This window comes from Rutilus rutilus (assembly GCF_951802725.1).
Source record: "Rutilus rutilus genome assembly, chromosome: 14".
NCBI classification, from domain to species: Eukaryota; Metazoa; Chordata; class Actinopteri; order Cypriniformes; family Leuciscidae; genus Rutilus; species Rutilus rutilus.
This window is the reverse complement of record NC_140219.1, coordinates 6,179,066-6,251,154: the sequence shown is the minus strand read 5'-3', so window position 1 is coordinate 6,251,154 and position 72,089 is coordinate 6,179,066. Positions and strand designations below refer to the sequence as shown.

The following is a 72,089-nucleotide window of genomic DNA, read 5'->3' as shown; positions in this document are numbered from 1 at the left end:
TTCTTGTTTCACAGGAGTTTAAATATGAGGAAACACAAAGGCCAAATCCCCTTAATCATCCATCACAATGAGTAAAACCAAAGAATATAGTTCTGATTTGCAGCAAAAGATTGTTGAGCATCACAAACTAAAAAGTGGCTGTAAGAAAATATCTAAAGAATTGAAAATCCCCATTTTAACCATCAGGGCAATAATTAAGAAGTTCCAATCAACTAAAGATGTTACGAATCTGCCTGGAAGAGGACGTGTGTCTATATTGTCTTAATGGACGGTGAGGAGGAAAGTCTGAGTGGCCAAAGACTCTTCAATAATCACAGATAGAGAATTGCAGAGATTACTTGAGTCTTGAAGGTCAGAACACCTAAAAAATATATGTCAAGCAACCCCTATATCACCACATGTTGTTTGGGAGGATTTCAAGAAAAATGCTCCTCACTCCTCCAAAACTAAACTCCAGCATATTCAGTTGTCAGACACGACTGGATCTTCAAAAGGGACCGGATTCTGTGGTCAGATGAAACAAAAAAAGGGCTTTTTGGCAGCAAACCCACCAGATGTGTTTGGTGCATATAAAAAGTCCCCCGTGCTTACGGTTAAATATACTGCTGGATCCGTTGTGGGCCTATTTTTTTGCTGGAGGTCCTGGACATCTTGTTCAGATACATGGTATCATGGATTCTAGCAAATACCAACAGATAAAAAATCTAAACCTGACAGATTCTGCTAGAAATCCTATAATGGGCCGTGGTTGGATCTTCCATCAGGACCATGGTCCAAAACAAACATCAAAATCAACACAAAAATGGGTAACTGAGCACAAAATGAAGCTTCTGCCATGACCGTCCCAGTTCCCTAAACTGAACCCTATACAGAAAATGAGTGGGCTGAACTGAAGAGAAGAAGCACAAACATGGATCTGGGAATCTGAAGGATCTGGAGAGATTCTGTATGGAGGAATGGTCTCTGATCTCTTGTCAGGTGTTCTCCAAACTCGTCAGGCATTATAGAAGAAAACTCAGATCTGTTATCTTGGCAAAAGGAGGTTGCAAAAAGTATTTAATAACAGGGTGCCAATAATTATGGCCAAAGTGTTTTGGAGAAAAGCATTTATTTTATGATGTGATTTAACCCCACTTTCAATTATTTTACTTCAATGTTAGATTTTTGCAAATTTTTTGAATGAAAGATCAGATCAGTTCAGTTCAACTTTATTGTCAGACTCAGGGTCCATTAGAAAACCATACAACATTACAGACACCCAACCCCTCCCTAAAAAAAAAACACAAAAAAAACAATTACCAATTATAAAAGACAGTTATACCAGTGCTTCCACAGAGGTGACTAGTATCGCACAACACTTTTACTAGGATTTGCAGGTAGCTTAATAATGCCATTCTGAGAGCCATCCAGTCGACCAATAAATTTGTACATCAGATTTCTCAATAAAGCCTGGAAAGTGTTGACTCTTGCCTTACAAAACAATTCACTTGTACTACACCACCTAGGTTTTTTAATCACAAAAGGATAAACAATGCAGATTTATTTTTTACAGCCATTTTTTATCATATTTACCAGGGGTGCCATTAATTCTGACTACCACTGTGTATATATATATATATATATATATATGTATGAAATAACAATTACAATAAAAGTATTATGCACACACACACACACACACACACACACACACACACACACACACACACACACACACACACACACACACACACACACACACACACACACACACACACACACACACACACACACACACACACACATACATACATACATACATTTATTTATAATTTTACTTTACAATATATACACTAATATTTATGTAATACATTTAATTTATTCATCTATGTAGGCTACTTATATATTTTAATCACATATATTTATGTGTGTATATGACTCAATATATGAAGAAATTAATTATAGAAAAATAAATGTTTTTATTATCAAATTATATCAAATATAATTATACATAAAAAAAATACAATATATTATGTGTACACACACACACACACACACACACACACACACACACACACACACACACACACACACGCGCGCACACACACACACACACACACACACACACACACACACGCACACACACTGTATATATAAAAACACACACAGATTAGTGCCAAAAGACCCTTAGAAAGTAGGAAAGGTGTGTCTGACTTCACCAGTTCAGTCTTTTCTGTCTTTCGGGCTGCAATCATTTTCTCGTTAGGTGTTAATGCATTCCTTTGCCCCTGTCCCACTGCAGGGCTCACGCTGAGTTTATTTTAACCCTCTTAATTAGAGATGGGACAAAATATTCTGTGCCAGACACTCCTACAGGGCACCACAGCAACCCTAAACACACACCGTTCATTAGATTGGTCCTCTCGCTTGCACCACGACTGATTCTGCCACTGAAAGGGTGACCGGATCGATTTGGAGGTGTTTGTGAAGACATAATGAAGTCCTCAGACGGTGTGTTCTTATAGAGTGAAGCAGAGCAGAGGCCACTAGCAGACTAGCTGTTACTCTCAGATTTATTAGACTCAGCCTGGAGGTCCAACCGTGAACCGTAATAAATGATATCAAAGCGGCCGTATTTCTAGATAACGACATTATCAGCTAAAATCTCACCTCAGGATCTCCGGGATAATATATATTATTGATCTGCGCACCTTTTTAATCAAACATACATGAAATGGACTGATCAAGAACTTTGCTAACACACCTTTAGGCCTGTTCTAAAACGGATTGCAAAATGAACAGCAATGATAGCCTGCATGTGTTCTTCTCCTCAAACGACCCTTCTTCTTAAACCAGATAAAAAAAAAATACAAATAAAGGTTTTAGAAGAGGTTTTAGTATACACTGTAAAAAAGAATACATTGATTTTATTGATATCTAATCAATAAAATTGAGGCAACAGATTACAAGCAATATTATTAATTAAATTTAACAAATTAGAATTGAGTAATAATTAATCAAATTAATTCCTTAAAAGTTAACCATTTAAAATGAGTAAAATTTACAAAATATCTTTTATTGCCAACATTGAAGACACCTGGTGTTAACAAGCAGAATCACTGAAGGAGAAAACCATAATTAAAGTCACCATTATGGTGATCAGTGTGTGTTTTAGTTGGGCTCTTGACCCTTAAATTATTAACTTTAAGTTTTGTTTGGCTGCTGTACATTTGTTATAACAGCCAGATGAACAAAGAGAAAAGGTGATTTGATGGTGTTGGTTGTGTTATAACATAATCATTATTTCACAATTATTTGACCTGAATCAATTAACTCATATAGAGTCCAATTTAGTTAGATTAACTCTATTAATTACAGCAGCACTGGCCTTGTACGGCATAATATTTTTAACTTTTACAATGTAATCCAAATAATTTCTAAAAAGCTTCTCTTGTACAAAAAAGAGACACGCAGACATCAATAATCAGCCTGTGAATCTCAACAATGGTGACATTTATAAAGCATGTTGCAGTGCATTCTGGTTCCCACCAATCAAAACTCATTCATGGCTCCCATCATGCATTGCTGCATGAATAAATAATGAGCTTATGATCAGAGGTGATCTGTTTGTCACCATTGCTGAGATTCATACGCAAAACCTTGATGTGTGTGTGCCTAAAAAAAAAAAGTGTATATATATTTATTTTTTGGGGGGGGATTTGATCATTTGGATTTCATTGAAAAGGCTAAAAATATTATGCTGCTATAATTAATAAAGTTAACCTAACTCATAAATTGGATTCTATATGAGTTCATTGATTCAGGTCAAATGATTGTGAAATAATGATTATGTTAAAACACAACCAACACCATCACATCACCTTTTCTATTTGTTCATCTGGCTGTTATAACTCATGTACAGCAGCCAAACTAAACTTAAAGTTTATAATTTAAGGGTCAAGAGCCCAACTAAAACACACACTGATCACCACAATGGTGACTTTAATTATGGTTTTCTCCTTCAGTGATTCTGCTTGTTAACACCAGGTGTCTTCAATGTTGCCAATAAAATATATTTTGTAAATTTTACTGTAATTTTCATTTAGTTTAACTTGATGTACTAAAATACCTAAAACTGATATATATATATATATATATATATATATATATATATATATATATATATATATCTCAGTTTTAGGTATTTACATCAAGTTAAACTAATATATATACTTAGAAAATGACAAAAGAACACAATACAATTACTAATACTTTAAATATTAATATGAATTATTAATATTAAAATATTAATAAAAACTATAATAGTATCTGAATTATATTAAAATAACACAGGACTTTAGACCATAAGGTTTTTAAGATCATGAGAATCATAAATCCTAATTTCTGTACTGTAATGAAAATTATTGAATTTAATCACTGCCTTTAATCATAGATACTTTTCTGACAAATTGCTGAATTGTCCCAGACTATCACATCAAATAATACATTACTAAATGAATATTTAAAATGTATTTTTTTTGCATTAAAATCATGCAAAAACACTTTATTACATTTCGTTATGGTTTAACTAAAAAATGCAGGTGGGGCATATGAAACATAAACATTCTTATGATTGAAAATGAAGTGAACATGAACCTAAAGTGCATTCATTTACTTTAAACTGGAGAAAAATGCTTGTGCATGCAAGTTGTAAACTCTTGCACAGCGCCCCTCTCTCTCTCTCTCTCTCTCTCTCTCTCTCTCGATACATGAGGGCTTATTTGTGTGAGCTCATTATGATTAATAACGCGCAGACTGTGGATGCTCCATTGTCACGAGAGAAAATGGAAAATGCAATTACCCGTTTGAGATGGCTGGGAAAACAGGACTCGTTGAAGACTGACTGTACTATTGGAAAAACAGCGAGATAAAATGGCATTAAATTAAACAGTGTAGGAACCTCAGACAACAAGGCCAAATTATTTAAGTCCAATCTAGAATTACTGCGGGAGACTACGATAATGTTGGGTAACACTGTGAACATTGAACATATTGCATTAATTAATGGTTATAGTAATACAAATAATGTGCGGTATAAGCATCCCCACAAAAATCGTATATATAAATCAACATAAAATCACCTAACTAAGGTTATTAAAGCATAGTCCTGTGAAATTAAGTATTTAAAGGGTTAGTTCACCCAAAAATGAAAATTATCCCATAAGCAATCCTAGGTGTTTATGACTTACTTCTTTCAGTCAGGTCAGAGGTCACTCTTCCTCCGAAATAGACTAATGTACGGCCGTTACCGGAAGCCAGTGATTATAGTTATAAATATGGATATTTTTCTTACAAAAATGCATCGCTTCGCTTCAGAAGGACTTTATTAAATCAGGCTTTAGGGTTAGTACATTATAGGATCATTTTCATTTTTGGGTGAACTCACCCTTTAAATCTCACAATATCAAATAATATGGTTCCACTTTATTTTAATGGTAGACCTTCTGTTGACTATAAGTAATGTTGCACCTATATGTCAACTCTATTAGTTGAGTATTAGACTGTTAGGGGTTAGTAGAATAAGTTGACATACTTGAAAAGTTACTTTTAATAATTAAAAGTTAGTTTTATTAATTGCTATCATTAATTATGTAGACCTACATTAGGGATTTACTTTTAGATTACATCTCATTTTGTTAAACAATGTCATGTGTGCTACTATGATGGTGTTTTGTATTTGTGGATGATACTATGTGCACCTTATATATTAATTTTTAAAAGTGATTAACTTTGACTCATGTGACTTTCTCTTTCCAGTGTTATTATGGTGGTTTTACAGGTTGTTCTTTAAATATGTTTACATTAATAAATAAATGTTGTTTTTTCTGCAAAAATGACTGTCTTTTTTACAGTGTGTATCATCTTAATCAAAATAATTTCTAAGGATTTCTTATATGCTAAAGTGCAAATGATGATTTTTTCTTTGCCCCTATTTTACCCTGAGTCTTCCCAATATTTCATGCAAACGCCATGTAATTAAAGTCATTCAGTGCTGTTATAGGATGGTATAAGGCCAGTTTGATAGACACCTTATTGAGTTAATGCTGCTATGACTCATTCCAAAAGCCCTAAATTGCAAGGCCATCAATCTCAGCTAGTGTTTTTCCTCACTCAAAGGGAGTCATCAATTAGGAGGCTGGAGCTCCCTGTGTTCTGGCCCAGACGCTGGGTCCCCCCATCTAATACAACATGCCTGTCTGTGCTGAGACTGTGCAGGGATGGAGAGAGAGAGAGAGAGAGAGAGAGAGAGGGGCTGTATGATAGACAGCACTAAGCCTGAGGGTACATCATTATTACCAAAAGCCACCTCTCCCTCTCTTTCTTTTTCTTCACTCCTGCTCCACCATGTATTTATCTGTATTCTCTCTCTCTCTCTCTCTCTCTCTCAATTTTTTTATGTATAGGCTATATATATATATATATATATATATATATATATATATATATATATATATATATATATATATATATATATATAAACATTTATACATATAAACACTATCACTATTTTGCAAAAAAAGCACATAAGAAACTAATTTAATTAGATTATAATGATAATAAAAGGATAGTTATTTATTTAAATTATATATATATATATATATATAAGTAGTTATAGTTTTAATGAATATATTTACACACACACACACACACACACACACACACACACACACACACACACACACACACACACACACACACACACAATATTATTATTAAATAAATACATTTTAAGTTTTATAATTAATATATGCAAAAAACATTTAGGAAGTCAACAAAACTATGGCTCTTTTTTTTTCTTTTTTTTTTTTGTAGTTCAGGTACGGCTACTGCGTAAACAACTTTTGAGATGCTTTATGCTAAGCCATTTCATTTACACACTTGCTGTTTTAATTTTGTCGCGATTCTAGCAGTAGGATCAAAAGAGTGAACAAACTGTTATTGTTACATTCATTCGAACATTTCCCGTGTGTTTTCATTAAGTTGGTCCATGCCGCCCCTCCCCCGGGTAACGGGCTCCACCCCCGCAGGTGTCCGGCAGAAGGTCCCTCTCCGCCCGGGGCCCGCGGGCATCAGCGCTGCCGGTGGCGGCTGCTGGTGGACCAAATTAAATTACAGCTCGCGGTTTGTAAACAACACAAAGCCAATGATACGCTTAATTACGCTTTTGACACTTCAACGAGACGTGTGTAGAAACGCGATCAGAACGAAAGACACAAAAGATGGATTACAAGAAACACAATAATGCTTGAAGCAGATGCGTTTAAATTAAACATGTTTCCTTGTAGTGCTTTCATTGTTGCTCTATCTATCTATCTATCTATCTATCTATCTATCTATCTATCTATCTATCTATCTATCTATCTATCTACTGCTCAGAGAACCATATGTTAGATTAATGTATTTATCAAAAAGTAAACTAATAATGCCCTTATTAAACTTTGGTTTCATGTTAAATGCATAGGCCTATAAATGACACAAATGAACCAACATGGTGTCAATCACCGTTAAATGGAAATTTCCTAACATTTCAACATTTTCATACTGAATAAAATAAGATATAATAAAATAAACTGAATAGAGGGTCTTCCTCGATTACTACAATAATCTGTAATCTATGAAGACATACAACTTGATTTAAACTAATACAAGGCCCCTTCGAATATGCTGAAAACAATATATGTCTTCGCAAACATGGTCATTCCGGTGAAAGATGAGGACAATTAATTTAATTAATTAATACATCAATATACACACAAATAATTACGCAAATAAATATATTTTAGTAAGTCATATTTTCGTTTGTTTACGAAAAATGAACTGCCAGAAATGTCCTGAAATGGTCTAAGAAAATACAGAATAATGAGAAGAGGGGGGAAAAAATGTCATCCGTTTTACAATTGTTTTTTTTTTATTTAGAAACACTGCGTGACATATTATTGACATAAATATATCTTGCCTAAATTAGTTACATCGAATAGATTGAAAACCTTGAGTTATAATCTTTTTACTCAATTAATATAAAAATGCTAATTCTGATAATACATAATGTTAAGTAAAAGAAGAAAGGCTACATGATCATGCATACAAAAAAGAAAAAAGAAAAAAGAAAAAGAAAACGATACCAATGCGTTTTAATATTATTTTTTCTCTTATCTCATTCATTCAATAATAATAATAATAAGAAAAAATAAATAAACTATAATTCCAATAACGAAACAAAATGATTTTTCTTCCTTTACCATCCCTATTTCTCCCAAACGCCCTCTGCGCGCAAAATTCATATCGACAAAGTGAATAAAACAATTCATTATTCCAACACTTTATCTGTTCCAGGTCACACAAGACCTTGCGATGTTATCCCGTCTCCCCTGCCCTCACACCTCTCATTTAGCCCACATTACCAGATGACGTATCGGAGATCCCGGTGCGCTCTTTTGGCGGTCCGTCCAGTTGAAGCCGTCTGATCGGGCAAGCAGGCGCCAGGTTCTCCCGGGGGAGAGAGACAGTCAAGGACTGCAGCTCGAGATGCAGAATAACGTAATTCGATCTGCTCTGAATTCAACCTAATTACAGCAGAAAGCACAACAGTCATGGGAGGGATGGAGAATGGTGCAATGGATGCGAATCCTCTCTTTGACAGGCTCATCGGCGCGCACAAACACACACACACACACACACACACACACGCACACACATGCATTTGAGGGGCACGAGGCCAAAATGCACACGAGGAAATGCTGAAGGTAAAAGGATGTACTGACACTAAGAGGAGCAGGGATTTCTCTGCTGAAACACACCAGGCTGAAGTCTCTTTTGAAGCTTATAACATAAATATAGAAGATTAAAGAGAATAAAATAAAGAAATAGAGGCTAATGATAGTCTGCTATTAATTATATAATAATAATAGCACAGTATTATAATTTATTAGGTACACTTATTTTAAGGTGTCTTTGATACACTGTAATTATACATTTAAGTAGGCTACTGATATAAAATAACTATAGGGTTATAGGGTTTGGTTTGGTTTAGGGTTAGTTGCATTGCATGTGATAATGCATAATTTATAGTTATAACTACGTGTAACATGTAATAATGACACTGTAAAATAAAGTGTTATCATTTATTATTAGTGGTTTGTTCCGCAATAGCAGCTTAATGCACAACTGCAACAGTAGCCTAGCAGTTAAAATGTAAAAGATCGTCTTGCATTTAAAGTGAAAAACAGATGCAGTGCACAGTCAATCCTCATAATCTATAGATGGATGCAGCTGTGATGGGTGGGATTTTCCTTTCAAACCCACGTGCCGGGTTCATATTGAACACGTCGGCAGGTGTTCTGGCAATGCATTTTAATGGCTGTTTGTTATGTTGTTTTTGTTTGATTGTTTCTCACTATATAAAAAAAAAAAGCTCTACGTGAATTTGCTTAGATTGACAGCTCATGTAAATAACTGGGAAAAAGGAGGCTCGATGTAACTAGCCTATTTTGCTACTGACTCTTCTCATTCTTTATGTAGCGTTGCAATCGCCATTTGTCATGAGCTGTGCTACTTGGTATCGCCTTCCAATCCCTGTGGCACCATATTGAGCAAACACTATCGCAGTTGTTTGCAAATCTCCAAAAGCGCCCTGAAACAGGTTATACACCCGGGAGGGCGGCGGGTCACCGAATCTGTTGAAAGGCGCACTGTGACAAATTCTTTTTGTCTTCGCTTTGTCTTTATACTTTATTATCAGCATCGCCTGGAGATTCCGATTTATCAACGACCCCTATATATCCTCAACATCCTTGCCAAGATATCGCCTACGGGCAACCAGCAATAAGGGCTTTATATTAGGCTTGCACTGGTAGGAAGGCTTCGGGCATGAACCAAATTAGGTCAAAATTAAAGGGTTAGGGGGTGTTTAAAGTATGCATTCGTTTTACGTACAAACACAAAAGTTGGAGTGCGCAAAATGCGCTCGCGAACAGAAATCGCCTTCGCTTGCGGACGTAACCATGGCAACAGCTCCTCTTTATCAGACACTGGCAGAAGTAGCATCAGATATTATTCGCACATCATAAGACACAAGAACATTTTCCAAAGACAATTTGGTTGAGCCCTGAAAATCACTGGCAGAAATCATTTTGAAAAGTACGGTTCTGATTTGCTTTCATATTATGCATGCATCTGAAAATCGCGTTTTCAGTCTTGATTTATACATTGCAATGTTTTAACGGGACATTAATTGGATGGATTTTAGAATAAACACTCCATTGCACCTAATGAAATGAAACAAGAGTTGGGTAGGCGCGGTTTGTCAGGTTCAATAATTCGAGTGCTTCTTAGTGTTAAAAATAATTACAACTTAAAGCAATTAGTAACCATTAGATAATATTTTGCCTCCGCGCGAAAATGTAATTGTGTTTAACATTCACTGCTGACGAAAACAACTCGAGAACGCGGGGAAGCGTTAGCTTCTGGAATTTAATTCAACTCAATAACAGCAAGAGAGAAACGCAATTAAAATATTTCCAGCACAGTTCATTTAGTCCGATAATAACTGTGGTTAAAATAAAGCAATCTTAGGGAAAATAAGTGCTGCAGGAATATGAATGTGCAAGAAATTAGATCTGCTATTGCATTCGTGTATATAGAGCACAAAATGGCATTAGGGCCAAATCATGGAAATGAAAACCAGGAACTAATATTTAATCATGATTGTTAATTATGATTGAGCTTTATTTCTTTTAAACTGCTTCGTGACGAAGATGCAGATTATGACCCCAGATAAGGGCCTTTAAAACCGTGATGCTCTCAAACTGAAAGCAAACGATTATGATGGCTGATATATGACACACTTTTAAGAGAACCAACTCACATTGTGATACTATGTTTTCGTTGCACAACACGACCTCGTGCAGTTAAAAGCCACGACTCCGGGATGCTTTATTCGACATCACTGAGAATCAACAACATGTTTCCCTGCTATTGACACACACACACACGCGCGCACACACACACACACACACACACAGGAGGCGCGCTTCTTATTGATACAGCTTTGTATTCAGAAAATTGATTTTTATGCTTCCCTCTAGCCACTTTGTGCTGCGGAGAAATATTTTTATTCGTGCGAAAGCTGAAATAAGTACGTAATAAAACGATGATATATTAAATTCGTTTTCCTTGCTTTCAGGTTTTATTATGCGCCATTTTTCATTTTTATTGAATTGAAAGCGGAGAATCTTCCACTGTAGCTTCAGGCAGAAAAAGGTTAAATTATTTGCGCCAATCACAGCGGCTTCTGCATCACTAAAGGCAACTGATGCTTCTCTGGCTTCAGCCTTTATTTTACGCACCCAAAGGCTACAGTGCACTTCAATGAAATTCACTTTCATTTGATTAAGCAAACGCATTGCCATGTGTAAAGCTGCATGTTTCTGTACCCTTGACAAAACCCGAAGAGCTCTTTTCAGGATTGAACTAAACATGTTGGCCTTTATTGGATGGGATAATTAACAGCATCAACCCTGTGGTTTGCAAGTGATTTTTTTTTTTTTAATCTTTCACAACATTAAAAATGAAGCATCTATTTTATTACTGTTATTATTCTAATATAGCCCAACCATGTCAATAAAATTGTCCTGCTAAATTCACCTTTTTACAAGAGTCAATGGCAAACAAGATAAAAATTAGAAATCTTTTTAAAACATAGTTTTAACCACAAGTTGTAATCGTTGTATTGGTTTCACACATTTTCGAAACCTCTATTTATAAATGTTGACAAATTATCTAAAAGTAATCATTCAGTACAAAAAGGTAAGCATAATTTAAAAGACAAAATAAATTGCACCTTTAAAAATGATGAATAAAAAATTGAAAACAAATATAATGATTATCAATATTACTTTGAATTTGACTTTTCATAAATAAAGGAAAATGACCTTGGTGGCCCACAGTCATTAGGGTCTAAAGTTATCTGTTAAATGTTTTTCTTGTCACATGACAACAAAATGGCTTCCTTCAGGCTGGTTACACCACACTGACTTTAATTTGGCAAAACAAATATTGATAGCTAAAAACAAAATCACTTCACTGCTTATTTTTGAAAGAAACAATAATATAAGATTATGCCAAACTACTTACGTAAACGCTTTTTAATAAATCTGTTTCACTGCTCTATTTTCTAGGAACATAAAACATTTTATTTTTAAACGCGAGCTGTAAAACAACAGCCATGGATAAGGGAAGAAAAAAAAATAGAAGCGGGTTCTTTAAGAGAGGGGTGCGGGCGCGAGGCATTGTCTCTTTATAGAAGTGCGCGAGAGCCAATGGAGACGCGCGTGACAGAGTTTGGGCAGAAGGGGTTTGTCTCACCTGCTCGAAATCACTTCAAGAGGAGCGTGAACAGGACATTTTCAGTTCACGACAATTAATACGCACGTATCGGACAGTTAACACTTCACTTTAGATAACAGTGATGAGCTCAAGTCTGGGCCGCGCGCCTTTCTGAGGTACAGCACCACTCCAGAAACGCGTCGTTCTGTTTGCTATACAACTTGGCAACTCGGCAACTCATCACTCCGGGATTTAACGGCGAGCGCGGAGCCTTTTCCACTGGCGAGTTGCTGTTTTAGGCACAATCATGGAACTGATAAAGAGCCAGACGCAATGCAAGAAAGTGTTGGATAACGTTGATTTAATCGTGAAGGAGTCAAAGTGATTTCTGATCTTCAGAGTTTTTGTAAATGGCAGCGATATAAATTGCACGAGCTCTGAGCACTTCAATGAAGAATATTTGTTTTTGTTTTTGTTGTTGTTGTTGTTGAAACAAAAAATAAAATTTTATACGTCTGGGAATAAACCGTATTGCGTTGAAGTTTTAGGAATTAAACATCTCAACCCTCCAAGCTGTGAGTAAAAGAACGAACCACGACGATGGAGCACACGGGGATCGAAGAGGTGAACCAGACCCACCAGCAGCACGAACCCATCAGTTTTGGAATAGATCAGATTCTCAATGGTTCCGATCAGCCGAGTAGTTGTATGCTGCCGAGCCGAACCGGCGACACGGACTATGCGCTCGCGCCGAACGTCTACGCCAACGGCTACAACAGCGTGTACAATCCGGCCTGTTCGATGGCGGCCGGACTGGCAGGTCACTACAACGTAAACATGAACATGAATGTGAGCATGAATATGAACGTTAACGTGAACTCAGGGAATGCAGGCGGTGTCATCCGCGTCCCGGCCCACAGACCCATGCCACCCGCAAATCACCCGCCGACAACAGCCCATCCACCGGGCATCGGGGCGGGGATGCCCACCATGCCCACGATACCCAGCATGGGCAGTCCCGCCAGCTTCTCGTTCCCCTGGATGGAGAGCAGCAGGAGGTTTGCGAAAGATCGGCTTACCGGTAAGACTTGATTATATTTACAGCGCTGTTAGAAAGCAGGCTATAGACTAATAATGACCAACATCAACGAAGACGGACAATTCATTTGTTGCTGACTTTTAAGGTCGATGTAGAAAATTGTTACATTTGCTCAGAAGTACTGAATGAACAACCCGGTCACACTAAATGCGTCTCTATAGCACGCATTGTGTTTATCGTGCAATTTATACGCGAAAATGAGTTTTTATGTGCATAGGATACGCATGGGTACGTTTAGGGTAGGTTTAGTAGTGATTTGGGGTGCGTGTGTATTATTATTACGCAATAAAGTGCGTATCAAAATGCACGCGAAAACTGCGTATCATATGCACGTAAAAACTCATTTTCGCGTATAAATTGCACGATAAACACAACGAGTGTTGTCATGAATGAACGTCTATTATCAAGAGAGAGAAAAAAATCTACTTGCTGATTAAACTTAAATTGCTGCATGCAGATTTTCCAATGATTTCCCATAAATTAAACCCATACATTAATATTAATAATAAAAATGTTGTTGCAAAAACAGCGGCATTTCAATTAATAGCAGAATATATTTCATACCGAAATTCATCAAACACACAGACTTAAAAAAAAAAAAAAAACGCTACGGTATTTTATTATTAAAATTCCTTACATGGGCCTAGCATTTTACTGCTCCTATTAAAAGAGAAGAGTAAATCTCAAGATTACAAGAATAAATAATATTATTACTGTAAGAAATAAATTCAAAACATCACAGCAGAAATTCAAAGCTGAAAGCCTCTTTTCAGGCCCACATTTCCACCGAGATATTTTCTTTGACTCTGCCGTTTGTTAAATACATATTTCAATGCATTGCGATCTTTAACCATTAAAATGTTTCAATACATTAACATATATTTGCATATAAAATAATTCTATATGCAGAAATATAATATTTCAGCCCTAACAGAATTTTCAAGATTATTTTTCTGGAGCCAAATGAATTTCAATTTAAAAGAAATGCCTTCTAACTTTAGTCTAGAAGATTAATTCTGTTGCCATTATTTAGGTTGATGATTTGTTGTAGTTTTACCCGTTTCTTTTTTCTCTTTTCTTGCTAAAACACTTGAAGTGTCACATCTCTGCATCGCGCTTGAATTAATATGGGAAATCCTCTAAACCCTTCACTACAGCTTTACCCGCGACACATCTGAAAACAGTAACACTACACAATCCTTTAAACCAGCACGCTCACAATAATTCAGTTTTATTTGAGACAGCACATGCTGTTGCTCCAACATCACCTCGGCCTGTAGATATTATACGTGTGTATTGCTCATAAAAACACAGTGGCTTTCAAAATCACGATTTCTTGTGGAATGGTTTTATGACACCATCACGTCTATATTCTTGAGCTACTGTCTCTCTGGGCCATTAGAACAAATGAATGATGATCCTGTGGTTGCAGGGAGCTAAATGTTGCCACTATGTCACAGCCAGTAGTAATGCGTAATGGCATGTTGACAAATCGTTTTAATCTACGCAAACATAATACCAATAGAGATCCAACAGAGGACGATTTTGGATAACATTTCCAAGTGGGACGAAAAAAAAAAGAAAAAAAAAAAGCATGCGTTTCTGAAGAATAGCCTAGCCTGTGTATGATAACAATGATATTTCATTTTTGTTAGATTAATATTTGTGTAGGCCTATTATTGAGATTTATTAATCTTTTTATTTATTACGTTATATATCTTTTTTTAAAAGTTGGCTATATTTTGATGAAGCACATTCCAGACAATAAATAATAAGAAAATATAGGCTATGCATGACGTTAGCCGGACGTCTGTAGCCGTAACATCCTCCTCCGTTTTCCGTTTAGTCAGTTCGCGTCTTCAAATGACGTCACTCATAGTCAGACGAAAAAGAAGAATATGGATTTCTGCGCATTAAATATTCAGAATTCCGCTCTATTCTCATTCATTATTAAAATGAGAGAATGATATGTCAAGTGCAAATGCTCTTTTGTAAATATGCTTATCAATTTTACTCATAGTCACTTTGGGCCACTCGTTTATTATATTTTATCTCTTCCGTGCCTTTGAATTGCGCTGGATATAGAAGTAACGCAAGGCCTATTTCAGTTTTGTTTTTTTAAAGAAATTAAATGTACAGTATATATAAGTATATAAACATTAGATGATGTGAAAAACACATACATATCTATATACATATAAATACAAAATAATAACTGTATGCTGAAACCATACAAAAAAACAAACAAAAAAAAAAAACACATAATTTGCGAATGCTGTCTTTTCATTTTCAAGATATTTAGACTAAATTATACCAACATTATAAGATATATAATAGTAGTTTTAACATTGCATTTAATGAATCCAAACAAACCAGAGCCACTTCGTCATAATGCGCATATAGGCCTTGTCGTAAAGTCACGATGCCTGTCTGGAATAGGTTTATCTTTTTCCAGTTATTTTCACCGTCAGCTTGAATTGCATGTCTGCATTTCACCACAAGTGTCACGGCGCGTATAGGTGCACGGACAGGCCTGAGACTCGATATGCACTGCAGGCCGGACATATCATGCCGAATTGGGAGGCGATGAAAGGCTATACCACATGTTCTTTTGTTAATTGACTCCTTGGCAGTTTGCAAGTTTATAAAAATCCAGAAATGCATAAACAGATCAGTCGCTCTCAAGTCAATAAACACAGGTGCTCTGGCGATGGTAACGGCGCGCGGCCTTTACGCACGGCTTTTCTGTTCCTGTTAACAGCACTGGTGACAACTACGACGTGCAAAGAGCTGTATACAACACTGTAAGCAAAATCACTGCTGTAATAGACCATTTTCAAATATACACAATGCCAGAATCTGCACTGACACAAGAAAAACGAACGTATCCTATAATTCAAACTTCTGTTTAGTGCCTGTATTCGTTTCCGCGCGTGCTCTGAAAAGGCACTGCAGCCACTTGCACTGATTCACATAACAGTATATTCATCAGTAGGTAAATCTATTTGTGTTACCGCTGGTGGGGGCTATTGGGTCCAGCTGCATCACAACATGGGGCAGGTGATGGTCGTAATCTGATATCACTGGCCTTGGAGAAATTGCAAAATGAAATTGCATGTGGATGCCCCTCAATCTGAAATGACAATAATGATCTTTCCCACCCATAAATACAAATGATTATGAAACTGAGACGAGGCCGTGTAGCCATGGTGACAGTGTCTGAAGGGACGACGAGGCTCTAGAGCGGACGGTTTATGGCTTTTCCTGACAATTATTCTATTTTATTCGATATTTCAATTCCCATCATGAGGGAAAATTTAAAGGCACATTCTGTTTTGCCTCACTGCGCGTAAATAGCGACAAATGCCCATGTTATATTTCAATATCGCGCTTTGAATCCATTACATGTATATTTATTAGATTTCTACAAAGGTAATATTCGCAATGGGAAAGGCAGGCGCTGTCGCATGAAGGTGATATCACGTATAACTGATTTTATTACTGGCCGCATATTCTCTAAGGCAAGCTTTGATTTTTTGATGTGCTCACCATAAATTTTATTACACAGACTTATCATTTAGAATTCCCTCTGCTGTCGAGAGTGAATACGGGGATTGTTTTTGTTTCCATTTGACCCACATATGTATCTGCGGAGGAGTGTTTCTGGGACATTTATTATTAGTTTTGTTCTGCAATCTGCACACCTGACATATAGTAGAAAAGAAAAAATAACACCGATCAAGTAAAAGCTGTGACATCACATCGACAGGGAGACATAAAGTAGCCTATATCATATACCTATTTAAAAATAGAATCAAATAATATCATTAATTTATCTCTATAATTTTGATGTTTCACGCTCTAGGATCAGACCGAATATTATCCGTGTGCGTAATTGATGATGACGCGTGCCGCCTGTCACTCAAGATCAGCGCTTTAATTAAAAGCAATCAAATCCAATTACGCACAGGAATGAAGAGTCTATGCGCTTAATCCAATCAGAAGTCTTTTTACTAGCCTGTCTAATAAAATATGACAAATAAAGTAATGATCCGTGTATTAGGAATGTTCTGATCAAAATAAAATATCGAAATAAATAAAATTATGACACCTTTTATTTTATTTTATCAGTTACTCAAATAAAATGAAGCTGGACCAAAACAGATTCATTGTCAGCCTGACCTCGTGTCAGGAATCCCAGCGTGACTAGTGTGTGAACTGTTGAGAAGTTCTTCTGAGAGCAGCAGTGAATCTTCTATTACACAAGAACGTGAATGAATGTAGTTGAGTAGTTGACATTTACAGATCTCGAACATGGTATTATCTGAACTCCAACCTGCCAAACAGAAAACAAATATCTCTCTGTCTTCACACATGGCCAGCCAACCATTGCAAGACCCAAGTTCAGACACAAGGATCACAGAACACCTTGGTCAAAGGTCACTCGCTTGGTTTGCTCAAAAACAGGGTTTTACCCTCCAATTATTTGTCATAGTCCAATTCCTTCATTTCATTTTCCCTTTTATTTTAGGATAGTCATACTATATAAGTTATTCTGTCTAAATTAACTATGTAATTTAAAATAATTATCTAGGACATGTAATGTTTAATCTCTCCCTTTTACGTTTTCTTTTCACAAAATTACAATTCATACACATTACACTATCCATGTAAACATTTTCTTTAGATGTTCCATATTAATTTGGGATTCCATTGCAACACGGAATCAAACAGACTGATTTTTTTTTCAATACAGGAATTACCTATAGGGACATGTCTAAATGTAAGAATAATATACATTCTGTGTGTGTGTGTACACACACACACATACTGTGTTGGTTTAATAATAATACATTAAATATTGTAATAATATATTAACAATGATATATGAACATACAAATATATATACACATTTATATTCAGGGATGTAACCTCCATATACAGACGTGAGGGACAAAATTCATATTAGTGGTTGATAATATGGGCTTTTTCATAGTTGATTCTTATACCTATTCCTGAATATGTGGTTTCATCCTTGTTTTGTATTCATCAAATGGCGATGACAGTTTGCCACACACACTGCTTATGTGGCACAAGAGAGGGAGTGTCATCATCCATTTGCTGTTTGAAATTAGTAAATGAATGTCATTGTGCACACTGCATGACCTGTGATTTGTTTCATTCAGGTACACAATACACTATCCAGCTAACACATCAGGACAGCAAACACTGTTCTGGACAAGCAAAACATTATAGGTTTGACTCCTTGACTGCGTTCCATTTTGTTACCCTTTAATGGAAAGGTCTCACCATGCATCATTTTACGGTCCAATTAAGGACTCCAAAACACTGTTTCTGATATATATATAGTCTTACCAGTTGATACAATCCTCATACTTTTATAAAAGATAACAAAGGTCAAGGTGGCCTCGCATTTAGGATACATGTTTCTTTCAAGGTGTTTATATCACTTATTCACAGCTGATTCCACAACTAACATTAGAAGCAAAAAATAACAGGAAGGAGGGGAGAGGTGAAAAAAATACATACAAAGAATTCTGTATACAAAAATCAAGACCTCTGTTGTAAAACCATGAATAGCTAATGCATAATTCAGAAGGAGTGAATGAGAAATGAACCTGAGTTCACTGCTGCTGCTGCTGCAAGCACTTTATGTCATACAAACCTGAAATATAATGTGTCCATGTGCTGAAGTTTAAAAAACAGTCGCGTTCTGAGGTAACCATAGCAACGGTGCGCCGATCGAACGCTCAGTTCGGTTCAGGAAAACGAGTCACAAATAGAAATCACTTAGAACGTCGTTAAGAATGCTGAATGACTCATTTTGATGTTCATTTCATCTTTCAACCAAATTAAATAGGGCTAGGCCAACATATTGCAGAATATATAGGCTATATATTTATGACCCAGTGTTTAATTCTGCCCTACTGACCATGGATTTACTTGCACTGTTATGACGGTATAGCTGAAGACTTAAAAAAAATACAATAAATAGGCTACATTTAGAATTAAAACGTTGAAAATTGGCTTTTACAAAACAAGGGAATACTTTATGCCTAATAATCATTTTCAAGTTATCAAACGTAATTTTCAGAAATTAAAATATTATTATAGGATACAATTATTTTCATGACATTACATTAGCTTATGCAATTCTATATTAAGCATTATTTAGGCCTAATGGTTCTGCGTGAATATTATTTGGCTTACTGAAAGTGTTAACGAATGCAAATATTTTTCACCTTTCCTCACGCCCAATTCCTGTGTTTTTCAGCAGCTCTTTCACCGTTCTCCGTGACACGACGGATCGGTCACCCGTACCAGAACCGAACTCCGCCGAAGAGGAAAAAGCCGCGCACGTCGTTCAGCCGCGTGCAGATCTGCGAGCTGGAGAAGCGCTTCCACCGGCAGAAGTATCTGGCGTCCGCGGAGCGCGCCACGCTCGCCAAGGCCTTGAAGATGACAGACGCTCAGGTCAAAACCTGGTTCCAGAACAGAAGAACAAAATGGAGGTGAGTGAAAATATACGAGTATAAATGCCTTGTTTGGTCCAATCCCAAATCAGTCAAAATGTTGTTTTAATAAAAGAAAGAAGCGACAATAATACCTAGCCAAGAAAATATGTAACACCAGCACTTTCACCAATTAGAAATGAGCACAACCAACAACTTTCTGCTGCCTATTTATTTTTTTTAACTAAATTTGATTACCACGAATTTATGCACAAATTTAAAAAATGTCCTTCTATTAGAAATGAAACCTTTATCTTTGAAAATTGCATCAATTAAAAAAATAAAAATAAATAAAAATGGTGGTACCTTATATTGCCTTTATTTGTATTCATTTATAGTTACTTAGTCATAGTTGTGTTCACAACATAGCTTATATATATATATATACACATTTGGCAATACATGATTAGATTTCCCAATAACAGCTATAATTTAGTCAGAAATTAGTTTAAGTGAAAGGGGCATTTAGGCCGAATGGAAAATACTTTGAATCTGCAGAGGTTTGCATTTTTATTTGTTTATTTATTTTCCATTGGACACCAATTGCCTTGACCAAGCAGAAACCTTGAAGCTCTTAAAAGGCTCTGTGGAAACTTGCTGTCCATGCAGTACAGAACCTATACTTCTGAATAATTGAGAGCATGTCCATCCTTTCCCCATAATCTACTCAAGCTTTTGCTGTTGGCTCTTTTGGAGCAAATAAGTGCCCAATCTAATTAAGAGCAGGCTTACTTACCTTTGGTTTTACCAACAGGCAATAGGCAGACAAGAGCTGGCTGAACGTGATTTATTTATAATGAAGCTGAGTCATGGCCTTTCACAAATAAAAATGTATTATGGTCGTTTCAGCCTACTCATCAATATTTATGGAGCTCAACTTAATTCAACAATTATCTGTATCTGATGAAAGCTGCTGGGAAACATTCATTAGCCTGGTCCCTTCTCTGCACTGTTGAATTTGCAGTGCCTCTTAGGAATTAAATTCTGGTAAATCTTTCTGGATACCAACCAAACCCGAATATCAATTGAATTTAACAACACTGAATCTCAAAATGAATTCAGACCTCTATGAAAATCATACGGTCTAAAGACCTCATCTTCCATGACCAAATCTGTCCACCATGAGGGTCTAAATGGTTGCTATACCTGCCGCCCGGCGTCCATTAGCCACACACATGCAGCTAAATGCATGACTGTAATGTGATTGCACTTGGCTCATTTGATCACAGGCTTGTTACGCGTACAATCGACACACAAATACATCCTTCATCCTCAAAGTGTCTCTAGACTAGTCGAATATTATACATCACGACAAAACTGGAAAACCTGATGGGAAATGCAGCACTCATTTGTTTTTAGCTGTTTTTCTTTGCATTTTCCAAGCTGTAAGTGATCACACTTGATAACCATTTATCATCTTAAATGTGATAAAATATTCAACTATGGCATAAATGGTACTTGTGTAACTTAGTTTTAAGAAATATTTAAATATATATGCATTAAACGACCCTTGTTACAAGGAGCCATTTATATCCTTAAAATGCTTTTGTTGGTGCAACCTGTAGTTACATTGGTCATTTTTTGCCTTTTAATTTATTTTTAAAAACATTTTTAACCATTTGTTTTCTGCTTCGCTCACTCTTAGAAGAAAAGGTTCTAGATAACTTTAAAGGGTTCTGTCAGGCGCTTCATATAGAACCTTTCAGGGGGTTTCCATCATTTAATGGACTTAGTTTTAATTCATTTTTAATTAAGAATGTGTAAACACATTTATCACTAGAAACCAGTAAACATAAAAGTACTATGCAATAATTTGAGACATTTCAAACCATTTTGTTATAAAGGGTTCTTTAAAATTTAAGGGTTCTATAGGGGGTAAAACAAATCTACTTTTATATATTCCAATTAAATACATTTTCAGTGAATTTAATGTTGAAGGGATGGTTCACCCAAAAATGTAAATTCTTTTTATGACTTTCTTTCTGCATACAGTTTTTTTTTTTTTTATGCGTCCTTACAATGAAAATCACAATTGTAAAAGCAGTGTGAAACGACACGAGGGTGATTAAACGAGAGATTTTGAATGTTTGAGTGAACTATCCCTTTAAATGAATGCAGCTGATAAAAAGATTAATGATGTTCAATCTATCAAAGTATATCTCAGGTCCCCGGACCAATAAAATAGGATTTATTCATTGTTTTGTCACGTACTGTTATCTAATAATATTCACATCTGTTATGCTGACAGCTCCAATAGGCTCCTCATGTGTACAGTCAAGGCATTATTAAATGTACAGTACCATTAACATTCACATGTTTCATTCAAAACGACTTTAGTCATAACGCACATATTGTTATTTTTCACAAAGGCATGACATCTCTTTTGTGTATGTGGAGAGCTCAGATCTCTCAAGGTAATTAAAACCAGCCTAGGACCTGCACTAGATAAACATGTTAGTTGACATAATCCACTTTTGTATTTGAAAAGGGGCTCTGTCACTGCACATCATGTTGACTTCAATCATGCGTCTCTGATGACAGGAGGCAGACCGCTGAGGAGAGAGAGGCTGAGCGACAGCAAGCCAACCGTCTGATGCTACAGCTCCAACAGGAGGCCTTTCAGAAGACACTGAGTCAACCGCTCCAACAAGACCCTCTCTGCCTACACAACTCCTCGCTTTACGCCCTGCAGAACTTACAGCCGTGGGCCGATGACAACAAGGTGACGTCCGTCACCTCAGTCGCATCTGTGGTCTGACCCACAGCTCTCATGTGTGCTAGTTAATTGAGAAAGGATTTTATAGTACATTGTAGGACACCAATTAGTCCTTAATTTGGGTGGATCTCTCACATTCTCACTTGGACTCACGAGCGCCATACGTTTTTTTTTTTTTTTTTTTTGTTCTTGCTCTGTAAAAACGTATTTCCCAATCACACATGGGAAGAATCTATTCAATTCCAATGATTTTTGACAGGATCAACTTTGAGCCTGGGATAAAAATCGCTAGAGCAATTTCAGAAAAAAACCCAATAACAGATTAAACCGCATTTTTTGTGTATTTGTTTGTTTATCACTCAAGCATTTTTCAGAAATGTGCATATTTAAGTCTTGGCGTGGAGAAAAAACAATAATGTATTCCCAGTTAAAGTGGAAACCAAACACAAGCACACCCAGTTTACATTTTCATTCCCACCTGAATCTGACTGGTCATTTGCTCGACCCTTATACATTCTCGTTCCTCTTTCTTCAGCTACCCATCTAAGAGAGGGACGGGCTATGTCCTTTCCAACCCCAAAACCCGCAAAGCTGTCTGATGAATTTCACCCATCAAGACGGCTGTCTACGTGCCGTTTGGCATCAAGGAGACTGACTCAACCCCAGACTCGTTCATTCTTGTTCTTTTTATTTGTGTTTTTTTTTTTTTTTTTTTTTGGACTTTGTAAGATGTGTTTGTGATGCATGTTCTCTACATTTCTTGTATGAAGAGATGGACTAAAAACTGTTAGTTCTTTCAAGCTGGAGTCCTTCCTAAAACGCACTTTGGAAGCAATTATGGAGGCGCTCTCTCTGGATTCTTCATGACGTGACGTTTAAAGGTGTTTTATATTAAAAAGAATCGTGACTTCTAAGACTATTCTTTTTCCTCCTCTGTGAAATTATTTTAGAATAATCTCCAAGGTGATTCTCCATAGCACCACCACAGTTTTTATAACTTTTGGGGAAATCAAATGGCTTATTTTAAAGGGATATTTCACCAAAAATTTTTTATTCTGCCATTAATTACTCACGCTAATGTCGTTTCATCTTCAAAACACAAAGATGTTTTTAATTAAATCTGAGAGCTTTTTGTCCCTCCATTGACAGCTACGTAACTACCACTTTGACACTTCAAAAAGTTCATAAAGAGATTGTAAAAAAAATCCATATTGAGCAGTTTAGTCCAAATTTTCTGAAGAGACACGATGGCTGAAGAACAGATTTAATTTAGGCTTTTGTTCACATTTAAACATTGATCAGCGAACATAAAGAGAATCTCAACCGAACCTGTTTGACGAGCGAGAATGAACCTCATTGGTTCTTACTGAAGCTCAAACGTGCTGCGTAACACGAGAATGAACCTCATTGGTTCTTGCTGAAGCTCAAATGTGCGGCGTAACACGAGAATGAACCTCATTGGTTCTTACTGAAGCTCAAACGTGCTGCGTAACACGAGAATGAACCTCATTGGTTCTTGCTGAAGCTCAAATGTGCTGCGTAACACGAGAATGAACCTCATTGGTTCTTGCTGAAGCTCAAATGTGCTGCGTAACACGAGACTGAACCTCATTGGTTCTTGCGGAAGCTCAAACGTGCTGCGTAACACGAGAATGAACCTCATTGGTTCTTGCTGAAGCTCAAACGTGCTGCGTAACACGAGAATGAACCTCATTGGTTCTTACTGAAGCTCAAACGTCCTGCGTAACACGAGAATGAACCTCACTGGTTCTTGCTGAAGCTCAAACGTGCTGCGTAACACGAGAATGAACCTCATTGGTTCTTGCAGAACCTCAAACATGCTGCGTAACACGAGAATGAACCTCACTGGTTCTTGCTGAAGCTCAAACGTGCTGCGTAACACGAGAATGAACCTCATTGGTTCTTGCTGAAGCTCAAACGTGCTGCGTAACACGAGAATGAACCTCATTGGTTCTTGCTGAAGCTCAAACGTGCTGCGTAACACGAGAATGAACCTCATTGGTTCTTGGGGAAAGCTCAAACGTGCTGTGTAACACGAGAATGAACCTCATTGGTTCTTGCAGAACCTCAAACATGCTACGTAACACGAGAATGAACCTCATTGGTTCTTGCTGAAGCTCAAACGTGCTGCGTAACACGAGAATGAACCTCATTGGTTCTTGCTGAAGCTCAAACGTGCTGCGTAACACGAGAATGAACCTCATTGGTTCTTGGGGAAAGCTCAAACGTGCTGTGTAACACGAGAATGAACCTCATTGGTTCTTGCAGAACCTCAAACATGCTACGTAACACGAGAATGAACCTCATTGGTTCTTGCTGAAGCTCAAACGTGCTGCGTAACACGAGAATGAACCTCATTGGTTCTTACTGAAGCTCAAACGTCCTGCGTAACACGAGAATGAACCTCACTGGTTCTTGCTGAAGCTCAAACGTGCTGCGTAACACGAGAATGAACCTCATTGGTTCTTGCTGAAGCTCAAACGTGCTGCGTAACACGAGAATGAACCTCATTGGTTCTTACTGAAGCTCAAACGTCCTGCGTAACACGAGAATGAACCTCACTGGTTCTTGCTGAAGCTCAAACGTGCTGCGTAACACGAGAATGAACCTCATTGGTTCTTGCAGAACCTCAAACATGCTGCGTAACACGAGAATGAACCTCACTGGTTCTTGCTGAAGCTCAAACGTGCTGCGTAACACGAGAATGAACCTCATTGGTTCTTGGGGAAAGCTCAAACGTGCTGTGTAACACGAGAATGAACCTCATTGGTTCTTGCAGAACCTCAAACATGCTGCGTAACACGAGAATGAACCTCATTGGTTCTTGCTGAAGCTCAAACGTGCTGCGTAACACGAGAATGAACCTCATTGGTTCTTGGGGAAAGCTCAAACGTGCTGTGTAACACGAGAATGAACCTCATTGGTTCTTGCTGAAGCTCAAACGTGCTGCGTAACACGAGAATGAACCTCATTGGTTCTTGGGGAAAGCTCAAACGTGCTGTGTAACACGAGAATGAACCTCATTGGTTCTTGCAGAACCTCAAACATGCTGCGTAACACGAGAATGAACCTCATTGGTTCTTGCAGAACCTCAAACATGCTGCATAACACGAGAATGAACCTCATTGGTTCTTACTGAAGCTCAAACGTGCTGCGTAACACGAGAATGAACCTCATTGGTTCTTGCTGAAGCTCAAACGTGCTGCGTAACACGAGAATGAACCTCATTGGTTCTTACTGAAGCTCAAACGTCCTGCGTAACACGAGAATGAACCTCACTGGTTCTTGCTGAAGCTCAAACGTGCTGCGTAACACGAGAATGAACCTCATTGGTTCTTGCAGAACCTCAAACATGCTGCGTAACACGAGAATGAACCTCACTGGTTCTTGCTGAAGCTCAAACGTGCTGCGTAACACGAGAATGAACCTCATTGGTTCTTGCTGAAGCTCAAACGTGCTGCGTAACACGAGAATGAACCTCATTGGTTCTTGCTGAAGCTCAAACGTGCTGCGTAACACGAGAATGAACCTCATTGGTTCTTGGGGAAAGCTCAAACGTGCTGTGTAACACGAGAATGAACCTCATTGGTTCTTGCAGAACCTCAAACATGCTGCGTAACACGAGAATGAACCTCATTGGTTCTTGCTGAAGCTCAAACGTGCTGCGTAACACGAGAATGAACCTCATTGGTTCTTGGGGAAAGCTCAAACGTGCTGTGTAACACGAGAATGAACCTCATTGGTTCTTGCTGAAGCTCAAACGTGCTGCGTAACACGAGAATGAACCTCATTGGTTCTTGGGGAAAGCTCAAACGTGCTGTGTAACACGAGAATGAACCTCATTGGTTCTTGCAGAACCTCAAACATGCTGCGTAACACGAGAATGAACCTCATTGGTTCTTGCTGAAGCTCAAACGTGCTGCGTAACACGAGAATGAACCTCATTGGTTCTTGCTGAAGCTCAAACGTCCTGCGTAACACGAGAATGAACCTCACTGGTTCTTGCTGAAGCTCAAACGTCCTGCGTAACACGAGAATGAACCTCATTGGTTCTTGCTGAAGCTCAAACGTGCTGCGTAACAGGAGAATGAACCTCATTGGTTCTTGCTGAAGCTCAAACGTGCTGCGTAACACGAGAATGAACCTCATTGGTTCTTGCTGAAGCTCAAACATGCTGCGTAACACGAGAATGAACCTCATTGGTTCTTGCTGAAGCTCAAACGTGCTGCGTAACACGAGAATGAACCTCATTGGTTCTTACTGAAGCTCAAACGTCCTGCGTAACACGAGAATGAACCTCACTGGTTCTTGCTGAAGCTCAAACGTGCTGCGTAACACGAGAATGAACCTCATTGGTTCTTGCTGAAGCTCAAACGTGCTGCGTAACACGAGAATGAACCTCATTGGTTCTTGCAGAACCTCAAACATGCTGCGTAACACGAGAATGAACCTCATTGGTTCTTGCAGAACCTCAAACATGCTGCGTAACACGAGAATGAACCTCATTGGTTCTTGCTGAAGCTCAAACGTGCTGCGTAACACGAGAATGAACCTCATTGGTTCTTGGGGAAAGCTCAAACGTGCTGTGTAACACGAGAATGAACCTCATTGGTTCTTGCTGAAGCTCAAACGTGCTGCGTAACACGAGAATGAACCTCATTGGTTCTTGGGGAAAGCTCAAACGTGCTGTGTAACACGAGAATGAACCTCATTGGTTCTTGCAGAAACTCAAACGTCCTGCGTAACACGAGAATGAACCTCACTGGTTCTTGCTGAAGCTCAAACGTCCTGCGTAACACGAGAATGAACCTCACTGGTTCTTGCTGAAGCTCAAACGTGCTGCGTAACACGAGAATGAACCTCATTGGTTCTTGCTGAAGCTCAAACGTGCTGCGTAACACGAGAATGAACCTCATTGGTTCTTGCTGAAGCTCAAACATGCTGCGTAACACGAGAATGAACCTCATTGGTTCTTGCTGAAGCTCAAACGTGCTGCGTAACACGAGAATGAACCTCATTGGTTCTTACTGAAGCTCAAACGTCCTGCGTAACACGAGAATGAACCTCACTGGTTCTTGCTGAAGCTCAAACGTGCTGCGTAACACGAGAATGAACCTCATTGGTTCTTGCTGAAGCTCAAACGTGCTGCGTAACACGAGAATGAACCTCATTGGTTCTTGCAGAACCTCAAACATGCTGCGTAACACGAGAATGAACCTCATTGGTTCTCGCACGTCAAGTGAACATGCTTGAGCTTCCGTTTACCACAATTGATGTGCAAGTTGATCAATGTTTATTTGTGAATAGCCTAAATTCAATCTGTTCATCAGATAAAACGATCGAGTCTCTTAAGAAAATTTGGACTAAACTGCTGAATTCATATGGATTAATTTTACGATCTCTTTATGAACTTTTTGAAGCATCAATGTGGTAGTTACGTAGCTGTCGATGGAAGGACAGAAATCGTTCAAGATTTCATCAGAAAGACCTTCATTTGTGTTCCGAAGATGAACGAAAGTCTTACAGGTTTGGAACGACATGAGGGTGAGTAAATAATGACTAAAATGATAAATAATTTTGGGTGAACTATCCCTTTAAAATTGATAAGCAATTACACAGATCAGTTTTAATTTTACTACATAATTTTACATTTACATTTACATTTAAATGAATAAATGTAAATGTAAATGTACATAATTTTAGTTCAAATCATTATTCATCAACTTGTAAAATTGACGATAATTGAGTGCAGTTTTATACAGAAAACAAGTTGACACGTATTTTGAAAGCATTCATCACCCATGTCCACCCAGACACCGTAGGGGCGTAAACAACTGATAGGATCTCTGTGAGCCGAAACAGCAGTCAAAACAGGCCATCGCATTGGTTACCACAGAGGAGTGATATACACGTAACACAGGGAGGGGACGTGGAATCATAGCAGTTTTATTCACAGTAAATGAGCCTTTACATTCTGTTCTACACACGACTGCATCTCCCAGGAAATGCTAAAGCATAAACCGATTATGGCTCTCCACAGTAGAAAGAGCCAGCAGTTGACTGGAACACAACATGAACAACGGGAACAATAATACTGTTGGACTTGTGAGATTAGCCCATTTTAAAACTCATTCCACATAATCATGATCCAATTTAGTTATAGGGAAGGTGAATTAAACATTAAAATCTTGGAAATTGTTTCTGAAATTATAGAAGACATTTAAATCAAGTACACACACATTTTGTTTTCATGTTTATGGGGACATTTTAGGGCCCCACGGTGACACGAGTCCCCATGAGTCTGTGTGCATTCAGGTTGTCCCAACCGGGTTTGAAACACACACACACACACACACAGTATAATTCGGGGTCAGTAAGGTTTTTCTTTTTTTAATAAATTGATACTTTTATTCAGAAAATATATTTTTATAGAAATAAACTATTTCAAATAAATGCTTTTCTTTTGAACTTTCTCTTCATCAAAGAATCCAGCAAAAAAAGAGCATGGTTTCCACGAAAATATAATTTACATGCTTTTATACACACGATTTTTATCCAAAGCAACTTACATTGCAATAATCAGAAATGTTTCCTGAGCAGCAAATCAGCATAATAATGATTTCTGAAGGATCATGTGACACTGAAGACTGGAGTAATGATGCTGAAAACTCAGCTTTGATATTGATATTGAAATACAAAACAGTTATTTTAAATTCACAATACAATCACCACAATATTACTGTTTTTATAGCCTTGGCGAGCATGAGAGACGTCTTTCAAACACATACCAACCCCAAACTTTTGAATGGCACATATTTAAAAAAAAACTAGATTTCATTAGAATAAAAGTAAAGTATAATATATTAAGCAATCTTCTGATCAAACCTTCCTTTGTGTATTCATTCTCTTCTCTTATAAAGTGGTTCAATTGTTTCAGACTACACCCTAAGCAGAAGGACAATGTCTGTTTTAGCTATCACGCACTCCTGTTTTGTTTAGCTAAGTTTGATGCCATCTCGCCTGGTTAAGATCCTGTCAGTGTGAGTCGGTCGCCGCGGTAACGCCCCTCTCCAACCCTCATTTCCTCCGTCAGTCTTCCAGCCGCTTTCATCTTCCTGTCTTATTCTGCCGCTGCGACGTGACTTGGCTCATTTTGCTGAAATTCCTTTCGGTCTCTGTTTTCGAAAAAATCTCTATTGTGTTTGGCCGCAGGTGCTCTGAGCTTCTCTTTCTCCTCCTGATGTGCCTGATGTTTTTGTTTTTTTTGCCCTATCTACCTGAGGGCCCTCACCTCATCCAATAAAATGTTGCCACACAAGATGAGCGAGAAGCGAGAGGTTAAAGAATCACACTTCCTATCTCACTCAATGTTCCTAGACAGGCTCCGGTTTATCTCACAGACGCTACAAACCAATATGACCTATATGGCCTCCACTTTTTCAGATTACATCAGATGTCCAACAGTTCAAAGATCCAACTGCATTTTCCAAACACAAGCAGAAGAATAAACACAGTCCTTAAAGATATATACAAGACTAACAAAGGGCCGGACATACCAGAACAGTGAAAAACACAATGCATCATCCATACATCTCATGCCATCTATGACAGCTCCATTTGGCAGCTAATGCAAGTAATACATTTTTTTTTGTGGTATATCTTGCTGTGCTGAAAATAGACTGTATCGACATGTATTATTTTTTATCTTATATAGATGAAGTGATGTCTGTGTGTCTAGTCACTCAAATCTTCCGAAAGAATTCAATAAAAGCCAACATTTCTTTTATCAAGCGAAGAATGACATACTATGGGACACTCGCTATACAATTTAATGTAGCATAATAAGGCTTTTTCACACAATGTCGTCAAAAGCATCACCATAGGAAAGCAACACACACAAACAACTGATAAACCTGCAGTTACTGACACATCTGAATTGCCGATCTGCGTTTGTGAACATCAGATAGCTGGTTCTCTTCTAGAAAGCGATACAGGTCTGCAAAAACATTCCTGTGAAAGTGAGAAGTTGGGAAAATATCTAAGAACTGAATTTCTCATCGTTATAATAAAGTACGAAAGACAGGCCTATTAAACCTTTAAAGTCTGACTTTTTTTATTATACATATTTTATATATATACATATATATATATATTTTTTTTTTTTGTACATGAACAGTTAATTGAACCTTTAAGACAAAATATAAAAGGTTTTTTTTTTTTTTTATGTGATACATCAGTCTTTTGTGGCTCATATTGTGTGATATAGAGAATATGGAGCTCAAACTCAAGAAGGAAAAACACCTCAATTTTATTCAGAGGCCCAAACTGAGCAATAATAGTCAATTTGGTGCAGAAGTTGTTATGGCCAAAAGAAATTCTGATAGCTTGTAAATGAATGTAAATCAATTAGATACTTGTAACAGTATAGCAGACTTTCATAAAATGCATATTAATATCAGCAGTCTCCCAATAATGTCTTAATAAGATGTCTTAGTTTTATGATCAAAGATCTGTAGCAAAATAAACACAATGCAATACAATGATGATTGAGAGGTATACAAATCAATCAAAATCCAGTTATATCTTTCATATTAGATACATTTTAATATGATTTAAAAAAAAAAAATTGTTATACAATCCAGTAAACCTAAGATGGTTCAGTTCAGAAAATGTTCATCCTGAAATATTCCTTACAATATACAAGTTATTGTTTAGTTTACTTCATAAAAATCAGTAAAGATTTCACAGCAAAAAGACATGTGATAATCTGGCTATAGAGAAATGTATACATAAATATTGTACTGTGTGTTTCAGCAATTTCTGCTTGATTTCAGCACTGACCCTTAAAAAACAATGGACATCCACCATGCAATTTCATTTCAAAAGGTACCCTGAATTATGTATATGTTAATAAACAGCCCATACTAAACATGACTAGCCTATAAATTGGAACTCTCCTTTTGAGTGTTTATGAGAAAGAATTGAAAGTGTTGGCAGGAGCCAGAGACTACAGAGAGCTCTGAGTGTGTTTTGGGGTGTGTCGTCAGACCAGCATGTCTGTGTGTGTATACGGGTCACTCACGTTAAAGTGCTGCTGTCTGTTTTGAACGGGTTCCTTTCAAGATGGCCCTTTTCACCAAGCGCCTGCATGAAGGGTGGAACTGGAAGTGCTTATCTTCGTCGTTTTTTTTATGGCTGTCACCTCTAACAAAGCAAAAAACCTTTGTTCATGTGAATAGGAAATCAAGTAAATCCTCTGAAGAGTTTAATAAATAGTCGAAGAGCGACATGGCCTAGTGAAACACGAGGCATCGGTTGCCTCAGTCTGGCGCGTTCCGCGTTCGAATCGAAGCTTCGAACACTTTACGAATCTTTTGATCTTGTGAATCAATGCTTCGAAGAAGTGGCGTGCACAGACAGAAAGGGCAAAACAAGAAGAGTAGTTCCTTGTTTATTTTTAATCCTTTCTTTCCTTGGCATTCTATGAAAAGATGTTGATACAATTAGAATGCATGACACATCAAACGAAAATATGGAAAGTATGATAATATTACTAAATATTATTTAGCCTACTTAACCAAACAAAACAGTGAGAATCAAGAAGGTGATTATGAGGAATTCATGTTTAGTTTTGTTGATGTTGTAAATTGTATGTATGTATTATATGCATGAAAGTGTTAGCTATCATGAAATAACACTTTACAATAAGGTTACATTTGTTAACGAACTAATAATAAACTGCACTTCTACAGCATTTATTAATATTAATTAATATTAATTTCAGTATTTACTAAAATATTATTAAAATCAAAAGTTGTAGGCCTATTTGGTAACATTAGTTAATGCACTGACTGTGACATAACATGAACAAACAATTAACAGTCGTATTATTATTAACTAAGATGAACAAATACAGTAACAAATGTGTTGCATGTTAGTGAATAATAAACAAATGAACCTTATTGTCAAGTGTTAGGCCTACTATGAAATCAAATATATAAATTCCTTACAATTTAGAGTTGGACATGGACTTAAGATTTCATTTCACTAGATGTATTTCCCCAAGCTAATAACACTTGCTAAGGCCTTGCCTTGGATGCAAACGAATGACATTAGTGGCAATGGTGTATAAGTGTATTGTTATTTATTATAATAGGCTATTTATTATAATTATAATTAATAATTATAATTACTTTGGTCAATTCAAGAATAATTTATGCAATTGTATATTGTTTATTTGAAAGAATCAAAAGTTCAGTTTTTAACTGGTCGAGGCTGATATGGGATTTAGAAAGTAGCCTAATTATAATAAGTAATCCAATACCATTTAGAGAGAGTAATTACAGTAATCTAATTACACTGTTGAAGATGTAATTACTAGCTAGTAATTCATTACTTTTTTAGAGTAACTTACCCAACACTGTACTGATCTCAGTTCAGTTTAATAATTTATGTTCATAATAATTGTGTAGAATTCCTATAAATGTCTTAAAATTCCATTTGTTAAAGTGTTTACAAGTTTCTTGGTAAACAAAATAAATTAATAAATTACTAGGCTACATATAATATATATATATATATATATATATATATATATATATCCTATATAATGTATCTTTATTGGAACTAACTATAAAGCTAATATAATAACTGATCTCTAATCAGTTTTATAATTTGTGTTCGTAAAAAAAAAAAAAGTAGAATATTTACAAATTGAAAACTAAAATTCCAATTGTTAAAGTGTTACATAATAAGTGCTATAAATGAATTAATTACTGCATAGCATATTACATGGACAGTTTGTGTGTGATGACATTGATTACAATAGCCGTTATTTTGCAGAACTTCACTGAACAAATGCTGTTTTCGTTGCATTTTCGCTTTCACCAGCAGATGTCCTCAGCGTGGAGAGTTTCAAGCATTTCGACACAGTGAATCAATTTTACGAAACAATTTGTTCAATTGATCCGACGTTTCGAAAAGCCTCGTTTCCCCCCATCACTATACCTAGTGCATTAGCCTACTTGTTGGGACATTCCTTTAATTTATCCACCAGTAGACTACAAAGGTATGGACTACTTGCACAACTAGGCCTACTTCATCGTTCTAGTTAGTAGCCTACATATCGAGAGTTCTGCGCACCTATAGCCTACATTCATGAGAATGCAGATTATCACTATGTTTTAAGGCTGCCAGTTGATTAAAACAATGAATAATGATCTCTGTATTAATTATTTTGAGCCTGCTGAAATATATTTTCCCACTGTGCATTCTGAATAATAATTAGGCTAAATATATGTATCCACTAAGCTGCCTATGAAAATTATATATGCATGTATGCTCGTCTTCTCATTAACAGTTTTTTTCTCTTTCTGACATTTCATAGGCTACCTGTTGGGTTTACATTTTTAAATGAAATTGACAATTAAAAGGATTGCTTGTGTGTGCTGGTGTTTATCCCAGTCTTTTAAAATAGTTGAATAAATGAATGCTGGCGAGGTACCTGTAATGATGTTAAATAGGCTAGGCTATTTAATCAACAACGTAGGCTACACAGCATAGAGGAGAATGAATGACAGTCAACTACTTTGAATATTATAGCATTTGGGGCATGAACATGTAAATAGTGAAAAGATTGACTTTGAAAAATGACACAGAATGATTAAAATATTTAATCCAAATGAATACATTTTCGTGGTTTCTACTGATGTTATTCATCTGTTCTCACACACTTCAGCGTCGCGGTCAGTAGGCTAGTTTAGACGAACACTGACACCCTGTGGTGATTTTTAACACTGGCTGCTTTCTCAGATCGGCTTGGGTTGGATTAAAACTTCATGTTCTGATAAATTTGATAAATAAACTTCTCCTGTCAATAAAAAGCGCCAAATTTAATACACTCGCCATTTTTAAACGCCCTCTTTCTAAAACCCCGCCCTCTCAAGACTTGTCAGCCAACCCGATTTCACCAAACCCGGCGCGAAAATGATTGACAGGCGTTTCTGAATGGCTAAAAAGAGCAGGCCATTTCTGTTTACCTACTCTTGTATTTTCAACCGGCCCAATTTCCTCAATATTTCATATTTCTGTCTGTGAGGTGTCTTGAGACATTTTATGTATGGAAAATCACACACAGCGCCTTCTTTCAAAATGCAAAGGATATTTTCAATTGGTAAAATATCCAGTTCACATTAGGTCTGCACCTACTAACTACATTATGGATTTTTATTATATTATTTTTCTATTGCTTTTAATGTCCCTTGATGATTCTTTTTTTTTTTTTTTTTTTTTGCATTTAACTTCTGTTTGCAATTTTGATTTGAAATGTTTTGTTATACTTTGTATAAACTTGATATTCAACGAGAAACCCAACGGGACTTGATATATTACTACCCATGGCCATTTTATAATTGTTTTTTTTTTTTTTTTTTAAGCAACGCAACAATTTATTATTTTTTGGTGAAAGATTGGGAAGACAATCATTTTAAAAACAACAACAACAACAAAAACAAAAACAACAACAATAAATAATAATAATAATGTGTCATTATTTTTATTATTTAGGATGGATGTCAAATTGCATTAAATCATACATCTAATCATAGTGAAACATTTAGCTAATTATATAAAAAAAACAGGTATATTTGGCGAAAAAACGCAGAGGCAAATATATCGAATATTTTATTATAGGGCGTCATCTGGCGGATAAACGTGGTACTGAAAGCAAGAAAAAGAAAACAAAGAGCAGTCTACTGAAGCAACAATGGTGCATGCTATTGGATGATACTTCCAAAAGCCCGCCCACTTTAGCACTCTCATTCGTCCATTCAATTGTCAATCACGCGCCGGAACTACGATTAACAGGACTTCTGTGGCGCAAAAAATGGAGGATAACATTAAAGACATCAGCCGACCTCAGATGTATTTGTTTGGTGAGCTGAAATAAACCCTCATGTTGCATAATCATATATGTGCGATGATCAATAATATACCATCATGTAGTATATCATATACATGCGTCTGCTGCAGTATTGCAGTGTAATAAAAGAGTTGTGGCTAATGCAGCTAGCCACATGTCTTTGTTAATAGCTTTATGTGAATACAATTAAATGTTATTTTCAATATTATTTAAAATTTATTAAGGAAAAGAGGACTATGAGTATTTCTTTTCCTCTTTTGTTTGCTCTGATCTCGTGTCAACAGCCCGTATAAAGGATGTAGTGTATTATGTGGGATTATTGATCGTTGAGGAGGGTTTTTCCTTAAGTTTGCATCATGTTTACAACATTGTTGAATAAAACACAAGTTTTGTCGTCTTGCTGCAGGTTGCTCACTGAAAGCAGATAAGAAAGAGCACAAAGTTGAGTTGGATGATGATGAGTCAGAACATCAGCTGTCACTCAAGGCGGTGAGGAAGATGAATTATTAAAACTACTCAATAATAACACAGATATTCAGTCCTGCATGGAACAGTTTAAAGATAAATGTGGGGTTTGTGAACTGATGTTTACGTTCTTTTCCTTTTCTATTGTAATCTATAATATTTTATCATGTGATGTAGCACTTTTCTTCTGTTTTGTTCTCTTTATCATTTTGCTGTTCTATTGTATTCTATTCAATATGGATTTTTAGACCCTAATTAATCTTAACTCCTGTAAAAATGCATGACAATGTGAAATCAGCAGGTGCAGTGAGTTGGTTTTATTCAACTCTGAATTCTATTCTATTCTAAAACATTCTATTCTGGTCTGATCACATTCTGTTTTATATCGTTCTGTTCTATAACATTGCATACAGTTCTATAATATTATTGTCATAGTATCTGTAGAATCATCCGCTTGGACTAGATCTAATGGGAATTTTGTTGTCAGAATTCATCATCGTCGTGCAAGTGCTCCATATTATGGATGCGTTATTTAAATAGCCTGTAATCTCTCATGAACAAAGCAGTTTCCTCTCTCACGCGCACGTCTTCACCTGTGTTCTCAGGTGTGTTTGGGTGCAGAGGCGGAGGATAAATTCCACACCGTGGAGATGGAGGGATTGACTTACGATGGCAAAACGACCAAAATCACCCTCGCTGTCCTGAAGCCGTCCGTTCTGCCTTCTGTAAGTGTGCTAGGCTCCATTTCTATAGAGTTTTATGTCATGAACATAAACCTCTATTTGTAGTCATTTATCTAGTCCTGAATGCATCGTTCAAAAGTTATTCTACCGCAGTTTGATACTGTTATTAATTCAGTGATCATCATTTTGTTGATTCCAAATTATACAAGCTGGCCAATGTAACCAGTGTAACCAAAGGTTCCTTACATTGAGAGACTTGAGAAAACTAAATAAATTATTTGGCAGAGAAATAAATATTGCAGGTGATATTACAAGTTTACTATAATTCATTTAGTAAAACAAAAAGGAAATGCGGTAACACTCTACAATAAGATTGAATTTGTTAACATAAATTAGCCTAACTATTAATTAACATGAACTAACAATGTAAAATACTTCTAAAACATTTATTAATCTTAGTTAAGGTTTATTTTGACATTTACTAATTACATTCCAAAGATCTGTCTATCTATCTATCTATCTATCTATCTATCTATCTATCTATCTATCTATCTATCTATCTATCTATCTATCTATCTATCTATCTATCTATCTCTCTGTCTGTCTGTCTGTCTGTCTGTCTGTCTGTCTATTATTATAAAAGTTGTATCTGTTAATATTATTTAATGGACCTACGCTAACATGAACTAACAATGATCAGTTTTTATTTACTAATATTATCAAAGATTAATACATACTGTAACAAATGTGTAGTTAATGCATTGACTAGCGTTAACTAAAATGGGCCCCCCTTATTCTAAAGTTTTAAAGTGAACCAGCCAAGTGTTGTTATGCCCTCAATAACACTTTACATGTGGTTAATACTGTGGAGGGATTCCTGTTATGGGTGTTTTATGGTATTGGAAGAATGTGTCTAATAAAAATTCCAGCTGTGCCGAGGCTGGTCAAGTTGTGATTGACAGATTGTTTATGGAAGGGGCTGGGCCATTGTTGCATCATCAGGACAGCAGACACAAGCTCTCCATGACATCAGCACATATTCGCCTCTGTTTTATATCAGCTATGGAAAACATGAGCATTTCCAAAGAAGTGGGAGGAATCTATGTTTTATGGCTCAGTGCGAACAGAACGCAGAATTTGCAACTCTATTTGTGTTCGGATAAATACCAAGTTGGTGGTATGATTAGGCTATCACAGTGGCTGGAGTTTCAGGAATTTTAATGTTGGCGTTTTGACCTCCTTCACACCTTGTGGTCAACGAGTTTAGAGCATGTTTGTAAGCCCTTTTCTTTTTGTGTGTGTAATTTTGACCCCGTCTGTAAGATCTTGGAATTTATTCAGTTTACGCAATCCCCAAAATTAGAAAACGCCCCAGGATATCTGACTCAAAAGAAAAAAGAGTCAAGCGATAATTGTACCTCAATTACAAGGTTTTGTCTTGATTGCTCGGGAGACAATCAACTCATCAGTCAGCGTTTATGTTGAAACAGATCATCTGAGATGATTTTGGACGTGAGGGATTGTTCGCCATTCAGCGTAATTACAACAGTTAAATAGCTGTCATTTAAAGCATTAAGCAGACCATCGCGCCCTCAGCTGTTTACATCTGGTTGCCATCGATGCAAGTGCCGTTGCCTGGTGCAGTGGAATGTTCATTCAGAATTTTTGGCCGTGGCTTGTATTTCGCGAGTTGTGCAATTGTGTACTGATATTTAGCTGTAGGCCTGTCTTAGATGTACTGGCATGGAATGATCAGGATGGCTCCCAGTCGTGAATTCTTTCTGGGAAACAAATTTTGTTTGGCTGTTTGTGGCGGGAATCATTTATCATCTGATTTTGCACAAAATTGCCAGATAAACAACAAGTAGCCTTGCTTAGTAGTACATGTTTTAAAGGGTTAGTTCACCCCAACATTTTTATTATCCCATAATTTACTCCCCCTCAAGCCATCCTGGGTGCATATGACTTTCAGTCGGAGTTATATTAAAGGGCTGGTATAACGCCCTTTTCACAAGATGTAAAATAAGTCTCTGATGTCCCCAGAGTGTGTATGTGAAGTTTTAGCTCAAAATACCCCACAGATATTTTTATATAGCGTGTTAAAATTGTCACTTTTTGAGGGTGAGCAAAAACGCACAGTTTTTGTGTCTGTCCCTTTAAATGCAAATGAGCTGCTGGTCCCGGCACAGGGGGCGGAGCTTCAACAGCTTGTATCCTTTTACCTCACACAGACATGCACTAAAAATGTCAAAATCTTTTAGCCTTTTATGTTCAAACTGGAGTCAGACAATGATGGAGAGACTCAAGAAAAAGTGACAACATGTAGAATGCAACTGGACATTTCTGAATGGTTAATTGCTAAATTAATGTAGCAGAGTTAACTATCTTCTAGTCATAAAATAACTAAAAAATAGTTCAATTGCTAAATATTATTACAATTTAAAATATCTGTTTTCTATAAATGATTGTTATGGCAAACTAAGCAGAATTTTCAGCATCATTACTCCAGTCTTCAGTGTCACTTGATTCTTCAGTGTCATGTGATCCTTCAGAAGTCATTCTAAGGGTGTGTTCACACATGGCAGGTTCGGTTCGATTAAACCATAGACTGTAAAAAAATAACAAACAGCAGACATACGGCTAATGATGACTAATGACCACAGCCGCGGGAATCCACCTGTTACTCAAAAGTGGACACCCTTAATTATGCAGAACTTTAAGGCTTAATATAATGTAAACGGATGAGTTATAAAAAAATTAACCCCCCTCACAGTCGTCATGAAGGGAAAAATAAGCTGTATAGACCAAAGCCGCTTTTTGCACCAGGCTGTAAACGTGTTTTTTTCTGCTGTAAAGTTGGGTATTTTAACATGGGGGAGATACAGATTTGACTCACTTCTGCACCCAGCCTCAAGCGGCCAGTCGATGAATTGCCGTTGAATTCACTTCCGTGTTGGTTTCAAGAGAGAGACAGGTAGATTAAACCAACCCCCGGATGGGATTATCTGAATGGGTGTGAACGCTGCAGTGCGAACCCTGGTGCACACCTGACAAGTGAACCAAGACCCACTTTTTTAGAGTCCGTTTCCAAATTAACTCTGGTGTGGTTCAACTGAAATATGCATGCAGCATAGACCAAAGACATCTGAACGAGCCAAAAACAGGATGTGATGTCACAAGATGCGACCCTAAAAAGGACAAAATGCTCAAGCATACCTGGCTCTTCTCATCATAGGCTCTATGTTGCCCATTTCAGTTCGTTAAAGGTGTCGGATCTGCCGTCTCCTCGCAGCAGATCTTCATTTGTGTGTGTGAAGGAGACATTTCAGGTGCTGTTTTGACTCCTTTACACGTTTTGTATGCTCTTCGTGAGATCGCACATACAACGAGCGCATGTAGCCCAGCACGCACAGCAATTGTTTTAGACGTTTTGTCATAAAAGCTGATTTTTGTTTAGTATCTGTAGGTTTGGCGTTAAACATGACCGTGTGAACACTAAGCGAGTCAGTGCCATTTTCTTTTTGTTTAATCCCTGGACCAAAAGAACCAAGAGAACAGAACTAGAAATGTGAACACACCCTTAAATGCTAATCTGCTGCTCAAGAATAATTTCTTCTTATTATATCTTATTATTTCTTATATGTCTATGTTGAAAACAGTTGCTTAATATTTTTGGTGGAAACTGTGATAATATTTTTTTCAGAATTCTTTGATGAATAGAAAGTTCAAAAGAATAGCATTTAGTTCAAAATGTCAGTCTTTCGTTACATTATAAATGTCTTTTCTGTCAATTTTGATCATTTTAATGCTTTTTTGGCCTTGCTGAATCTTACTGACCCCAGGCTGTTGAACAGTAGTGTGGTATTAGAAAGCAAGGTAGCTCACTATAGTTTGGAAAAGAGCCTTGATGTGGTAAGTTTAAGATGTTTGATGTTTATTTAATAAGCTGTGGACTGTTGTGTGTGTGTGTGTGTGTGTGTGTGTGTGTGTGTGTGTGTGTGTGTGTGTGTTCTAAAAGTAGATCATAATTCAAACTTTTTGCTAGTGTTGAGTTTGTTGAAGGGATCATTCTCGGCTCAGTTTGGATAACTACATGTGTGTCCGTATGTTCCCTCTAGCTAAGTCTGGGAGGTTTTGAGGTCACTCCTCCTGTGTCTTTTCGCCTGCGGTCCGGAGGGGGTCCGGTCTACATCAGCGGCCAGCATTTCGTCAGTGAGTACCTTTCTGTCTTTCCACATTTGTTAGGACTGAACATGACTACTCAAAACAGAGAGTTCAGAAAGAGCGTTTCCCAAGTGTGTCTTTTGCCTCTGTTGTTTACTCTTCTCTCTGATGGAATGTTTCTCTGTACCTGTTGTGATGTCCATGGGACTAATCCGGCCGTCCTAAAGGGCCCTGCACTCTCCATACGGACTCAGAATGAATTAACCAGCACCATGTGACACCATTTGCGCGGATATAATCGCTTCCATATGTTTTCACAGGCTGTTCAGACAGTTTCAGCTTCTCCGGATATTAAACAAGTGCAGCACTTGCATATGTCAGACTGGTTTTGTCATGAGAAGTTGTATTGTATTTATTTAAACCATAGTTATTGATGTCTGGAGATCACTGTGATTTTTCTTTCTTTTTTTTCTTTCAGGTGTAAAGGAATCAGATGATGAGGATGAGGAAGAGGAGGAGAATAACACATCACCAGTGAAGAGACCGTCCAACATGACCCTCGCAAAAGTGCCTCAGGTGATTTTGTTTTTAATCTCACTTTACAATTAAATATAAAACTACTAAATTATGACTGTCCCAACATTAAATGTGATTTAAAATAAGTGGACATATATGCAGAAGTTGGCCCCTCTATGCATAAAACTCCCCTAAGATAAATAGTTAGATATCTTTTCACTGTAAAAAATATATATATATATTTTCTTACTTAGACTTTTTGTATTTTTTCCATTACAAATATCTCAAATTTCTTAAATCAAGATACATTTACTTGAAAAAAATAAAATAAAAAAATAAGTGAATTTATTAAGTCTGTTAGGTAAAAATAATAATCGTTTTTTTTTTTTTCTTACCCCACTGACAGACTTGTTTCTTTGTTTTAAGCATATTCAATATTTTTACTGGAAAAAAAAGACAAAAATATTGAGTAATAATTGTTTTGCAATGTATTTATCGCAGAAAATGTGGCACTTTATTTCTTCTGTTCATAAGAAATGAAAAGGGTTTAACTAATGTGTCCAGAAAACTTTCATGGAATCTCCATAAAGAGACACATTGTTCAATACACACTTAATCCTCTAGATAAGTGTCTGAGACAAGCAACAGCTTGCCATCAGTGTGATACTCAGAGAGCCTGTTTGAAATCTTTTGTCAGAGTGTTGAAATGATCCCAGAATTTTTTCTGAAGCAATAAGCCATGAGAGGCTGTCACTTACAGTGATTTTACTAGGGTTTAGGAGTGTTGTTGTGATTTACTCACTGTAATGCACAGCCTTTAATGGCTTTTTGGTTTTATAAATGCTGACAACTGCAAGATAAGTCACAAATTAATGGATTAAAGGTGAAGTATGTAGTTTCTGTGACACTAGTGGCCCTTTGCGGAATTACAAAAATAAAGCATATTTTGCAAACTTTAACTGGTCCTGCGTGAGTAGTCGCTCTTACGGGTGCTTGTGAAGGCATGTCTCAACAGTTAAGAGTAGGCTACTTTCAATAAAAGGTTCAGGTACTTTTAGCTGTGTTGCTATGTGTCATGAGGAAGCAAATGAGTAGGCTAACATTCTGTCAAGAGCGAAGGTGATGGTCTCGCTTATAATAAACCCATCCAATGCATTTTTTGACATGACGCGTCACAGCTGTTTGAGTCTACACTGGACACGTCAAAGTAAACAATATAAACTAGAACATTTGTCTTTCTGAATGGATGCATGATGATTATAGCGTCCATTGTAGTATCGCCACGTCCCGTTCGCTTTGACGTGTTCATGGCCTGTTAAACCTTTGTGAAATTTGGCTTGCACTCCTTTCCCCAAACACTGCACTGTCTTTTCCCGTATAACGCGTCAACCATGGTCCCACACCGGCTAAACCCCCTCTGGCTCCGCCTGCTACAGAAGCCACGCCCCAAACTCTCGCTATAGGTTGAGCTGGAAAGAGATTGACGGATCTGAGCGGACCACTCTTAATGTTTTGATGGTGCCTGGGGGCTCAGTGTTTCACTTTTGGGGGAGAGAAACCCACGGATGGCATATTGAAAGTAGTCGGTGAACAATAAATTGGCTGAAGAGAATGTATTTTATACTTTAAATATTCATTGTTTATTTAAATATTTCATACTTACCCTTTAATATATTTATTAAAATAATATAGTTTGGTTATTCTTGGCTCTAGCAGCCCGCCACTCTCTTAGTAGAATAGATTTTAGTACCAGAACGCTCAGCTTTTTTCTTTTTCCAATGATGGTGTTCTGTCTTTTTAGAAAAAGCTGAAAATGGACTCAGATGAAGATGAGGACAGCGAGGAAGATGATGACGATGATGACGACGACGATGATGACGAAGAGTGAGAACTTTAACTTTGTGAGGGATCATTTTTAAGTCAAAGAAACGTCTGCATTTCTGTCTGTTTTTCCTTTTCAGGGACAACGACAAAGAAGAAAAGACAGTTGAAAAGAGCCCCATCAAAACCCCTCAAAAAGTGAGTCTTGACGTTTCTCGCTGTTCATAGAATCAGGAAAGAGGAAATGCTGTGTGTTACGTGACCTTTCAAAAGTTTTGGGTCTGTAAGGATAAATAGAAAGTTCAAAAGAACAACATTTATTTGCCTTTCTTTTGTAACATTATAAATGGCTTTTGATCAATTTAGTTTGTCTTAGGATAAATAAATAAAAATGTCTTACTGACCCCAAACTTTTGAACAGTTGTGTATGTTATATTGCTGCATGTTACCACTGCTGCCCTGAATGAATTCAAATGAACAACAGATTGACCAGCAGGTGCCAGTCTCTGCCTGAGAGAGAGAGAGAGAGAGAAAGAGAGAGAGAGGAGGAGGGGGGGGGGGGAGAGAGAGTTACCCCCATCTCACATTCATCACCACCTGTTATTATTCCATCAGTTTATAGAGCACTTTACATTCTGTCTGTCTCTTCATGTAACAAATATTCTTCTTCTCTCACGTCACATTTATAAAACCCCAGTGTCTTCTGTCATCTTTATCATGCCTTGTTTGCGTCCTTCGCTTGTCTGTCTGTTTTCATCTGTCTGGAGCATAATGATCACATGTATACTAGGAAGCTTCACAGACAGCATGACTTCACCTCTCTACCCATCACTTGCTCTCGTTCTCTTTTACATGTGTTGATGACTGGATGTGGCTCTTTATCTGCTTTGAAGAATCTGATATAAAGAAATGACAGAAACTGTCAGTTAAAAATGCTTAAAAAATTTGATTTACAAAAAGCAACAACAACAAAACTGTACTAAATGGCCAAAAACTAAATACTAAGTTGTTTTTGTTGTTGTTTTTAAAACTTGCAATCCAGTGGCCTGTTACACAAAGCTAGCTTGAACAAACTCTGAGTTTCAGAAATCCAGATAAATCCAACCTGGTTTAGATCCGGTTCAGCGGTCTCTCAATGCTCGGTACAAACGTTCTCTGTCAACTTAGGTTTGATGTGATCATTCAATATCTCAGATCTTGCTATTAATGTCCATTTTTATCTAAAAGCAATAATTTTATAGATACCATTCAAAAGTTTAGGTCAGAGAATGAATATGAATAAGAAAGCAAGGATGCATTAAATTGATCAAAAGAGACAGTAAAGACATTTATGATGTTAAAAAAGATTTGTATTTCAAATAAATCATGGTTTCCACAAAAATATTAAGCAGCACAACTGTATTCAACATTGATAGTAATAAGAAATGTTTCTTGAGCAGTAAATCAGCATATTAGAACGATTTCTGAAGGATCTTTTTGACACTGAAGACTGAAGTAATGATGCTGAAAATTCAGCTTTGATCACAGGAATAAATCATATTTCAAAGTAATTACAAAAGTAAACGGGTATAATATTGGTTTACAATAATATTGTTTTTATTGTATTATTGATCAAATAAATGCAGCCTTGGAGAGCATAATAGACTTAAAAAACATAAAGAAATATTTCCGAATCTAAGCTTTTGAGCGATAATATAGTGAAAATCACAATTCTCGAAAACTCAGGAACTAAACTGAAAGCGACAACCCTGCTAAAACCCAATAACCCTGCTGTGTATTTAAATGTCTGAGAGAGCGTGACAGTGTGTTTTTGTATGTGTGTTTAGAGATCAAAGCGGGCACATACCTGCTCTGTGAGGACTGATTCCTGCCCCGAGGGGGAACGACAGATGAGCACTTCTGTCACACACTCCACATCTCCTCTGATCCCTCCGTCCTGAATGCTTTCTTCTCCTCTCACAGCTTTTCAGTCTCTACCTCTGTCCCATCAGGCCCAAACACTTTCTATGAACTCTGTATATAAAGCACTGTTCAAATTACACATTATAAACGAGAAAAGTGGGATGATACATCTTTTTCTAAAGATAATGCATGCTTATTCATGTTTGCACCTTTAAAGAGTGTAATGCATTTTAATGAATAGGTATATACTAGATTGTACTATACTTTGTATAGGTTCTATAATGTACTAACTTTGTTCCTGTAGATAATTATTACCATATAACTACTTATAAGACAATTTGCATTATTAAAATCGTTAATAAGGCATAATGATACATAAAACATATAGGGTTCATGGAAAGTGTAAACTCTCCCATCCAGATTTCGTTTGCTCGTCTTTATTTTCTCCCAATGTATAGAGCTATAGAGCTATGACAGTGTCCTGTGGTCCCTTCAGGCCGTGACTAAACGGGCTACGTTTTCTACAAATTACTGCTCTCTTTCATCACGGCTCTCTGACAGCCTGACTGAAAAAAACAAACATCCGAGAAGCGTATTGTGTTACATCACCGAAGAACAAAGCCGTCAGAATCACTCAATTCACAAACATCATCCGCTGTTATGATTCTAACGCTGAGCATGACAGGTGACTGGAGCAGTGCTAAATATTTTTTTTCTGCTCATTTTAACCTGGGATTTTTCTCTCTTGTCATTTTTTTCCAGACCCCAGAGAAGAAGAAAAGTGCAGATAAGCAGAACGGCTCTTCAGACAAGAAAGCGGGGACATCAGGGAAGCCCCAAACCCAGGTAAGTTATTTACTTTGAAAAAAGTAAGCAACACTGCTGGATATATGTGGGTGGTATGACTAAAATCTTCAAAGCAATAATGCTACGAGTCATTTTATTTCATGGTAATGGTATACTATCCCAATACAGTCAAGTTTGATTCAAAGTCATTTTTACGGTCATACAGTATATACCGTCATACTGCCCAGATCTACTTTAGGATAAGTTCATTTGGGTCAGGAGCCGTCTGGGTTTCAGTTTTTGGTATTCAGTTCACATCCCATTCCCAAATTGCCAAGCCGTGCCAACCAAAAGCCAAGGTCCACCGTTGGATGCCAGAGGTAATTCTTACCAAACGTCCAGGTGCAGTTTAGAGCGCCGACGACATGGCAGCCTCACAGAGAAAACCACGGGATAATGAGACGGCCTGTCTTTGTTTACGATCAACCAACACCGCCAAAAGCAAAATGTGAATTAGACCAGCAGTGCCCCTAAAGATAAATGTGTGCAACAGCATTCAAAACTCCAGCTGTGATTAGCTGAAAACCGCCCAGTCTTAAGAGGACACGACGATCCCAAAGCCTTTTTTTTTGGAGTGAATGCACTTAATACACTTTTAATAATCAAGCGCATTAGAGAAAAACATCTTGACATTCAAAGGTTTTCTTTTAGGTCATGGAAAAGGGACATCGTATTTTCCCATGCAAGGAAATGGTGAAGCGCACTTAACTAGCTGCTGGTGGCAACAATCCCAAAACGTCCAATTTGAAGGGTCATTTGTGGTCTGCTTTAAAACAACAAACTACTCTCAAAGCCACGGCCTTCTGGCAGGGTGACCGATGTTTGGAATCTGAAATGCATTCACCAGACTTTCTTCTAATCACAAAATTCCCTCTTTTGACCGGTGCACACACGGTTGTGTGGGGTTAACATTTTCTTTGATGTAGATTTTTTTCACCATAATTGTGGTGCTGAATCAGAAAGACGCAGGAACAGGAGCGATACACACCGTGAGAGTCCTTTAAAGACATGCACAGAGAGAGAAGAGAAGTTGAGGACAACCATTGGGAAGTAAAAATATCATTCATTTTCTCCATACATTTTCTCTCTTGCCAAAGCAAAGGCCATTAAATATGCAATGAACAAATAATCCGTCAATAAACCAGTAAGTTTTAATACATTTTTGTTTTTGTTTAGCAATTCATCACAGAGCTTTTCAAATGCCTAATTGGAGAAAATTACTGGTGAAAACAAAAAACAAAAATCCCGAACCAGGACCAATTAAAAAGTGGGCGGTCACTGTGTAACGCTCTATTGAGTGCTCGAGGAATTACCAGATTGAAATATGTTCGTAAATGTCCATCAAGCTTTGCCTTTCAAACATCCCAAAGTGATTTCACATACCCAATGACCAATTACCTAAGAGGGCAAGTTGTGCGACTTTAGCGGGTGACAAGAAAGACAGGTGACTAACAAAAGCAAGACTGAGCTTTCACCACTAAATTTGTCTCACCTTTGACCCCTGGAACACACACCCTCAGGACAGGTTTATATACCTTTTCAGTGTGACCTTTGGGTTTGGTATTCAAACCCGGACCACCTTAAACACGTAAGCACCCACATAATGTCTAAATGAGTTTCCCATCGCTCCCGCTGGCAGTTCACTTGACCTAACAATGTAAGACTCTGTAAGCATGTTATTAGCATCTTAGATGCCTGACGTGAGGAGCACTAATTACCTACTGTTATAGAAACACCCAGGGGGCTGTGTGTGTGTGTGTGTGTGTTTGTGTGTGTGTGTGTGTGTGTGTGTGTGCGTGCGCACCCACTTTTGGCTAATTCCATAATGGCTACGTTCTGGTGCAAGACGGTGGTTGTTAAAACACCTTACGAGATTAGATAGTCAAGCAGACATCCTCCCATCTTTCTCAAACTCTGGCACTTCTTTGCACTTCTGCTTCCGGTCGGCCACTCCTACTCGTCGTTCTCCACACCCTTGTTTCCGGTTGCCACTCCTCTGCCATTAGAAATCATTAGGGCTTGGAGCTGCTGGGTGTCCCTGCAGGCCATGAGGCGAGCGGAAACCGAGTGCTCTGTCATTAAAGCGTGGCTGGCTCATTACATTCTCCCAACGGAGTGCTGTATATCTGTATGAATGCATGAAGAGAAATCGCTCGCATTTCCCAATGACACGCTCGAACAGTTGTGGAATGCTTCATAAGACTGTATTTGCGTGTAGAAACAAGTTTAGTACAATAGTACGGGACATAACTGTAAGATGCTTTCATCTGTGAATGGCTGTCATAAAGTATACAAGAATGTCCAGTCAAGTTGTTTTAGTTTTGTTAGTCAACCTCAGCCACAACACAGACTGTTCATTGACCGTCTTTTGGTGAAAGCTTACTCAAAATGGCAGTCTCCATTCTGATTGGCTGATTTTGGGCAATTTTATCATTTTGCACTGTTGTATAATCCACTTTGACTGATTTGAGATTTGAGAATCTTGAGATTCGTAAAAAAAAGTGAATTGTGGTTGGTCACTTGATTACCTCTTTTCAACATAATGATGTGTACTCACTTGCATTTCTACTGACTTGAGACTTGAGTGAAAATGTAGCTGACTACATTACTAGTTTTTTTTTTTTTTTTTTTTTTTGGACAGGTGATAGCTTATTTTGATTGCCAAATTTATTTAACACTTAATCTTTATGCCACCCTAAGAATTTAATACTTTCATTCAGCAAGTACACATTAAATTAATCAAAGTGACAGTAAAGATATTTATAGTATTGCAGAAATAGTATTTCAAATTAATGCTGTTCTTTTGAACTTTCTATTCATCAAAGAATCCCCCCCCCCCAAAAAAAAGTTTTCAGCATGATAATAATATGAAATGTTTCTTGAGCTGTAAATCAGCGTATTATAATGATTTCTGAAAGATCATGTGACACTGAAGACTGGCGTAATGGCGTAGCTGGACATTTTTTTTACAATATATTAAAATTAAAATTTATTTTCAATTGTAATATTTCACAATATTACTGTATTTTCGTAGCCTGGCTAACGTCAGACCTCGTCTCATTGAGACGTGGTCTGGGAACCACATGTTCATTTTCTCGTATTTGAGGCGTGGTTTACGAATGCCCAGAGCCGTTTATTGGGCGCTACTAATGTCTATCAAATGCGCCTCTACGTAGCTCATAGCCAATCGTTTCAATTATACCAGATGACGTATGTAGAGCGACAGAAATTCGACGAGGAAGACGACGAAATAAACTTGCGTTCTAAACTACTTGGAACACTATCTAAGGCTGCATCGAAAGGTAACTTCACGTCTAATGCCATGTTGGAGCCATAGATATAAACAAACTGCTTCGGTGTGTCGCACAGACGTCGTCATCGTCTTGCTGCTCCCTCCCCGTTCTGTGATTGGTTCCCTTTTTGAGGGGAAAATCTGGTCCATGGTGTCCAGGCTGCCTAGCAGCGTGAATAAAATCGCGCCGCGCGCAAGGCAGCGTGGGGAAACCCAGGCTAGTATTTTCAATCAAATAAATGCAAATCTACCGACCTCAAACGTTTGACCGCTAGTATATTTACATAAAATTGAATCATAGTTGCTGAGTCAAAAATACGAGACAAGATATCTGAGTCTCTTGTTATACGTGTGGCAGAGTACGTTAGGAGTTTCGACAATGGGCACAGAGAAGAGGTTGAGATGACTGCTATATGAACGCTTGTAAAGTCGATTCCTTTTGGGCAGCAGAGACAGCTACCTGTCATAACATACATAAAAACTACATTAGTGTATAAGAGCGGCGGACTATGCACAAGATCCTTCATAATGTCCCTGACTGTTAAAGGTCAGTAAAGTTTTGAAGTTATGTGCTTGATCACGCGTGTGTGTGTGTGTGTGTGTGTGTGTATTGAGGACAGCTGATTACATCAAATGCTAGCGTGCTAATGATTAAGTGCCGTCCCCTGGCATCTGTAATCAGTGTCTGGCATAGATTAAAAAGCTCGCTGCACTCGCTGTCTGTCAGCTGTCTTAACTCTACAGCTGTCCTTTCCCAACACACAAAAACGCCCTGCTATATAATGACTGCACCACACCGGGCCTCTCTGGCCCACTGCCAGTCCTGTGTGTGTGTGTGTGTGTGTTGTGAGTGCGTTTGTCCTTTAATCTGATACCTTTTGATCTATCGCATGCTCGTCAATCGCTACAGAGGAAAAGGGGATTATTTATTTTGTTCTTACCAAACAAGACTGGAAGACATTGTCCTTTACTTTGTTCTTCTCTCACTTTCCACTTTCATCTTGCACAACCAAAAGTTCTGGAGTATTCTTGAGGGATGTTTACCTGAATAGTACTTTTTTAGTACTTCAGCTTACTTTATTTCATCTAGTTGCCTAGATATCAACATATCTCATTGACGTTGAAGTGCATACGTTGAAGCTTTATTACAATTCTTATTATTTAACAACACTGAATTCAGTATCCATTTTTAGCATTCCTTCCACGATGGTCTCTGTTGGGCTCGCTTTAAAATGCTCTGAGGTCATTTGAAGCATTCATTTAATCCCATATGTTAGAAGTCTGCATGCTTTCCATCTCCATTTCTTCCCTCTATTACTACCTCTTTCTCGCTCGCTGTGAAAAACAAGGCTCTGTCCATCAATGTAACCCTGCAATCAGTGTGGATTCTTGACTGGGCTGCGTGCATGGACAGGCCACTGTGTGTGTGTGTGTGTGTGTGGGTGTGTGTGCTTACATCAGTCTGCAGAAGGACAATATCTTTCTGCTGAAAGCTGGACACACACCTGTGCCCCATGAGCAGACACAGACCCGCTCTTTTAGATTCCAGATTCTTTAGGAAGTTTGAGCAGACACAGACCCGCTCTTTTAGATTCCAGATTCTTTAGGAAGTTGTAATAATACAGACATTTGCCCTCACAATATCTCAGACCTTCTATACTATGACAGAGCATCAGTGAGCACGTAAAACATTTTACCTTTAAAGCACCAACACAGACCGTGTGAGACATCAGAGCACCTGTGTGTACTTGATACATCAAATGACTTCATATATCAACTCTGTCCGAAACCTGAACCTTTTTATGATTCCATTTTTTGCCATTATGATTCCACTGAGAAATATGCACTGTAGCCATTTTTTCAGGACCCGAGAAGACCTGAATTCTTTTAAACTATGTCGAACATAGTGAGACAACATTGTAAAATGCAAAACAAGTCTGAAACATCACAACAACAAAATTTGGTTTTACATGTGATTATGAGAAGTGTGAAGTTGTGCATGTGTACCTCTCTATCTGTCATGTATCCTAATATACAGTATATAAATATAAGGCAAAAGTCTGAGAATAAAGAAGGGAGAAAAAGGAGGGAAAGAGTAATAGATAAAAAAAAGAATAAACAAAAAGTAAATATGTAACTAAAATGAACAATAAATAAATAAATAAAGAGGGGGTTCGGTTAGTGAACTTTATATATATATATATATATATACTGACAATTTTGTAAGAAACTGGTTTCAGAGCTTCCAAAGCACAATGTATATATCACTATCAATCACTATATATATATATATATACATATATATATATATATATATATATATATATAGTGATTGATAGTGATATATACATTGTGCTTTGGAAGCTCTGAAACCAGTTTCTTACAAAATTGTCAGTAAATTGCAAAAATGACTGAAATGTGATGTTAGTTCTGAGAAAACCTTGCAGCATCCCTGGTTTTTGTATTAAAGGACATTCATATATTTTTACTATATAATACAATATAGCATTAATATATAATAAAGTAAATTGTGTGATACTGATACATTAAGTTGTTAAGTTGCTATATAACACGAAGGTGTTGGAAATAAGGGTCTTGTCCTCCTCTTGGCAGAGCGGCCGTCCCACCGCCACATCTAAGAGCTTTGGGCTTGTTCTCTCCTGCATGGAAGCAATAAAAGGATCATTTGTACCCCTCTAAATTTGTCAAAGGGTGCTGTCATTAGTGCAGAGGTCTGGGCCAGACTAGACTAATGGTTAACAGGACGAGTCAAGGAGCTGTTGGTGCATGCTATTTATGTATGCCTTTTGTTGTCAATATCTAGCATGAGATGTGTGACACTTTGCTGTGTGTTTGAAACTTGTCTAGATTAACAGGATTTGCATTTTTCTTATTTACAGACACCACAGAAAGTAAAAGACAAGTCTCCAGCAGGGCCTTCTGGGAAGAGTCCCAGCACTCTCAGTCTTAGCGAGGTCAAAGACAAACTTACATCAGCATCTAAAGAGGTACGAATACTCATCATATTCCCTTCCACATTAAAATGTGTCTCTCTGTTAACTGTGGATGCATTTCTCTTCCGTAATCACACACACGCTTTAGCCCTGACATGCATACAAACACGCACACATGCCGTGTGTTAACAGTAAGTACGCTGACTTAGCAGATGATGAGATGGTCAGATGTTAATGAGGCGTCTGAGTTGAAGGCCGGAGGGGGAATGACCAGCTATATGACATCATGCATATCGGGATTAACCAGCCTTTCTGAGTCCACCTGCTCATTTCCTCTCATTCACTCGGTACCCCTGACCACTGACCCTCTTCATTCTCACATCCTCCGCTTCGTAAGAGCCTTCTGATCATCGCGAGTCTCTCATGGCATCGGTATGTTTTTGAAACTGACACTGATTCTTTTACGCACCATGACAGTCACATGCTATAATTAGGATAATTAGGATCCCCCGTTAACTAAATATTTATTTACCGCATGTGTGATGTGCTGTTGAGTACCAGACCATAGTTTTGATTCATTCCTCAGTTTGTCAAAACGAACAGTACAAGCACTAGGAATCCAAGCAGGCAATAGTACAAGTAGATGTTTAACATATGCAGTATTTGATTTTAAAATATGCAAAACTCTCTTCTCTCCCCGGCACCATTTACACTACCATTTGAAAGTTTGAGGTTCTTTTAATGTTTTTGAAAGATGTCTCACCAAAGCTGCATTTATTTGATTAAAAATACAGTAAAATTAGCAATATTGTGAAATGTATAAAATAACTATTTTCTATTTCTATTCTATTTTGAATTTTCAGCATCACATGATCCTTCAGAAATAATTCTAATATGCTGATTTATTATCAATGTTGGAAACAGTTTTTTTCAGGATTATTTAATGCATAGAAAGTTCAAAAGAACAGCATTGATTTTTAAAAAGAACATCTTTACTGTCATCATTGGTCAATTCAGTGCATCCCTGCTTAATTTCTTTAAAAAACTCTTACTGACACAAACTTTTGAACGGTAAGTGTATATACTGAGGGATGGGTGACTTATTGTGTGTGGTTATCGACAGCAGGTTAAAAAAAAAAAAAAACCCTGTAATATTCCTTTAAGACATCTCTGCTGCACGCTTTTTAGAAACTCCAGAAACTGGAGAGCGAGATGATTAGTATGTTGTGCAGTAATATCTAGTTTGAAACTGGAAGGATACAGCGGATGGATTGTGTTGAGCAGATATGATGATTTGTGTCCGTGTGATTTCATTCGGTCTGCTGTAGATAAGGGGAAGTGGAATTACTGTGAAGGCCACAAAAAAATGCGAGTTCACTGAAGTGCGTCCAACACCCAACGACTCACCCTGTTCATCACCGCAGCAGCGCTCTGGCTCCGAGTCAGGATGAGCTCAACACTTAGCAGAGAGACACAAGTGATGAAAAAGGGCCATTTCATTTCTGCAAAAATATGTTTCTCTGAAACAGGGGAGGCCACTTCCAAAGACGGAACAGAAGTTTGAGAACTACGCTAGAAGCGCTTTCAAGATCTCTGATAAACAAGTGAGTATCGCTTTTTCCATGAAGCACTGTCACCCTATGGCTGGAGTATTTCTAGCGTTCTTACGTTGCATAAAATGCATGTATGACCCTGACAAAATGTATCAACCCTCCTTATTTAAGAACTGTCCACTTAAAAGATTAAAATTCTTCTGCTCAGAAGATGAGACGCTCTTCAGCCTGCAGAGAGATACAGACACATACTCAAAAATCCACTTTATTGATTTAAATCTACCTCATTTTCATTGAACGTGCGAGACTTACGATTCATTAGTCGCTATAGATTAATAATAACAAAATGCTGTAAACGTTAAAACCATATGCAATACAAGCCAGTGTTTGATTATGATTATACATTAAAATAACATGATAACAAATATCAGTTTGCAATATCAAGCAGCGTAAGGGCCTGTTTTTGAACGGAAGTGAATAACACAGAAAGCAAGTTACAAATGACCGTGCCTCTTACGTTAAAAGTAAAGTGGAAATTTAAGGCATACTTAAAGGGATACTCCACTTCTTTTGGAAATAGGCTCATTTTACAACTCCCCCAGAGTTAAACAGTTGAGTTTTACCGGTTTCGAATCCATTCAGCCGAACTCCGGGTCTGGCGGTACCACTTTTAGCATAGCTTAGCATAGATCATTGAATCGGACAAGACCATTAGCATCTCTCTCAAAAAAATGACCAAAGAGTTTCGATATTTTTCCTATTTAAAACTTGACTCTTCTGTAGTTACATCGTGTACTAAGACCGACGGAAAATGTAAAGTTGCGATTTTCTAGGCTGATATGGCTAGGAACTATACTCTCATTCCTGCGTAATAATCAAGAAACTTTGCTGCCGTACCATGAGTCCAGCAGGCGTAATGATATGACGCAGCGCCTGAAAATAGGTCTAATAGGTTAGACAAACTTAGTCCCGGTCGCGTTGGAAGTTACAGAGCTGGGGACTATTTTCAGGCGCTGCGTCATATCATTACGCCTACTATTGCCTACCCATTACGCAGGAATGAGAGTATAGTTTCTAGCCATATCAGCCTAGAAAATCGCAACTTTACATTTTCCGTCGGTCTTAGTACACGATGTAACTACAGAAGAGTCAAGTTTTAAATAGGAAAAATATCGAAACTCTTTGATAATTTTTTTGAGAGAGATGCTAATGGTCTTGTCCGATTCAATGATCTATGCTAAGCTGTGCTAAAAGTGGTACCGCCAGACCCGGAGATCGGCTGAATGGATTCGAAAACGGTAAAACTCAACTGTTTAACTCTGGGGGAGTTGTAAAATGAGCCTATTTCCAAAAAAAGTGGAGTATCCCTTTAACTACGTCAAGTTTACCACTACTGTGAAGAAACAAACCTACAGTGAGCGATACAGTTGCCTTGAAATGTCTTGTTATTCAGGTAGCTAGCTAAAAACTACGTTCACACACTTGATTTGAGTATATTTTAGGCCTTAACATCTTCTGTCTTAGTGGGCCGGTTGGGGGGTGGCATACTGAGATCTTCCTGCCGCTCTCTCTTTTTTTTATCAGCAAATGAAATATGTACTGATTGACCTCTTGGCATTCAAAAGAACAGGGGGGAGCTGTCACGCCTGACATCTTTAGCTGTGATTTACATCCCTCGTTCGCTCATTCCTCTTTCGCTGTCTCTTTTAGTCTAGAGCTTTTTTTGCAGTCGAATGTGTCAGGCTGGGTGTTGACCTAAAATATTGCAGTAGTGTAAAGCAGCCCTCACAAATGGCCACGCTTGGGTCAAAAGAGAAAAATCTCTCTTTTAAGTAAAGTGCACTATCATGTCTGCTGTAGCTCCTATTTTCTCGGGATGAATTACACACGAGAGAGTGCAAATGTCAGTGTGAGAGTCTGTGTGTGTGTTAGTGGTACCAATGGTACAAAAGATCAAATTTTACCCTAATATTTTGTTTGTTTGCATGTAATCTTATTTTTTTATATATTTAAGCACACTTGGCAGATGCTTTTATCCAAAGCAACTTGCATTTCATTCAAGGTTTATATTTGTGTCATGCTCTACTGTTTGAGCTACACATTACCCCTTTAGAACATTGCCCCTAAACATTTGTTTGTAGGTCATACAAGTACTACTATTTAATCAAAAGATCATTTAAATTACACGTGGATAACAATTTCTGCAATTAAATAATCGCTTGTGTTTGTCAAGTGACAGCCGAACTATCCTGTCCGCATTTCACAAAATACATGCGTTTTATGCTTGCTATGCACACAAGATGATCTAACAGTTTATTCTATATTGACTTGTTTCAAATTTGCATATTTGCTGAATGCCGACAAACTGTATATGAAAAAGTATTACAGTGTTTGCATCTTAATTGTTTGACAGAACTGTTAAATAAAGACAGTAAACGCATGAAGATGGAGAATGGGATCTGCAGGCACTGATTCTCAGCACTGTCAAAATAAAAGTCCTGCTTCTGACACTAATCGGCCCTACAGAAAAACGTATGGCAAATATCGGCCGATATTATTGGCCTTGGCGATATATATCGGTCGACCTTGAATTGTAAACATGCTGCAGAAGAAACCGCTATTACAATAGATGTTAAATGTGTCAAGTGTACATTTTATTAAATACCAAAAATTGTCAGTAAATCTATTAAAATGGACTATTTGATCCAATAATTGTGTGCTTTGTATTTTTATGCGCATCATTAATTCTATTGAGTCGAGTCCCTGGTTCCAGATCACTTATGAGGTCCCTTTTCAGTTAGGATGCTGCCTTAAGGGGCTTTTGCACCAGGTAGTTCTAGGAACTAGTCACCAGGATGGTTTCCCGAGAACTTTTGGTTCCCCTAGGAACGTTTTCCTGGTTGCATTCGCACCGCCAGTAGGAACGCTTTTATTTTGACGGTGCGGCGGACCTTTATTTTGACAGCGCTGAGAACGCCAGCCAGAGCCACACAACGCTCGCATTCTCCGTGTTCATTCGTTTACGATCTGTCTAACAGTCATGTCTAATACTTTATTATTATTATTATTGTTTATACATAGAAAGTAGACAGACAGTAATGAAAAGTTATTCGCGTATGCCGTGTGGTTGATGTCCGGTTTTGCTAGCTGAGCACAAATACATAATCATGTTTAGCTTGGTCTCTTCAAAGTTGCGTTGGATTTCCTCCTTAGCGTAAAGGTTGTTTTCCATGAGTTAGTTTCTGGAGTAAATATATAGGCTATAATCTGTGTGTTTACACAGCTTTTTTTTAAAAAATGGCGGATGCTGGTGTTTCGCGTGCGTTCGGCCAATCAGCGCACGCTAACGTCACTGGTAGTTCCTATAGTGCTGGTTTAGACCCTACTCTGAGGTACGAGCTGAATTAGTTCCTCCAAAAGGAGTTCCTAGAACTAAAATCGCTCGTAGTTCCTGCGGTGCGAACACGCCAAAATCCGGATACTTCCGCCAATAGTTCTAGGAACTATGAAAAGGTTCCTCCGGTGCGAAAGCCCCTTTAGAAAGTAGGCAGCTCACTAGGATTTGGAACGGAGTTTACATGTTTTCGTGTTTTGGTCGGTAATGAGCTATTTGATGCATTGCGCCCTGCGCGCCGGTTCTAGAAACAAGGCTGGAGCGTGTCAGGCTTTGCTGCGCAGGTGTCCTCTCAGATGTACAACGGGTGGAGTGTGTGTGTGTGAGTGTGTTTTCGAGCAGAAACGGCTTTGGGAGCACAGCAGGCAAAGAGGTGTGAGACATGTCTTTGTCAAAGAGAGGCACTAGTCATACCCTTTGGTATGTACAAGGACTGCACCCCCTTCCTCTGGGCTCGGCGCTGTAGTTATACCCCAGACGCTCCGCTAATGTGGAGTTTTTCATCCAAACTGACTCACACAGCTCTAATTATTAACCATCCAAATGAGTCGCTACATCAGAGAAACTCCGTTCCAGCTTCACCAACTCATCCTTTTCCCCCTCCTCTCTCTCTCTCTCCCCCCATTTGTTTTCTTGCAGGTGATCAAAGACCTTTGGAACTTTTTACAATCACTAAAAAAGTAATGGCTGCTCTGCGCTCCCCTTCCCGTCCCGGTGCAGCAGAAGTCTGGGGTTAGCCAGTAACAGCACTTCAGCTGTGCGATCTGGCCTCTTCCCCTCTTAACGTGATCCGTCTGCCCAGAACGAGCCTCAGCAATGGCATAGATATCATGCTTCATGTTTAATATTTTACTTTCTTTCTTTTTTAATCATTTTTTTTTTTGTCAGGTCCACAATGTTTTTTTTTTAGAAGAACATTTAATGGGATGTTTTGCCATGGCAGTTATAATTTTAAAATGCAGCTTTAGGGTGAATCTCATGAAATCTTATCAAGAACATGTCCAGGTCACATGTCACCTTAAAATCTAAATCTGCATAAAGAAAATTAAGTCTGTTTTAGACTAAACAAATGTTTTGCAATTGGGATATTTTCATAAGAACTAAGCATAATATTTCCCCTATTCTCATTATCAAAAAATAAATAAATAATAAAAAATGAAATATTGTAAAGCATTTATAAATCATGGAAGCTTTGTGGTATGGACTATAATTGATGGTGATTTAATAATAATAATAAAAAAACAGAATAAAATGAGTTAAAGTATACTATATTAAAATGGTTGAGAATAATGGGGGGAAAAAACTTGAGTGGAACATTACGGTAATGACAATTTGGGAAGTGAAAATGTTAATGCAAAAAGTGTTAATGGTCATAAAAATATGCTTTGTTTTCTCAATGCTTTTTGGATAAAATGTAATCATGTTTGTGATATGTTTTTAGATGTAACATGATATGTTTTTGTGTCTCTCTCTTAAGTAGAAAATGGAAAACTGTTATTGCTTGGTGCTGGTTTATCACATGATTATTATTTTTTTATTTTTTTTGTGAGGCCATTTGAAAAAACAACACTTGAACATTAGCTTGAGTAAAATAGCCTTTTGCACTACCAGCCCAAGACCAATTGGCTTCTGGCGTATATCTGAAACCACAATCACTGTAAATCGTCCCCTTAATTTCTTCGTGTAAAGATGGCAGCTGAAGTGTAATAATGCTAACGTTGAGTGTTCTCTCTGATTGAAGATTCCTTCTAGCTCACAGTATTCAAATGTATTCAGCCCTCAGGATTCTGCTTTGCTGCAATTCCAATGGCCTTCAACATTTAAACTTCACTATTATCTCAAGTGCTATAGACTCTCCCATAAAATTTCTCTTTAGAAGTGCGGCCAGAATATTATACCTCGTAAAAAAAAAAAAAAAAAAAAGGAAGATGATCGTTAGTTCATGGTTTAGGTCATTAAATATGACAACAAAGATGATTAGTTGATTTGATGCTTTGAAATCCAGCTTTCTGTATGTTATGTTGTTTTTGTCATATCAGTTGTTTTTATTTTTGCACTAAACCATTTTAATTTGTTAGTTAAAACCCCTCAATATACGTAGGTGTTTTTGAATACCGAAAAATGTCCTTGATCTCTTTTAATTAGTTTGATGTTGTGTAGCTTTGAATGCAAGTAAAACATTTTTTTTTCAAGCAGTGCATTGCAACAAAACTATATTGTTCCCATTATGATACAGAATGGCCTACACTTCAAGTTCAGTGGTGCTTGTTGATTGTTTGATGTTGATTACATTGGGAGCAATCTAGTTTTGTCACATCATGCTTCTCGCTTGCAGTGTTAGATTGGGTTTCATGCATTTCTTGGATGGAAATTGAGGTAATCCAGCTTTAGTTAAATAAATACTGTACATCAACTTTTTATCTGTGAATTATAACTATGTGAAGTTGCCTATACTTCTACCAGTCTTTGGAGTAAGGTAACCAAGTTCACCAGTAAGGTTGTTATAACTGCTAACATTAAAGGCTGGAGTCAGATCATGTTCTCATGAACATGTCCCATGTTTTAACGCAAAATAAACTATATTTTAGTAGTAACTCGTTCGGATTATAGTCAACAAAACTTTGTAATCTGAAAATATTCAATGCTACGCACAGGCTGATGGCCTATTCATGTATCGAATTGGACAGTCGCTTGATGCGCGTCCTTCTAAAATATTTTTTATTTACAAACATCATAGGTGTAAATTGTTTGATTATAATTTAATTCATTATTAGACCTAATCTCTTGACAGTTGCATCAAAATTAGTTCTGTTCAAGTAAATCTGTTAGATTATGTTCTCAAAACACTTGCCAACAAAGAGCATACCGAGCACCATTCTAGTGCAGAAGGGGTAAATGATGATGTCTGCTGAGCATTTCTCCTCTTCTAGAAAGGCTCGGCCCGTTTCTCCTCCCGAGGTGTTCGCCTGATTGGCTTGTTTGAAAAAAAACACTGTTTTCCGTCCCATCATTGTCTGAAACAGAATGAATAAAAATGTCAACTGAACAAATGGTGTTGCATTTTCTATCTTTTTTTTTTTTTGCACTTGCTTCCTTTTTCTGCCTTTTCTGAACATCTAAAGCCGTTGTGACACACAGCCGTTATGATGATGGCTCTGGAATGGGCTAAACAAACATTTGCTATCAGCCGTGTTTGTGTCCGTAAAGTCAAACTTCCTAAATTATTTGCCATTTTACAGCTCTCACTTTTCTTTTCAGGTTCTTTTTGAAGAGATTAAACTTTAGAGGAGAAGAAAGTTATCTTTATCAGCAAATTGCCTCAAATGAAGAGATCTATCATTAACTCTCCTATGGGATTTTTACATTTGTATGATTCTTTTCTCGTTTTCATTGATCTTTCCTTATAAATGCTATCATGAAGTGGCTTTGCTCATTTAGTTTGTAAATTATTCTTCATGCATTCACCACATGGTGGCGATAATGGCTTATGATGACATTGTATTTTGATTTATGGAAAGCTCCTTCCCACTATCGCGTAAGGGACAGTTAATCAGCCACTCACCTGGATTGCACTCCTTCATTATGCCTGATGACACTTACCTACTTCCTGTTGTCTGTGTCTACAGCAGGAAGTGAGCTCAGCAGATAGGGTGTGTGTGTGTGTGTGTGTGTGTGTCTGTGGGTTGGTTGGGGGGGATTTACTGTGTGGAATTCCCCCTCTTTCCCAAGGGTGAGGAATTCCAGATCAGCGCACACTCCAGGCAGAAACAAGGATGAATGAGAACGTACAGAAATTCTACCTGAAGCAATTCCAATCAGCGGTTAGTAGGAATTATGAAACATTTCACTGATTCAGCTGTCTGACTGAAGTGTCCAGTCATGACTGCACAAACAACAGTGTCAGCAAGATCATGTTGGGAACAGAAACCATTTTGATCCCATTTAATAATGGGACAGAAGCAGCTGTCCTGAGTGTTGCACGTTAGTGTTTAACTGTGCAAACATCACTCTTTTACATCTCTGTATTCTCTAGAACATTTATCGAAGAATTTATCAGGCCCTTTGCCTGGCATGATCTTAGACTATTCTGTTCTTATGAGTACTAAGACATTTCTGGTTTCAGAGACAGGGCTTAGATTAAGACAAGAGTAGGCCTTAGTTCAATTAGGACATTTAAGTCGATTTTATAAATGTGCATTAGAAAAAAAAAACAATGGCACTGACATGTTTTAATATATGTCAGTGCAAGTTGTTTTCAGTTAAGACAGCTCAAACATGAATTTTAGGACCAGGCCTTGTCTGTGAAACCGGGGGATAGACTCCATCAAAGATTTCACATGCCCCTTGAGATATTTTCAAGCCCAGTGGACTTTGAATGCAAATTCCCCCCAAAAAAAAAAAAACAATTGTAGGCTATCTTTGATATTTCAGGTGCACAATTATGTATGGGTGGCAGAAATCACCCCCAATCCCGTTACTTGAAATTTGCCGTCGAAAATGTCATACCTCTCCTTTTACAAACTGAAAATGCATGTTGCTCACTGGCTCAGTTCAGTTGCAGTTTTGCTTTATTTCAAAAAATAATTGTGCATTAGTTTGGGATTTGAACTCGGGTCCTCTTGTACACTAAACAAAAATTATAATGCATCTAACTTTTATGGAAATAATCTTTTCTCATTTAAGCTTGGACTGCCACTGGTTACATGACAACGATGTACTAAATACCTACATCGATTCCTTTTTGTTTTTCACGTACAAGCGACAACATTGTCAAAACAATCCCCATTCACACGGTTCCACTATAACGACTAAAAACGCTGTATTATTCATGCCAGGCCAGTAGTTGGCGATGTCACTTTGTAAAGAAACGCTTTGCGGCAAATCGGCAATAGACTGAAGTAATGCACATGCGCATGACGTCACCATTTTCGCAAATTTGCGTTTTTGTAGTTTACACTGAGGCGATAACGGTATCGTTTTAAAAAGTCGTGTAAATGAATGGCTAAAACGGATCAATTCTGTTTTTAGTTGAAAATGGTGTCGTGTTAAAGCCCCCCTAAATGTGCTAATGATGCTCCTGCATACAGGTGAGGAGAACAGCTGTATAATTTAGATTTTCTAGACACTGACTATTTTAAAGAAAGCAGTATGGATATTCTGAACAGCATGCACATTTTCTGTGTGCATGTAATACTCTGATGTGCTATATACAAACAGAGCTGCGTGGGAAACCTGTATCCCACAATGAAATGCGCAATGATCCATCCATTGTGACGAATGAATTGGAAACGACATCATCCGTGATCTTCAACATATCCTTCTTGACCCATTATTTGGTAACGGTTTTACACTAAATTGGATTAAAAATCTCAAAATAACAGTTTCAACTTCTGTGATGATAACTGATGAGTCATGTGAAATCAGTGTAGTGTGCTGCTGTTTGAAATATTTATGATCGATGGCTACAGTGGTGCAGTGGAACAGGTTTAGTCCCGTACTCAATGTGCTTCCATCTCTTCCAAAAGCTATTGACATGCGTTTGTATGCATCATATATTTATCATCAACAAATCCAAATTGTTTCAATCTCATACATTTTAATTGAATAATGATTGTTTCACACACCTAGCCATAATTTAACCATTTTCATACTTTTTATATTCTAAGCAAAATGAATAAATGCATTTAGAAAATATGATTACTTAAATAAAATAAAATCTATGCCATATTTGAGTGCAGAAATCTTACCTCAAAAAATCTAATTAGAAATGGACTATTTTAGCCATTTTCTTTGGGGATACTGTACAGCCATGAAGTACACAAAAAAAAAAAAGTACACCCTCTTTGAATTCTATGGTTTTACAGGTCAGGGCATCATAAAAATGAGGTAAATACAACCTTAGATGAACATCAACACATGACACATTACACTGTGTCATTATTTATTTATCAAAAACTAGACCAGTATGGAGAAGTACACCCTTACTGCTTCCATAGGAAGTAAGAGGGTAAGTAGATGCTTCTAATCAAATGCCTTCGATTAACTGATCATCAGTGAGTGTGATCACCTTTATAAAAGCAGAAGTTTTGGCTGGTTTGTCTTAACACAATGCCAAGGAGAAAATCTATCACCAATGATCTTAGAGAAGAAATTGTTGCTGCCTATCAATCTGGGAAAGGTTATAATATTACATTTTCAAAAAATTTGAAGTGCATCATTCTACAGTGAGGAAGATTATTCACAAGTGAAAAACATTCAAGATAGTTGCCAATCTTCCCAGCAAATTCACCACAAGGTCAGACTGTGCAATGCTCAGAGAAATCGCCAAAAAAAACTAAACAATAGCTTCATCTCGGACTCTACAGGCCTCAGTTAGCATGTTAAGGTTTATGACAGTACAATTAGAAAAGACTAAACAAGTATGGCATGTTTGGAAGGGTTGCCAGGAGAAAGCCTCTTGCAAAGTTGCATCTGAACAAACTTCTGGAACAATATCCTTTGGACATGCAGGACCAAAGAGGAGATGCTTGGACAAAAATCACAGCGAAAACCAAACACAGGGCTTGGTTTGCAGCCACAGGACCTCAGCAGCACCCTTGTAGTCATTGAGTCGACCATGAACCAAACTGTTCTAGAGTCAAATGTGAGGCCAGCTAAAGCTTGGCTGAAATTGGGTCGTGCAACAGGACAATGATCCCAAGCACACCAGCAAATCTACAATAGAATGGCTAAAATAAAAAGAATCAAGGTGTTGCAATGGCCCAGTGATAGTCCAGATTGAAATGCAGTCGTGGGACCTTAGGAGAGCTGTGCAAACGAATGCCCGCAAACCTCAATGAACTGAAGCAACGTTGTAAAGAAGAGCGGACCAAAATTCCTCTACAACGACTTGAGAGCCTGAAAATTAATACTTCAAGTTACTGCTGCCAAAGGTTGTTTTGCAAGCTATTGAATCATTGGGTGTTCTTAGTTTTTCACACATGGCTTGTCCATTTTGCCTTTATTTTTGTTAAATAAATAATGACACTGTGCAATATGAAGTGTCATGAATTGTTGTTCATCTGAGGTTGTATTTACCTAATTTTAAGACCTGATAAGGACCAGATGTTTTTTTTTTTTTTTTTTTTGTCCTGATACTTAAAACCATAGAATTTATAGAGGGTGTACTTTCTTTTTCACATGACTGTACATAAAAATGTGATGTAATTTTATGCTTATTAGAGCACTGTTTTTAGCTTAGTAACATACACAAATCTCTACTCAAATCTAAAGTTTCGGTGAGTAGAGCAGGCAGACTTATGCTCCCAAAAAAGGTAGCGGTCTATGTAGACAGTAGACAGCTTACTAGGTTTGGGAACAGAGCCCAGATCTTTCAGTAGGCTATATTCAAAGTAAGTGTGTCTTTCTAGTGGTGAAGTTGCTTGGACTATGATATATCAGCCTCTCAGCATAGCGCCAGTTAGTGCTCTGTGTGGAAAGATGCAACGCTGAACCTGTCTGATATACCTGGGCCAGGTAAAACAAAGAACTCATGCTCATGGTGATAAAACAGGCTGCTGAAGTGCAGAGGAGACAGATTTGTAAACATTGACTGTGGGAGAGTGAAAGAATGGCAACTTGGCATGTTTAACGGGAACCCTGGGGGCAAAAACTGGTTGGATCAAGGCTGATTAAATGTTTGACGTAGCTTCAATTTCAGCTGTCATGAGCTTGGCAGTGGTACGGCTCAGTCTCATTTGGGTCCGCAGAGCTGTGATATTGAGTGATTGGTTTGGACCTGGACACCAACATCCATCAGAACATGGGCCAAATATTAGTCTATATCCCAAATCATCTGAAGTCATATGAGAGCTTTGTGTGAGGAACAGACCAAAAAACTAAGTTGTTATTCACTGATAATCTTCTCTTCACAGGTCATGCCAAGTTTAATGCCAATCGCCGTATTTACCTGTGTGTCATGTGAATTATTGTGTCGGTGCAAGTTTAAATACCTGGAAGTGCAAATAAGATATTCCTGCAGCTTAAAAAAAAAAAAAAACACACGTTTCTTTTAACTTTTTTTTCATATCCTACAAAGCAGTGGTCTCAAACTCAATTCCTGGAGGGCCACAGCTCTGCACAGTTTAGCTCCAACCAGCTCCAACTCACACCTGCAAGGAAGTTTCTAGTAATCCTGAAGACCTTGATTAGCTGGATCAGGTGTGTTTGATTAGGGTTGGAGCAAAACTGTGCAGAGCTGTGGCCCTCCAGGAATTGAGTTTGAGATCACTGCTAGAAAGCTTTTTTACATTTTAAACATTCTTTAGTGTGTAATGTTACTGTTTAAAAGGTCTACAAAGTTACTCCAGAGGGAGTTATTCTATATCAGTGCACACAATTTCTGATCTCCCTAAAATGCCTCGATTATAGTCTTGAGTTTTCTTTTGTGAAAATTTCAGTTAAGTCAACTTGAAAAGTGAAGTTGTTTTAAGTGAAATCGCAGATATTTGAGTTACCTCAACAAGTTAAATCTGGGAAATTTAGTCTAACGCTAAATTTTAGCTCAAAGAGTAGCAGCACTAGAGACATCATGCAATGTAAGTCACTTTGGATAAAAGTGTCTGCCAAATGCATAAATGTAAAGCAGGGGTGTCCAAACTCGGTCCTGGAGGGCCACTGTCCTGCAGAGTTTAGCTCCAACTTGCCTCAACACACCTGTTTTAATGGTGCCTTCACGTGCTATGGTAATTATGGTAAATACCAAAAGCCGACATGGAAAATGCACATGAACACCCCCTCATGTGGTATTTTCAACTGGGAAACTCGTCGAATATTTTGATGCACGAGTTGCCGAGATGAGATAACCTTTGACCTTTTCAAAATGGCGGAGAGCAACGCAAGAGTCGTGAATACTGTTAGCGGATAGTTTTTGTAGCCTATACAATGTTGTGTCATTAACGATTGTAATATAATGCGTTAACACTCAATTTTCAACTTCGCCGCAATTTCCTTGGTTCATATGTAATCATTTTCTGTCATGTTTTATTTATTTTTTAATTATTAATTATGTTTTAATCATCAGAAAGCACCACACTTAAGGTTTTTTTTTTTTTTTTTTTTTTTGTAAAGATAAAAAAGATACTCTACTGACACAGACCTTGCGGGTACTAGCCTACATTACGACAACAAAAGCACTTGAACACAACACACTGGTAAATACAGTTCACAAGTGGAAAATATCATCTTTTCCATAGCACGTGAAGGCAGCATGAGTGTGCCTAGTAAGACCTTGATTCGCTAGTCCAGGTGTGTTTAAGGTTGGGGCTAAACTCTGCAGGACAGTGGCCCTCCAGGAGCAGGACTGGACATCCCCGATGCAAAGATTCAGCGGAAGGTAAGATTTTGGGTTAATAACTGCATTGCAAAACTGCATTTATGAACTGCTTGTGTGAATTACCCATACACCCATAGTCTGGGTTGTTTTGTCTTGAGTAGTTTTGTTCTGGTTTTTGAGGAAAAGGTAATGTCACGTTAGCATCAGTCTCATTTAATGAGATTCAATTAAGTGGCAGATGAATTTGCACTAAAAACCATAGAAGTGAATTGAAGTGGAACTTTGATGTAATAAACAATAGATATAGAAAGCATGCTTTATTTCCTTTTACATAAGGATTAATGAGGATTTAAGCATTGTTTTCCCCTGCTATCCACAGCCAAACCAGAACAGACCAATGACCCATTTTTGCCTTTGCAACCGACCGCATCATCTTATGTGAGGAGAAGTGAAGTGACTCTTCGGACTTCTTGATTTCAGCAGCTTTTCATTTTTACGAGGCTTTTGGAGACAAACGCATTTCAGCAATACCATACAACATTTTACAGTTCATTCTGTTTTGCTGACCAGAAAAGCGTAACCCAATTCATCATCTCCGCAACATATGTCCCATCTGTTCCACTGGTTCATTAGAAGCAAACTAAGCTCTTAACTGTTTCATTGACATTGCGAGCTTGTGGAACCGTTCACTTTCCCACAGTCTCAGGCTACGCCTGTGCTGGCGTGAACTTTCTCTCAGGTAGCATGGGCCTCTGGAGGAACACATTGCATAATCATTTCCCCACCGATGGAAAAAAAGAATGCCTGAAGTATGAGATGGAGGGACTAATTATTCTGCAATATCACACTGGAATCTGCACTGAAGCAGGGTCGGCGTGAATGTGGCCTCAATTTCCCAGCATTTGAACAAGGTTGGATTCAGTGCATCACTCAAAGAGGGTAAGCGCTCATTCTAGGAAGATTTGTATATTTCTCTATGTTCCAAGATAAATAAGAAAAAGTAATTCTACTCAAGTCATTCCATTGAAGTGAAATTTATATATTCCTCGTTTAAGAATTTCCTTTAAAATCACATACGGTACTGTATGTATATACTTTTGCACAACAACTTGTTAGTTCATTGCATTGGATCACTTGATGTCCAATGTTAAATCTGTATCCTTAAGAAAACCCTGTTGAGAATCACTGATATAAAGTACAGCATTACTTACCATGCTTGGGTAAATTTGTCTTCCTGTCAGCTTACATTATATGTTTTCTCTCATTTGTGCATGTTTATTTGTGTGTTGCGTTTAAGAGTTTTTTTCTTTCTTTCAGACCTGCTCCGTGTGCATCGCTGTTAGAGGTCAGGTACATCAAAAATGACATGTTAACACACTGTCTAGATACAGCCCAAAAAAAGCAAAGAAGCATTTCAACTATTTGTGGAGAGCTTTCAGAATGGAAGTTGAACAATACGATAGCCCGAGGGGAAAATAAGTGATCATGCTGGTATGTTTAGATTAGACAGAAAGGAAGCCATCATTGTCATTGTCAGATTTCTGTTTTGTTTTTTTAAATATATATATACTTTGCTGAGCTTTGACATTCTATCCTGTTCTAATCTATTAGAACCTAAACCACTGTCTCTATCTCTCTCAAGCAGTGCATTCTCATGGTGGTATGTATAGTTTGTGTAATATACAGTATATATATATATATATATATATATATATATATATATATATATATATATATATATATATATATATATATCCGCTTTTAGAGATACTTTTTTTTGTTGAAAACGTCCTCTCTTACATCATTAAGTCTTAATGGTGAGCGTAGGACAGTTGCGATGGTTGTGCGTTGAGACGTGCGCCGCGTGATTCATGAAGTGGTAAAGACCGAGCTGCCAGTTTTGAGAGAGGAGGCCAAGCTTTATTAATAAGAGACAAGGCGCGCTTCCCTTAACATGTGCCAACATGCGAGTGCATTACCTCCTCGGCTGGCTATGGCAGAGATGTGAGTTGCATTCCACTACCCACAAAAAGCCCTGTCTCTGAGCACAGAGAGGCATTAGAGAGAAGGGCCAGTTTGGAAAGGATTTCATTTCAGGTTTTATAGCTTGTCAGTGGTTTCTTAGAAGCTGCTGTGTGGTTAGTTTGTGGTGTCTCTGTGGTTACTCTTGTAAAACTATATGAATCATGGGTTTTTGTTAATAGCCAAGACTCCGTTTCTCAATCTTGATCTACTATCTGCCAGTCCAAGAGTATGGCTCAACAATAAGGACGGCTCGATAGCCCAGGGCCAGTGTGAAAGCGTTTTGGGCCATTTGACAAAACGGACATCACTCTAATGCTTGTGTTAAAATCTAACGATTGAACACACACACACACACACACACACACACACACACACACACACACACGTACACACACACACACACACACACACACACACACACACACACACACACACACACGTCTGGTTCACTATCTTTGTGGGGACTCTCCATAGACGTAATGGTTTTTATACTGTACAAACTGTATATTCTGTCCCCTTACACTAACCCTACCCCTAAACCTACCCATCACAGGAAACATTCTGCATTTTTACTTTCTCAAAACAACTCGTCCTGTGTGATTTATAAGCCTTTTGAAAAGTGGGGACCACTGGCTGGTCCCCACAATGTAGGTGATCTCAGGTTTTACTATTCTTATGGGGACATTTGGTCCCCACAATGTAATATAAACAAGGGCACACACACACACACACACACACACACACACATTTTTTTATATTTTATTTGTTTACCTGCATGTTTGTGTGGCCATTATCTGAAATCAAAGAACTGAACATGAAAATGTTTTAAAAGTTTTAAAATTAACTTAAAATTATAAGTCAAAGGGGTTTGTCTGACAAAACGTTTGGGAATCCCTGCATTGCATGAACAAACAGTGAACAGCAATGACATTACACATTCAAAGTTTTTCAGGTTTGAAATATTTTTGCTTTTGTCCCCAAATTAAGACATTTACATGGATGTTCTATATTGTAAATAGTTAAAGCTAAACGGTTTGACACACAATAGGAAAATGTAAAAGAGTAAAAAGAAGAAGGTTGAATCAATAAATTATAAATAATTTAATGCCATATGTAATCCATAAATACTAATCTGATTATGAGCATTTTTAAACAGAAAACTACATTTTAAAGCAAAACTGGAATCTGATTATGTAATCTAGATTACATTCATCAGTTATTACTCAGCACTGCAAATCAGTAATGTTTTGCTGTGTATTCTGTCATTATTCCAGTAAAAAAAAATATATATATATGAATACATAAGCTACATTATAGGAAGTTACAGTTCTATGGGCTATTATTGAAACCCTAATAAATTATTTATTTGTTAGTTTATAATAATTTGTAATTATTATTATTATTTTACTATTAAGATATGTTTGCATTCGTTGACAATTATTTAATGCTTGCTCTCCCCACTGTGTCTATGTGTATATATATATATATATATATATATATATATATATATATATATATATATATATATATATAATATTACTAAACCAGTGACAATTTTAACAGCACTGGCACAAACTGACAAGCATTGAAAAAAGTATTTGTAAAAGCTTAGATACTTTTAAAGGAAGATTACTTTCTTAACTGTGTTATCCAGAACTGTGGAATCAGTTTCTGAGTGGAAGTACTGTAATATTGTTATGCTAATTGCCTATCTGTGTTATCCTGATTCATACACCTCTAAAATGAGCTGTTATGAGAGCGGGACCACAAGTCCATATATTTACCTACAAAGACCTCTTTAGCTTTTGGAATTCATCCTGCATTACTGCGAACAATTTTAGTGTTTTCCAGATACATTAGTTAGCTTTTGAAATGGTGAAGCTAAAAAGGGCCATTTGTCACTCCTAAGCATCTCCTGAGTGAAATAAAGTGAGCGATATTTGCACAGATTGCAGTCCCAGTGGTTTCTTCAAACGTGCTCAGCCCAGGGTCGCATGGGGCACCTGTAGCTCTCTGAGAATGATGGGATGAGGTTTGCTGCTTTTTCCTTCCTGACTGAGTTTGTGAGACCCTTATCAAGATTAATTGAACCATTTGCAGCTAAATGGTGTGTGACAGGGCATATGATTTGCAGGCTTTTTGTTCCGATGCGACGTCCTCTATCGGTCTTTACAACTTAGCCAGGTTGATCCAGACAACCTGAGACTTACCATACGAAGAGTAAAATGAGAAGACCGTAGAAATACGAATCAGACCAAATAATCATTGTAGGCTTGAAGTGGGAATGAAGTCATACATAAACACCTGGTGTGGATCACCTTTTGTTGAGCTTAATTTACAACAGTATTTACTAAATGCGAAACTCTTGAAGCTTAGCGATAAGCACGCTTTCTGACATGTCATTTCTCGACCTCGTTTACTCTTGTCTTCTCGATTTCCATTGTACCTCTCAACAAAAAAAGGCAAAAAAATAAATCAGGCCAAACAAGTGTGTGATAAAGTCAAATATGTGAATTTATTACTGAAATAACTTTGCTGTGAAATGAATCCAGAGGAGACAGAATGTGATCCCTGATTACCACATTAAGCCTGGCTGCTTTGGAGAGAGCAGGGTGGATGTTTTTAATAGTGTGCTTACCGTCAAGGCCTTCCCCTTCACACTTTCAACCAATAAACCGTTATATAAACCGTTAAAATGACCTTCAATTGAAGTAGAAACTTACTTCTAATCATAGCAGTGTTTCTGAAGCATCTTCAGGCTTCTTCTAATCTCACACAGATTGACTTTTGACTCAACATAATGTCTGGTCTAATTCATATAGTGCAACAGTCGGGTTCTAAAAGTAAAACATCCCGTTCATTTTCTCCATATGGGAACTGATTCTGAACAATAACTTATAAATCTTTTAAGACAGACCTACTGTGAGCTACAAGGTCATTGTTAATCGATAGTGCATGCTTTTGTTAAAGCCACGAGCCCACATTATTTCAACTTAATTTTTTTAAATAATTGTTTAACAGTGAGATTCGTGGTTAAAAATTTCCCATGATTCAACAACAACAACAAAAAGCTAAAATGCAAGGCTCTTTAAAACACTTTAGGACATGCCCACTCCCATAAAGTACTGCAAATGAGTAATAGTCTATCTCCCTATGTTCTCAAACTACTTAAATATTTGTGTGTACCTTTATATGTTGCAATATATGTTTATCGCAAAATATAAAGGTACAAACAAATATTTAATATAACATAAATTGTTAAATAAATGATGTATACATCATTTTTATGTTTATCTATTTATAGTTTATATTTCAATTTTGAAGTGAAGTGAAGTGACATGAAGGCCAAGTATGGCAACATCCAAGTTACACACATTAGGAGCAGTGAGTAGTGAACACACACACACACACTGCAAACCGTGGACACACACATTGTCATTTGCAACGCAGGCACCGTTTACATCTGGTATTAAGATGTATTTTGATCGATCGAATCATAAGTGGATGACA

General features: G+C 37.5%; 2 protein-coding genes across 7 annotated transcripts; both read left to right on the top strand.

Moving 5' to 3' along the window:
- Positions 1-12,312: 12,312 nt before the first annotated feature.
- Positions 12,313-23,629, top strand: tlx2 (T cell leukemia homeobox 2). Of its 6 annotated transcripts, none has more exons than XM_084431198.1 (4): positions 12,313-13,444; positions 19,758-19,995; positions 22,537-22,717; positions 23,247-23,629. In XM_084431198.1, the coding sequence occupies exons 1-4, from the start codon at positions 12,964-12,966 to the stop codon at positions 23,256-23,258; spliced, it is 912 nt and encodes a 303-aa protein (XP_084287324.1). In that variant the 5' UTR covers positions 12,313-12,963; the 3' UTR covers positions 23,259-23,629. The 6 variants fall into 6 exon arrangements, 4 of the variants coding, with proteins under 4 accessions (XP_084287324.1, XP_084287325.1, XP_084287322.1 ...); XR_014629901.1 differs by having other exon boundaries at positions 12,415-13,444; positions 22,484-22,717; positions 23,247-23,623; XM_084431199.1 differs by having other exon boundaries at positions 12,485-13,444; positions 19,761-19,995.
- An 11,946-nt stretch (positions 23,630-35,575) lies between these two features.
- Positions 35,576-59,654, top strand: npm1b (nucleophosmin 1b). The gene is made up of 11 exons (XM_084429386.1): positions 35,576-35,664; positions 36,058-36,140; positions 36,722-36,841; positions 40,918-41,011; positions 41,442-41,539; positions 43,281-43,363; positions 43,441-43,498; positions 45,965-46,048; positions 52,241-52,348; positions 53,824-53,898; positions 57,881-59,654. Exons 1-11 carry the CDS (start codon positions 35,616-35,618, stop codon positions 57,923-57,925), a joined length of 897 nt encoding a protein of 298 aa, XP_084285512.1. The 5' UTR covers positions 35,576-35,615; the 3' UTR covers positions 57,926-59,654.
- The last annotated feature ends 12,435 nt before the right edge of the window (positions 59,655-72,089 follow it).

What these genes read in the sequence shown, in the direction of transcription:
- npm1b (XM_084429386.1), top strand. Translation starts at nt 35,616, where the DNA reads ATGGAGGATAACATTAAAGACATCAGCCGACCTCAGATGTATTTGTTT. An exon ending in CCCTCGCAAAAGTGCCTCAG is followed by an intron (nt 41,540 to 43,280) that starts GTGATTTTGTTT and finishes CTGTCTTTTTAG; the next exon opens with AAAAAGCTGAAAATGGACTC. An exon ending in TTACATCAGCATCTAAAGAG is followed by an intron (nt 52,349 to 53,823) that starts GTACGAATACTC and finishes TCTCTGAAACAG; the next exon opens with GGGAGGCCACTTCCAAAGAC.
- tlx2 (XM_084431196.1), top strand. Translation starts at nt 12,964, where the DNA reads ATGGAGCACACGGGGATCGAAGAGGTGAACCAGACCCACCAGCAGCAC. An exon ending in TGCGAAAGATCGGCTTACCG is followed by an intron (nt 13,445 to 19,757) that starts GTAAGACTTGAT and finishes TGTGTTTTTCAG; the next exon opens with CAGCTCTTTCACCGTTCTCC. An exon ending in AACAGAAGAACAAAATGGAG is followed by an intron (nt 19,996 to 22,536) that starts GTGAGTGAAAAT and finishes CTCTGATGACAG; the next exon opens with GAGGCAGACCGCTGAGGAGA.